This window comes from Staurois parvus, unplaced genomic scaffold, assembly GCF_062004578.1.
Source record: "Staurois parvus isolate SC_StPar_1 unplaced genomic scaffold, SC_StPar_1.0 ptg000239l, whole genome shotgun sequence".
NCBI lineage: Eukaryota > Metazoa > Chordata > Amphibia > Anura > Ranidae > Staurois > Staurois parvus.
Genome location: NW_028318035.1, coordinates 2,874,746 through 2,946,834, shown reverse-complemented (window position 1 = coordinate 2,946,834; position 72,089 = coordinate 2,874,746). Strand labels below are relative to the sequence as shown.

Here is a 72,089-nt window from a genome sequence, read left to right as displayed (position 1 = left end):
CAAACTGCAAACCTTCCGGGCGCAATGTTTCCCTGGAGGCAGAAATACCTTTGCCTGAACCATGTCTAGGACTATCCCCAAATACTCCAGGCTCTGCACTGGTTCCAGGACCGACTTCTTGAGGTTAAGCACCCAGCCCAAGTGTTCCATGATCTGCATCGTAAGGACCATATCCTGCTTCAGATCTGGCAGTGACTGATTCCTGAGCAAGACATCGTCTAGATAACCTGTGACCGATTTCTTCCCAAGTTCTGTGTAGCGACAACACTGGAACAAGAATTTTTGTGAAAACTCTTGGAGCCGCGGCCAGCCCAAACAGTAGTGCAATGAACTGGAAATGCTGAGTCCCTACTGCAAACCGCAGCAATCTTTGGTGAGGAATTCATATCGGTACATGCTGGTATGCATCCTTGATGTCTATGGACACCAAAAAAAAAAATCTCCCTCCTGTAGGGAGGCTACTGCTGACTGAACCGATTTCACATGAAAGAATAGGACATTAATGAACAGATTTAGCCCCTTGAGGTCCAAAATGGGCCTTGCATCCCCATTTGGGTTTGGTACAGTAAACAGGTGTGATTACTCCTTGAGCCATTAGGCAATCGAGTGCCTGTAATACAACTCTTCTTTTCTTTGGATTCGTTGGTATATTTGATCTTTAGAAACCAGGGAGAGGGAAATACTCAAAATTATATTCTGTACCCCAGAGAATTTGTGGAAACTTTCCATTTGTCTTGGATTAGAGCCCTCCATGCGGCCACAAAATTCAAAAGCCTTTCCCCCCACCCGAATAAGTGGGGGCGCCCCTTCATAAGGAGGTGAACTTGGATCTCTCTTAGAAGACTTTTGCATCCAGGATCTCCTTGGGTTTTGATTCTGAGATCTACCTCTGAAGGCTGGGACCTGTGTGTGATGAAAGGACTGCCTGGTAGATGAGGGCCCAGAAACCAAAGCCCCTGACACCTTAAAAAAAGGGATATATTTGTCCAAATCTTCCCCAAACAGCCATTTCCCATGAAAGGGCAAACCTGCCAACAATTTTTTGCACAGCAGTTCTGCTGACCAACTCTTCAGCCACAAAACCCTGCCCATGTGCACTGATAAGAGGGCCAAGTGAGAAATTTGCTGAATTGAATCCTTAAGAGCATCAACCACAAAGCACAAGGCACGTGGAACATCCTCCAGATCCTCAACCAAGCATTCCCCCTGCACTGATGGTCTTCCAATCCACTGCTTTACACGGTCAGAAAGACTCTGGCAAATGCCAATAGCAGCCACAGCTGGCTGTGCGGCAGAACCTGCCAGGGAGAAGGAGGCCTTAAGGAGAGACTCCAGCTTCTTATCCACTGGATTTTTGAAAACCTGTACATTATCCACAGCGCATGCTAAAGATTTATTCAGGGATGAAACTGCATCTTCCACTACAGGCAACCCCCATTTCTTAAACTTTTGTTCCATGGCGTACAAAACCGTAAACCTCTTTGGTGGAACAAATGTCCTATCTGGGTGACCTAAGTCAGGATACATAATTTGCTCCAGAAGAGGATGCACCAGAAAGGTCTGAGTACTCTGTGAAGGCTTTAAAGAGCCCAGGGAAGAATAAGTAACCTCAGAAGGTTCCTATCAGAGGTAGCCTGAATCCAGATTGCACCATATCAGTGAGGTCCTGGACTAATAATCTCTGAGACTGGGAGACAGAGACCTCCTGCTTCTCCTCAGGCTGTGACTCCTCCAGCAGAAATTCTACTGCCTGACCTTCCTCCAGCTCTTCCTCATCCTCAAGCTCCACCCATTCCTGCTCCAGGATTGGTGGTTCTAGCGACGTCCGCCTAGGCGGATGTGATGTCAGACGTTACCGGAAGTACCACGGTGGCTTTTTGGAATAGGTTGTTTGCATTGCTGTCTCATGTAAGCGCAATTTTACTATTATATTGATTATTGAAAATACTGCTGCACTATGGGTGTGTATGTTTGTTTTCTCATGGTCACTGAGAGTGTATGAAGAGTGAGGGAGAAGAAAATGGATTACAGAGCACATCGTATATTGAAAAGCAATTATCAAGACATGCAGGGTAAGGTGCATACCTGAAGGGGCAGGGATCGAGCACGTTGATTTGTTTTGCACATTGAAGGTGGATGGAGTGTGGCTACACTTATATTTGGAAGCTATTTATAGCAAAGGAGAGTGAAATACACATTTTCTCCCTATGAGGGTAAGAGTAGTGGGATTGGTGGTGGACATGATTTGCATAGTGTTCTTCACTCTTCACGGTGTATCACACAGTTTACTTTTATGTGAGAATTACTACACTATATTAATTTTGTTTTGGAGATTGGAAGCAGTCGATTGGATGATCAAGGAGGAGAGAGGTGATCTTATGATATACAACACATTCTGATGAAGGAGATTCTGGTGAGAATATTTGAAGATCTGTGAAGGATAGTGATGCGCTGTTTTTGAATATAAAGTGGCACAGACTGCCCAGTCACTTCTGGCCTGTCAGGAGAGGATATTACAGCGGACCTTCAGCTAGGTTCCTCAGGACCTGGTGGTGATACATTAGCGCCCTTTCCTGCTGCATCTCCCCCACTCCACTTTCTGGAAGACATTACTTCAGATAGCACAAACCTGTGCACCTCCACTAGTAACACAGACCTCAGTGATATAGCTATGCAACTAGTGTGCTGAAAAAACACTCCATGCAAATGCTGCCTTATGAGCCACCTAGGGTGGCTTCTGACTGGTCCACGCTTCCCCCTCAGGGGAGTACTCACGTGCCCCTACTGAGTAGTCCACTGTGTGTCCTGACCACAGGAGATTCCTCAGCAGCAGCCCACGTGTGTCCTGGCCTCCAGGTAAACAAATATGGCCGACTTCTGTTTCTGGCCACACTCCCTCTAGTGGCTGAAAACAAAAAGAGCAAGCACATCTCGGGAACAATTGTGAGCACTCCCACTGGTGGAAACTCACAGTCACAGCACCTCTCCTTTTCCCTATAATTTAGAGCTTTTGTTTGTTTCTACTTACAAAGAGGAAAAAAGGAGTTATCTTACTAGTCCTGCCGCAGGTCCCTGACTTCCATCAGGCACCAGCCTTCACCCATCATGGTGGGCATTGTCATGCAGACCTTCAAGGACTCAGTCCCCATGCTGAGGGGCTACTGCCTTCGACCTGTATAGCACCCCGCTGGAAGCACCTTGGTCAGATTTAAAACCACACGGTTCCATCTGCATGGGATCCAGTGTTATAAGGCTGCCTTACAGGCAAAACCTTGAGGATTCTTCTGCTTATCCAGCGAGGCTGGGGTGCCAACCATTTTAGGTCATAGCTTTCTGAATGGATCTGATTAAAGTCCCTGATTATCTAATGGATGTGTTCTGGGCTTTCAGGTATGCTCCAAGAGCACAGCAACACTTTCAGTGACCATCCACCTTACAGACACTGGCGTAAAGCCTGAAGTACGTCCTGTATAGGAGGTGTTATATAGGGGAGGACCTCCTCTCTGATTGCTCAGCCAGTGCCCATTCACCTATAAGCGGCCTATAGCCCACTTAGTCATGAATAGCCTGCTCTGTGTCCCGTGATGTATGATAAAGAGAACATCTAATAGGCCCTTGTTAAGTTATCGCCCAAGCACAATACATGTAATTGGATCTTATATTCTAAAGTGTGAATTGAAACTAAATTGGATTTCATGCTCTCCTGTACTTAACAGAATGTCTCTAAGGAAAAACAATGACCACTTAAGAGAGAATTATGGAATTGGAAGAAAACAAACGCATACTCTCCTATGTGGATGCAGCTTCAGTTTAATGCAATACAATGATAAAAAAAAATATACAAACAAAATATATAACTTAGAGTAAATTAATCACAAAAAAATATTAAATAAAAATTGATGACAAATCAATAAAATTATAAATAATATAACAAAGTCTCTGATAACTTAATAGTGATAGTCCCAAAAATATATAATAATGTGATCTGAAAACAATAAAGTAAATTGAACTGATAAAGTCTCTAGTGATATAAAAGTGACAAATCCCAATAAAAGTGATCAGAAATAAGTGATTGCAATTCCTGGTGACTCCTTATCCTTTATACCTAACCACATTAAGGCGTCACCGGGAATTGCAATCACTTATTTCTGATTACTTTTATTGTGCTTTGTCACTTTTATATCACTAGAGACTTTATTAGTTCAATTCACTTTAATAATTGTTTTCGGATCACATTATTATATATTTTTGGGATTATCACTATTAAGTTGCTATCAGAGACTTTGTTTTATTATTTATAATTTTATTGATTTGTCATCAATTTTTATAAAACAATTTTTGTGATTAATTTGCTCTAAGTTATATATTTTGTTTGTATATTTTTTTTCATCATTGTATTGGCAGTATTTGATATTAATTCGGAGCGCAACATTTATTGTATTATATTCCAGCTCCTGCCGCTTTCTTTTTGTGGTATTTGATCACCACTGGGTTTTTTATTATAGAAATGAAAAAAGACCAAAAATATATATTTTTTTTACTTTCTGCTATAAAACATATCTAATTAAAAAAAATAAAACTATGATATATATATATATTGGAATTTGTATTTTTATATTTTATACTAATATTGGTGGTGATCAGTGACTTATAAAAAGACTGTGATAGTTCAGCGGGCAATCTGACACTTTGTGGGAACTGACATCACCAGTGACACGAATACAGTGATCTGTGCTAATGCTGTCACTGTACTAATGACATAGCCTGGGAAGGGGTTAACATCTAGAAGCAATCAAAGGGTTAAATGTGTGCCTAACAATGTGTAAATTGTGTAATGTCTGCTACTTTTATTAAGCTATGTGGCTGTTTATACTGCTTTACAGGGAAATAGCCACATTGCTACACTGGTAGAGAGCCCTGTGTTTTTTACCAACATAGTATTCTCTACTGTCATTCACTCAAGTACAGTGCTTTGAAAAAGCATTCATACCCCTTTAAGCTTTCCACATTTTGTCATGTTACAACCAAAAAACATAAATGGATTTTATGTGATAGGCCAACATAAAGTGGTACATGATTATGAAGTGGAAGGAAAATGATTTTTACAATTTTTTTTTACAAAATAAATCTGTGAAAAGAGTGGCATGCATATCTATTCAGCACCACAGGCCAATACTTTGTAGAACCACCTTTCACTGAAATTACAGCTGAGGGAGATAATACCAGCCCACTGACACTCCCAACACCCACTAGATGGAGAGTAAGCCAACTGCACCCACCGGGGGCACCCAGAAGTGCCAACCATACAGATATATTATACAGCTAAACAACAAACATCAATGCATAAACATATAGCATTAGTGTATATAGCAATATGCAAAGACCAGTGTGGCCATGGCCACTGGCCAAAGAGGATCATAAGGTATAAAGTCATTGTACAGGGCAAAAGCCTCAAAGTCCATGCAATATATAATCCGTCTCCACCATTGATTCCCCCAGTTGTACCCCCCCCCCTTCCCAGTATGTATGATACATGTATATTCTTAGCCCCCAAGTGCAGAACCTTACATTTATCAACATTAAACCTCATTTGCCACATAGTTGCCCAATTACACAGTGCTTTGAGGTTGGCTTTTAAATTAGAGACATCCTGTAAAGACGTTATTCCACTGTACACCTTGGTATCATCTGCAGAGACTGAAATGGGATTTATAATCCCAGACCCTATATTGTTTATAACCATATTAAAAAGTAAGGGTCCCAACACTGAACCTTGGGGTACACCACTGACAACCCTAGACCATTCAGAGTATGAATCATTAACCACTACTCTCTGAATACCATCTTTTAGCCAGTTTTCTATCCATTTACATACAGATTTTTCCAAGCCTGTAGACTTTACGTTACACATTAGCCGCGTGTGGGGAAATGTGTCAAACGGTTTTGCAAAATCCAAGTATACCACCTCCACCGCCACCCCTCTGTCCAAGTATACCACCTCCACTGCCACCCCTCTGTCCAAGTATACCATCTCCACCGCCACCCCTCTGTCCAAGTATACCACCTCCACCGCCACCCCTCTGTCCAAGTATACCACCTCCACCGCCACCCCTCTGTCCAAGTATACCAGGTCCACCGCCAACCCTCTGTCCAAGTATACCACGTCCACCGCCATCCCTCTGTCCAAGTATACCACGTCCACCGCCATCCCTCTGTCCAAGTATACCACGTCCACCGCCACCCCTCTGTCCAAGTATCCCACGTCCACCGCCACCCCTCTGTCCAAGTATACCACGTCCACCGCCACCCCTCTGTCCAAGTATCCCACGTCCACCGCCACCCCTCTGTCCAAGTATACCACGTCCACCGCCACCCCTCTGTCCAAGGTTTTGCTCACCTCCTCATACAAAGAACTCAGATTTGTTTGACAACTTCTGTCTTTCATGAATCCATGCTGTCGCTTAAAATATTTTTTTCCAGCAAGAACTCATCTATGTGGTCTTTTATTAAACTCTCCAGTATCTTCTTAACTGTAGATCTTACACTAACAGGTCTATAATTATTTGGTAAACATTTTGACCCCTTTTTAAATATTGGCACCACATTGGCCTTATGCCAATCCAGTGGTACTATGCCAGTCATTAAAGAGTCCCTAAAAATGAGAAACAATGGCTTTGAAATGACAGAGCTCAATTCTTTAAGGACCCGTGGCTGTATGCCATCCGGTCCAGGTGCTTTATTCACCTTTATTCTGTCTAAATATTTTTGGATCATATCAATTGTGAGCCAATGCGGATCATCTGGAGCTGTGTCAGTACCATGTCAATCATGGACAAGAGCTCCCCATTCTCCTTTGTATACACAGAGTTGAAGAAGGTATTTCATACATTTGTCTTCTATTTGTCCCCAGTAACCCACTCTAGATTATTTTTTTAATTATTTAATAATTAAATGAATGCCTATAATAAAGGTGTCTACTTTTTTTATATATATATTTATATATCTAGGTGAATTTTAATTTGGTTGTTCTGCCTACTGTCCCATCAATGGGTGGTTGGATGAAAACGATCCGCCTGTCCGTTTCCATCTGACCCGATCTGACGGACGGAAGGGGAATTGGATCCCCATCCGTCCCTTTTTTGCGGATCGGATGTCAGCGGGTGTAAACAAACACGTCCGTATACACCCGCTGCTCCATAGAGGAGAAATGGAGGTTCCGATCGGAAAAATGGGCAGGTGGACCTGAACGGAACGTCCATCTGAAAGAGGCCTTAGTGAATGAAGTTTTATTTTCCTTTGGTATACACTAATGCACCTCCATTTCTAGCATGAAGATGTTGAGGGGAAATCCACAGAGTCCTGCCTAGAGTGAGAGCTGAGAGGAAATCTTCCAGTGGGGACAGCTACAAGGGGGATTCCCCTCACTTTGGGACATTTCCTCGTGTTGTGTCTCTGTGATAGGAAGTCGGACATTTTCCTCTTGAGGCACAGAGAGCAAAAATCAAAATAACCCGGCTGGGGTTTATAGGCTTCCAAACTACACACAGGTTTGCGGTATTTGTACACAGGGGTGGACTATTTGGAAATTCTGGCACTGCCCAAGGGCCCGGGGTCAGTATGGGGCCCCATGAGATGCCCCTGGTACCTTTCATAGGCTTTTGTGGGTGTGGTTTGAGTGTGGACGACAACACGGGCCCCATGATCTCCTATTGCCCGGGGGCCATGAGTTGTCAGTCCGCCCGTTTTGTACATTTCACCATTTCCATCACTGGCTGCCCATAAACCTCCTCAGTGCAGGAGTATTACAAAAACCATAACATGTTTATTCAGTGTTAGTAGCAGGTCAGGCGTGTGCCCTTCCTGCCATGCACGGTGTCCGTTCTCTTCCACACATGCCCACCTCAGTCTATACCCGAAGGGCTCGTTGTGCACTTGTCAGGAGGAGCTCTCTGAGGTACACGGCGCCCCTGCGTCACCCTGACGCTAGCGAACCCACCCTGCTCTCCCATTGGCCGCTTGATATGGACAAGGTGTCTGTCACCCATGCAGCCAATCAGAAAATGGTTGCTGTGCTGCTCCCTCCGCCATTGGCCAATCAGCGGCGGCGCACCTGATAAGGGCCGTCAATCAGCTGGGGATCCTTCACGCACTTTTATGCCTAGTGCTGCTGGCGACGGCCGCTTCGGATGCGCAGTGTAGAGGAAAGGGAGCGTGCCGTCAGCCCGGCGGCCTGGGGGGGCCCCGGACGTGATGTGAGAAGGAGCGGGGTCCGCTGTGTGGAAGTTGTGGTTACCTAAGGCGGGGGCCGGAGGAGAGAGAGCGAGAGAGTCCGGGAGACACCAGCTGCTGCCTGAGGTGAGTGACAGCGCAACATGTCACCTGTAAATGGAGACCACCCTACCCTGACTACCCCCACCCCCCCGTACATGGAGACCACCTTACCCAGAACCCCCCCCCCGTACATGGAGAGACCACCTTACCCCGACTACCCCCCCCCCCCCATACATGGAGACCACCTTACCCCGACTACCCCCCCCCATACATGGAGACCACCTTACCCCGACTACCCCCCCTCTACATGGAGAGCACCTTACCCCGACTACCTCACCCCCCCCCCGTACATGGAGAGGCCACCACCTTACCCCTCTGCCCCCCGCCCCCGTACATGGAGAGACCACCTTACCCCGACTACCAGAACCCCCGCCGACCCCCCCCCCCCCCCCCGTACATGGAGAGGCCACCACCTTACCCTGACTACCCCCACCTGTACATGGAGAGACCACTTTACCCTGACTACTTCCCCTCTGCCCCCCCCATCCCCCGTACATGGAGAGACCACCTTATCCTGACTACCCCCCCCCGGTACATGGAGAGACCACCTTATACCGACTACTCCCCCCTGTACATGGAGGGGCCACCTCCTTACCCCAACTACCCCCACCTGTACACTGGGAGACCACCTTACCCCGACTAACCCCCCCCCCATACATGAAGAGACCACCTTACCCTGACTACGCCCCCCAGACATGGAGAGACCATCTTACCCTGATTACAAGCCCCCCCCCCTGTACATGGAGAGACCACCTTATCCTGACTACCCCCCCCGTACATGGAGAGACCACCTTATACCGACTACTCCCCCCTGTGCATGGAGGGGCCATCACCTTACTCCGACTACCCCCACCTGTACATCGAGAGACCACCTTACCCTGACTAACCCCCCCATATACATGAAGAGACCACCTTACCCTGACTACCCCCCCCTCGTACATGGAGAGACCATCTTACCCTGATTACAAGCCCCCCCCCCCCGTACATGGCGAGACCACCTTATCTTGACTACCCCCACCACCCCCCCATACATGAAGAGACCACCTTACCCTGACTACAAACCCCCCTTCCCTGTATATGGAGATACCACCTTACCCCGACTACCCCCCCCCCCCCCCGTACACCACGGAGAGACCACCTTACCCCGACTACCCCCCCCCCCCCGTACACCACGGAGAGACCACCTTACCCCGACTACCCCCCCCCCCCCCCCCCCGTACACCACGGAGAGACCACCTTACCCCGACTACCCACCCCCCCCCCGTACACCACGGAGAGACCACCTTACCCCGACTACCCACCCCCCCCCGTACACCACGGAGAGACCACCTTACCCCGACTACCCCCCCCCCCCGTACATGAGGAGACCACCATACCCTGACTACAAACCCTCCCCGTACATGGAGAGACCACCTTACCCCGACTACTTCCCCCCCCCCCCCCATACATGAAGATACCACCTTACCCAGACTACCCACCCACCGCCCCCGTACATGGAGTTGCCAACTTACCCTGACTATGCCACCCCCCCCCCTCCCTGTATATGGAGATACCCCCTTACCCCGCTATGCGCCCCCCCCCCTGCGTACAGGGCATTACCACCTTACTGCCTTACCCTGAGTACACATCTAAAGTCCCCACCTTTCCCTGACTACATCAATCCACCACCCCAACTACATTGCATTGCTCAAACTACACCGCACCCCGGCTACATCACCACTTTACCCTGACTACAGTACTCCACCCATCCATTTTTTTTTTTTTCTTTCGGGTGGCTGTAGTTTGAGGACCCCTGTTCTAAATGCTCAAGATTTACCTTCATGCTTTCCATGCATGAAGGTAAAAAAATCTGTGTGCAACACCCCCCCAGCCCCCACCAATCCGTGCCTGAGTCCCCCCTCTAATACAGCGATGTTCACAATGGCCTCGGCTGTATGGGAACTCTCCGTCCTCATTGGCTCTCGCTGTTCTATTTAACTTCATCGCAAAAGGATAACTGTTACTGTAACTGCTTATAAAGTGTGAGCTAGTGTTTGGGAGTGCTCTAATACAGGAGTGTTACTGGCCATATCGGGTGAAAAAAGCCCCAAAACCTAATGCAGCCACCACATCTAAGGATTGTAAGCTGCAATTTCATTTTTGGCTTTGGATTTTATATGGCTTTAAAATGAGTTTTGAAACTTCAAGACTGTTCAGATAGGAGTAGGCCTGTGTTTTGTGAATGAGTTGTGCCCAGCAGTGTGAATAGCAGTATCTTAAAGCAGAGCTACACCCAAAAGGGGAAGTTCTGCTTTAAGGACTGCACCCCTGCTCCTCATTAAAGATTGGCTCCTTTGGGAGGGCAAGGGGGCAGCGGGTACCCTAATTTTACGGGTACCCGCTATCACTTCCGGTCCGATCGCCCTAGGCGATCGGAAGTGGAAGTTGTCTGCCCTCCCTCTCTCCCTGTAGTCTTTTGGGACACTTGACAGGTCTCAGAAGACTACAGGACCATTCATAAAGCGCAGCACTACTCACGCATGCGCAGTGGGCATCTGGCTGTGAAGCCGCAAGCTCTCACAGCCGGGTTCCCACACTGAAGATGCCGGCCTCCTGGAGTACAGGACAGCCGGTAAAACGGGCTGCGGGGGACACACCTCGGGACCGAGGGACAGGTAAGTGGCTGTTAAGTCAGCACCTACAGTTTTTGTAGCTGCTGACTTTTATTTTTTGACAAGCCTTTTTAGCTAGGAGTTTGGGAGCCAGTTGGGAGATAAGGGCCAGCTTCCCACATTGCCTTGTAGACCTGATGCAAGGTGTCTGGGATGAAGTCTGCGGTTAGTTTATATAACTCAGCAGTGAAGCAGTCAGGGCCAGGAGCCTTAGCAGAGGGTACATTTTTGATAGTAGCATGGATGTCTTCCAATGTTCTAGGAGCATTAAGAGCCTCTAGCTGGGATTGGGTAAGCCTAGGCAGGTGTACAGTGGCTAATAAGTCCTCAGTGGCCTTAGGATCAATCGGGTCTTAATATAAAGTGTAGTAAGATGTGAAGTGTATTAATGTGAACATCTACAGGTGAAACATGGAAAATTAGAATATCATGCAAAAGTTCATTCATTTCAGTAATGCAACTTAAAAGGTGAAACTGAGATACTCATTACATGCAAAGCAAGATAGTTCAAGCCATGATTTGTCATTGTGATGATTATGGCTTACAGCTCATGAAAACCCCAAATCCACAATCTCAGAAAATTAGAATATTACATGCAATCAATAAAACAAGGATTGTACATAGAACAATATCGGACCTCTGAAAAGTAGAAGCATGCATATGTACTCAGTACTTGGTTTGGGCCCCTTTTGCAGCAATTACTGCCTCAATGCGGCGTGGCATGGAAGCTATCAGCCTGTGGCACTGCTGAGATATTATGGAAGACCAGGATGCTTCAATAGTGGCCTTCAGCTGTTCTGCATTGTTCGGTCTCATGTCTCATCTTTCTCTTGGCAATGCCCCATAGATTCTCTATGGGGTTCAGGTCAGGCGAGTCTGCTGGCCAATCGAGCACGATTATCCCACGGTCATTGAACCAGGTTTTGGTGCTTTTGGCAGTGTGGGCAGGTGCCAAGTCCTGCTGGAAAATGAAGTCAGCATCTCCATAAAGCTCGTCTGCGGAAGGAAGCATGAAGTGCTCCAAAATCTCCTGGTAGATGGCTGCGTTGACCCTGGACTTAATGAAGCACAGTGGACCAACACCAGCAGATGACATGGCTCCCCAGATCAACAGACTGTGGAAACTTCACAGTGGACTTCAAGCATCTTGCAGTGTGTGCCTCTCCATTCTTCCTCCATACTCTGGGTCCTTGAGCCTCTCCATTCTTCCTCCATACTCTGGGTCCTTGGTTCCCAAATGAGATGCAAAAGTTTCTCTCATCAGAAAAGAGGACTTTGGACCACTGAGCAACAGACCAGGTGTTTTTCTTTAGCCCAGGTAAGACCCAGACTGAGAGACCATTTAAAGGCTCAGGAACCCTTTGCAGGTGTTATGGCTTAATTAGCTGATTAGAGTGGGACACTTTGAGCCGAGAATATTGCACCTTTTCACAATATTCTAATTTTCTGAGATTGTGGATTTGGAGTTTTCATAAACTGTAAGCCATAATCATCACAATTATGACAAATCACGGCTTGAACTATCTTGCTTTGCATGTAATGAGTCTATCTCAAATTAGTTTCACCTTTTAAGTTGCATTACTGAAATAAATGAACTTTTGCACGATATTCTAATTTTGAGTTTCACCTGTATTTTAAAGAAGAAATTAAAGCCCAGCTTCCAAGAAAAGCAGTTCTTGCACTACCAATCTTCCCTCTCTGAAGATGCTGAAGAATCCTCCGGTTGTGACACTCGGCTCCAACACTATTCTCTTCTAGCGATGCAAAGAGTCACAGCGTGTGGTGGGGATTAGGTATCAGACAGAAGTGTATTAGATGCTGAAGATCCTTTGCCAAATGTGAGGGAAGATTGGCAGTGTGTTAAGTGTACCTGTTGCTTTGGCTGCTCAGACACCCATTATGATTATCTGGGTTGGGATGAGTGTGTCCAGGTCTAAGCTGCTGTTAAAAGGAGTCAGTTCCTTATCTACCTGCAAGCAGCACTGGGATCTTGGTTCAAAGCTCAACCAGGATACTACTTGCATGAAGTTTGCATATTCTCCCTGTGCTTGTGTGGGTTTCTTCCAGGTACTCCTGTTTCTTCCCACTCAAGACATGCTGGTGGGGTAATTGGCTTCTGTCTAAAATTGTCCCTAATGTTTGTATGTATGTGAGATAAGGACCTTAAGTTGTGAGGGCAAGGACAGCTGTGCATGTACAATGTGTAAAGTGTACTGTCAGTGTTATATAAATACCTGTAATAAAACAAATACAAAGTAGTGCTTTGTAGTAATCTGAATAAACTGGATACAGTTGGACAGGTTACAGCCGTGTCAGAAGTACCCTCATCCATCCATGTCTGATCTTTTAAAATGGAAATCTTCGCTCCAGATATAGCTGGCTGTCTGCATATCTATGTATCCTTGTGTACGTTACATGGTGTAGTAAGGGTTTTGGTCAAATCAGATTGATTTTTTTTTCTCTGCTCAGCATAACGGCTATCACCATTTTGTCTCTGCAGACCCATGCTTGGTAGAGGACTTAAACGCAAGTTTAATGATTGTGAAGAGACCATGACTGACTTTACTTGTGCCTCAGATTGTAACAGAAGTATGCCATACAGTCATCAAAGGCAACTAGTGCTCAATATGTGCCTCAACAAACTGCAAAGCTATAAAATGCTGGCAGAGCCTAATCTGCACCGCTCTGTTCTTATAGCTAATACAGTCCGTCAGATTCAGGAGGAAACAAGGCAGGAGGCCACCCAGCTGCCAGCAATTGTGGATAATGACATTCCCCCCAACAGTTTAATGTACACAGGAAGTGATTTCCTGGAGACCTCCTCCTTAAATCTGCCTTTTGGAATCAACACTGAATTTACAAGGGATTCCTTGCCCAGTGAGAATCCAGTGGAAAGTTTGATGGAAGTCACAGATGATGACATGTCTTCTGCTATTTCATCGATTCTCAAGGATCTTGATTTTGTTGAGGACATCAGCCCTATTCCCTCTGGCCCTGTTGCAGATGAGCCTCCAAAAGCAGTTGAAAATGGATTCAAAGCCGAAAAACTAGACACAAGAGGAACAGAATGTGTCTTTGGTTCTTTCGAACTTACAAGTTCTACCAGTTACTTAAAAGATTTATCTGTGGATGACATTTTTGATGACATAGATACATCAATGTATGACTCAGATGTTGGGTTTTCTTTCTTGGTTTCCCCAAGAATGCAGCCTACTTTAGAAGAACCTCTAAAACTATATACACTGTGCAATAATTCCTCCAACATGCAAGTATGCAGGACAGATTTGAACGATTTGGACCACATTATGGAAATTTTAGTTGGATCATGACCATTTAATCTTCTGACCTACTTTACATTTTTAAAGAAAGATAATGGGTTCTGAAGTTTGTTTTTTTTTTTTTTTTCCTTACTACAGCTAAGGTCATTCAGCACTTAATAGCTGCCATTACAGTTGCACAAATCAGGCTTTTTCTTTGACTTGGATATACAGCAAGATGACTGACGTTTTTAAATTGCCTATGGAATCTCAGACTGCTTGCCAACATTCTTACAGTATTATGTACATCCTTCAGTTGGATAAAATGGCTATTTTTCTAACTCAGTCTTTCTATACTTTCATAGGATAATGACCTATCAGAGCCAATGTGGGATGTCACTACGTGTACATAGCGGACACTACCTCTCCACAATGAAGTGCTAAAGACCTACTCTTGTGCAGTACACGTTCTAGGTTTTTTTTATTTTGCAGTTTTTCGGTTTGTGTTTTTGGTAGCATTTTAACAAACTGATATTGTAATTTTTAGATTATGTTCTGTTTAATTTATAAGTGGATTGTTTCATTCTCAGTTTTGTAAGTAGTAGATCATGTGGTTTGATTCTTAGTTTTCTATAACATGCGCTGTCGTCCACACAGACCAGTGGAAGCACATTTTAGGATTAGATTGAGGGTGAGGATGCATTTACAGCCAAGGATGAGCAACATGGAGGTGTGGCCCTCAGTAACCAGTTAGACTAAACCAGTTGCCACTGCAGTTTTGATAGTAAAAGCAACATTTTGACAACTTTCACCTTTTTTATAATTCCTGTTGGATATCACGGGGCTAGTTTATAAACTTACTGATTTGTTTGCAGTATTTGTTTTTAGAAAAGCCAAATGTTTGCAGTATATGTTGCAACTATTCTGTTTAAGAGACTAAACAACATTCAAGCCTCAAGCAGCTGCTTATGACAGTTGGCTAGATCTGTTCATTCTCAAAGATTTTCAATTTGACATTTGTAATGTTTTTGTATAGCATATATTGATCTCTTCGATACTTAAGGGGTAACGTTCTGATTGATTTGGTATCTGCTCACCTAAAGTGATATAGCGATGAAAATTTTACGAGTGGTCATATGACCACTTTCTGTTCTCATTGCTAATGGTTAGCCTATATGAAGCATTTGTCAGTGTGTGTAGTTGGTTTTTTATGTACTTAGTCGTCTGCCTGGAGTTCAGCTTTAGGAAATACTGCAATAACAGCTGACTTTAACCACTCCTTACGGTCTTTGCACATTAAGACTGCTATGGGCCTTGGCGTTTCCTTCCTGTTCTTCCCATTCTCTGCACAAGGCAGATTGGACTCTTCTGAGCCTCTAAACTGAGATCTATAGGTAAGGTTGATCCAAGGAATATCCGATGCCTTTCGGGGTATCAGGAAGGAATTTTTTCCCCCTGCAGTAGTAAATTGGATCATGCTTTGCTGGGTTTTTTGCCTTCCTCTGGATCAGCTGTGGGTATAGGATTATAATTTTTTTTTTTTTTTTGGCAGACTATGCAACTAGGTACTTTCTCTGATGTCCAGACCATCTCCAATGCAGGTAGAGAATAGTGTTTTAAGAAAGAGAGGAAGGCACCTCTAAGTGAAGTATTGACAATTTATTCAGTAAACAATGGAAAATTTGCACTTACAAGATAAATGGTTAAAAAGACTCATCGTGTGGTAATTAGATCCAGGTGGGACATCCAACCGTCCAGCAGCAAACTATGCCTTTAGGATCAGGAAGTAGAGTCCAGGATGGAGCCTATTGAGCATGCTCTGAAATGCATTACCGCCCCCTTCACCTGCTACATCTGACTCTGCTCTCCAAGCTTCATTTTGATGCGCAGGCACATCCTGGACTCTGCTTCCTGATCCTATAGGCATAGTTTGCTGCTGGATGTCCCACCTGGATCTAATTACCACATGATGAGTCTTTTTAACCTTTTATCTTAGTGCCATTGTTTCCATTGTTTACTGAATAAATTGTCAATACTGCACTTAAAGGTGCCTTCCTTTTTTTCTTGTCTCTGCATTAGAGCCTTGCTTTCTCTCTAAGAGCTGCCTCAGTGTTACTGCTCCCATCCATCCCTGATATCCATCTGGCACCTTTTTCTTACAGCTACAGAGGTTGGGCTCCAACAAGCGCGCCCTATATAATATACGTTTTCAGAGAATAGTGTTCTATCCACCTTCCTGGAACGGTTTCACCACGAGAGAAATACTCAATGGCTGTGACAGCTTTTATATAAGCTGACTATTGGCAATGAGAACAGAAATGAGTCATGTGACCACTTGTAAAATGGCAAATTCCACAGCTAATTGTATCACATCAATAACATAGCGCTGTGCCAGCAAAACATTACTATGACTTTATTATCCTTATCTGTGTTACAAGAAGCTATGCCCATGCTTTCCAGTGAGGGCACCAAATCCCCAAGAATCCAAAGTTTTTTTTGTTGTTTTTCATAGCAAAAACAAACCAATCCATTTCACTGGGCCCAACAGACTACCCCTTCATCAGGGTCCAGGAATTTTGACTAGGCTTAAATGGACTCTGGTAAGCAGATATTCAGATCTGAACATATTTCTGATACAGAACAGGTCACTCTACGCTTAAATAACATGTCAATCACTGGTTTTGGGTGGTCACTGCAAATATTTGCAAAAAAATGTGTGCTGTGTACTGCACTACTCTCCTGATGAAGCAGCCAGAGCTGCAGTGCATGTGCAGCTGTCTGCCACCATTTCCCCATTGTACTTAATTCAGCACTGATCTGGTACAGCGCCTTTTTTTGGATTTTTTCCCCCCATTTTTGCAAAGGAATTTGTGGTTTTAGAATTTGGAACCCAGCAGTGACCGTCCAGCACTGGTGGAGGACATCTTCAGCGTACAATGGCCTCTTCTGTATCAATGGTCGAACGTTCTGATCTCTTTAGTATCTGCTTACCTGAGTTCATTAACCAATAAAGCGGGACTTTACTAGAAAAAAAATTGAAGTCCTGCTGATTCTTGCCCTCCCACTAGCCTGTAATTGAGGTTTTTGGGAGGAGTAAGGGTGCAAGTACAGATTTTATTTTCTTTATTGGTAACAGCTCCCACTTCTACAATCCTTGCCTGGGTGAGGATCATGTCCCTTGCCCTGCTGCCTTCTGGACACATAATGTCCAGGAGGCTGCAGGACAATTCACAAAGCAATGCACAAGCTTGTGCATATACAATGGGGAGCCCTCGATGGTTTGATGGCAGGAAGGCATTTAGGAGGGTGATAAGTCAAATTTGGTAATTTTTCAGGTAAACTTTGTTGATTAGAGGTGGTTTTCTTTGGAATTTACCCCCTTGATTGGTTTAGTGAGCCTTACTGTGACTCAGTAATGTTGCTGCTCAGTGCTGAAACTCCAGGCAGCATCCTCACTTTAAATCTGCCCTAAAAATCGTTTCCCAGCTGTGTTGATGTGTACTTTCTGAAAGTATGCTGGCACTTTACTTCTGAGGCAGTCCTTGGCTTCTCCTAGAGCTGATGTTTTCACTTTTCTACCTCAGAAACCTTGCTTAATTGTGGCAGGTTTCTAAACTTCGGGTTCGCAGTCGAGCCTGTAGATTTTGGCTTGTGTATATTGTGCTTTTTATTACATCGATTGACAAGCTATGCATTTTGTAGGTGTTGCAACTGTGCTGTGAGCATGTATGCAAGTAGTGCAGCATTTCTCAAATTTCATAAAGAAATTTTTTTTTTTTGTCTTGAAGTTGGATTTATTTTTGGTCCTCTGCTTGCTCATGCTGCTCCACACCAGTGCCTGCATCTGTCTACCTCCTCACTGCGGACCAGTCCTCAGTAGTAGAGAATTGGTCTGAGCGGGGATGACAGGAGCAGGGTCAGACTTGGAGATAAACCACTCCAGATAGCAGGTAAGTATAGGAGGGTTGTATAGGAGCACCAGCAGGAATGACCTCAAAGCATTGGTATACTTTCAGATCCGCTTCAATATTTTCTTCATGTATTTTACATTCAAATGTTTGCAGATCTGAATGTGCCAGGGATTACAATTGCCTGGCATACAATATCTGGTTATTTACATTATTTCAGTCTTTATCTTCATAGAAAGTCAGATTTCCATAAGCTTCTAGTTGTATGACATAACCATGTTATTGCAGAAACTCTTTAGCCTTTTCTGGAAAAAGGAAAACCTATTCTGATGGTGTCCCCATATTGGTGAATTTTAGTTTTGATTATGGCCATGTGTCCTAAGCATGCTACAGCTGAGTAGGGCTGAACAGGAAAACAATGTTTGTTTCTCATTCAGTGGAGGCGTTTTATGCATTGCTATGGGTAAGCTATACTGTTAGCCAGCATGAAGTGACGTAAGGATTAAGTACCAATAAGCGGTGGCCATATACGGTGCTGGTGCTAGATTTCATTTGAACATTTGTACAGAAAATTAAAAAAAAAAGTTAAAGCATGAAATAGTACCATAAATTTTATTTATAAATCCCCTAAAATTTGTTGCATACCATGCCCATGGTTCAGATTTTAACATTTTGGTTTTAGGATGCACGGAAGTAGTGAACTTTTTTTCCTTTGACTCTGCCACATAGCATATACAATGAACAAATGTCCACAAAAGTGTTTTGCTTCCTGATCAAACTTTACCTTGAACATATGCATTACCTTAAGCGCAGCTTTTCCCAAATAGAAACCACATTCACAGTTTTATTCCTTCAAATAAGAAACAGGAGAACATTTCCTTTCTTTGACTTTCATTTTTATCATCCCTGTGGTTGAAAAGCATTGTCTCCATTAACGATTAGAAAAATCAAATGAGTGTACTGAAAAATTATAATCCTAACACTGTTTTTGCAGCTCCTGGTTTTTAATAAATTCTTTAAATTCACAATCCATTTTATTAGTAAGCAGAGTGTGGGATTATTTTTTTTAACCATATGCAGTGAATAATTACATCCAAGACCAGCAAAATGACTAACAGAGGCTGGTGCAGGTTCATGTTTGCATTTGTGCAAGTGATAGCAATTTTCTGTTTAGTGGATATCTTGTGAAAATCTTCTATAAATGGAATTTTGCTGGGAGGGGATATAAAATTATCAGTAGACTGAAAAAGGCACTGTAATGTTGCAGGTCATACCCTTAGCTTGAAAACAATCTACCACCTGGAAGGTTGATGCTCATGCTAAATTCTTGAACCAGAGAATTGGGGAGGTCAGCCTAAACCTCACTTGAAACTGTAATAGACATTTGCATACTGACCATAACCTAAGCTTAGAACCTGAGTTTTCAGCTGAAGGCAAGTAAAAAATTTGGTTATAGTTGTAAAAAAAAAATCATGTTTTTCAGGGAACATTTCCACTCTTTGCACACTGGATTAACCAGAGTATTTATTTACCCCCCCCCTTCCTGACCAGGCCATTTTTTGCACTATGGTGCTGCGTTACTTTAACTGACAATTGTGCGGTCATGCAATGCTGCACCTAAATTTACCTCTATTTCCCACAACTAGAGCTTTCTTTCAGTGGTATTTGATCACCAGTTTTATTTTTTGTGCTATGAAAAGACAATTTTGAGAGAAACTTTGCCTTTTTGCTATTAAACATGTCCAGTAAAAAATTTAAAATCAAATTTTTGTAAATTTAGGCCAAAATATATTCTGCTACATGTCTTCCCAATACGTGTAAATTGATTTACGTGAAAGTTATAGCATTTACAAATTGTGGGATATATACTGTGATTTTTTTAAATTTTGCTAGTAATGGCGGTGATCAGCAACTTATAGTGGGATTGCAGCAGGCGTTCTGACACTGGGGGGAACTGACTGTGTCACTGACATAATAAAAAGCACTGACACTATACTCTGACTCCCCCGTCGGAGATGCTTGGCAATCACCTGCTGGGACCCAGTGATTGACAGCTATGGCCACAAATGGCGGCGCGGGTGATTTTGCGCACCTATGCTGCCCTGTAGCAGTACTGCTGCTATAGTGCGGACAGGAAGTGTTTACAAATCACTGTTGGCAGAAAAACGCTAATTTTGGGTGTTTTTTGTGATTGCATCTAGGAGCTTTTAATGTTTGTCTTTGGGGGGGGGGTTTTTTGCCAGAAAGACACTCATACGCAAAGCAGAGGGGTGGTTTTTGTTTTTTTTTTTTTGTTTTTTTTTAGTTTTTTTTATGCTGAGCTTTTTTTTTTTTTTTTTTTTTTTTTAAAAACTACCTAATGTTCATGAACACATTAGTTGTTTAGGGGAAAATGCTAAACTCTTCTAGGAACATTTTTTTTTTCTTAAGCCAGTGTGCATGGAGCCTTTAGGATTTGTAGAAAGACCAAGATAAAAACAATGTAAGTGCCCGTTCAGATATATGCGGATTGGATGCAGTTTGAACCACATCCAATCCGTATGACATATGAGCAGGCACCATAGGAAGCATTTTTCACATGGCCGGTGCACTGGCGGTGTGGATTCAGTGCGCTTTTGGAGAGTCGTATCCAATTTCTGAGCAGTGCAGTCTGGTTCAGGTGCAGATTACAGGCTATTGACTTCTATGGGAACGTTTCTATATCTGACGTGCTCAGGGTAAAATCCTGAGCTGATCTTGTACTGAACCTGATGTAAACCTGACCCGGTGAACAGCTATTGTATCAATTAGCTTCAATCTGCACCAGGCATGTGAATCAGTTTTAAGGTGTGTGTGTGTGTGTGTGTGTGTGTGTGTGTCCCTTCAGCATTATTCTTTAGCAATATAAAGTGTTGTAATTGGGTTTTTTGTGCACTTTTTTTTGGTGTGGCCCGCTAAATGCTTGCATCATTTAGCAACAAATTCCAATTTTGTGATTTTTCTACAAAGTCATTGGCCCAGGACACATACCTGAAGCTGGAGAAGTATCTCAGCCCAGGAAATAGCAGTTTCTGAAAGGTCAGTAAAATGAACTCATCCCCCCCTGTTTTACTTCAATGCCTAGCAAATAATTATGAACTGAATTACCTATGGTTCTGATACTTGTTCCTGACTCAGAGAATCCCTGTATCATTTTGGATTTAGTTTGATTGGCTTCATGTAAAAGTGAATGTTTGGCTGCATTTGATGTACTCCTATTTCTGTCCTGGAAGAATTCTTACAGCCACAACAATTGTGGGTTTTTATATTTGGGTTCTGTATACCTTTTGTAGCCAAGTTGTGCTGTTGGCATCCTTGAATTTGGCTGCCATTAGAAATCAGGTGCACATCAATTGTAAAATGTGGAGTATGTGTAATACTCTTGTGCTTGCTAAGTAAGCAACTTATTTTCTTCCACAAATCACTTGCATGATTCAAGTACCTTTTTTTTCAATTTTGTCCTCTGCTGACAGTTACAAAACCATGGTTCAAAGTAAATGCAGACATTTTATAAGCAGTGTATTGAAAGTGTCTCTTGATACTGAAAGGAACAAAAGGATTATGTAATTGCAGAGAGGGTAACACTAACAGATGTCAGTGCATGTCCTGTGAATGTTGAAGGCTTGAAAAATGTAAATCCCAGCTCTGCACCGCTCCTATTGCTCCCTTATATGATGCTTGCATCATGTGCAACCTAGCGCTCCCATTTGTCACTTGTTCAGAAGTCCTGCAGTATTCTTTCATATCCTTACAATTCCAATGTTTTTAGTGCAATGCATGCAGGCAATGTACAAATCTTTCTACTTTGTGACAGACTTAAATCATGCTAAAAGAAACCTGTGCCCTTTAATGCAAAGACCTCCTATATAAAACTTGCACAGGATATATGCATTTCATTAAACTGGCTGAACTGCACTCAGTAGTCACCAACATATTACTGTAACAGAAAAGAGTCCCCATATTGTAAATGATGCTTTGTGCCTTCAAATCACACTGCCAGCAATTTTAACTCTTTATGAACTGGGCCTCTACAAAGGAGTATAACATAAAACCCAAACAGCAGATTTGTACTACAGTGTCTGTCTTGTGTTGTCCCTGCCAACCTCAGTAACTTACAACCCCATCTGAGACGAGTAGCCCACAACTTTGTATTATCTGTTCTGGTTTTTCACATCCTGCCAAATTTATATATTTTTGTCCACTTGCTTGTGAGATTTACACATCCCTGTGTAACAGGACAAGAGACCAGAATTTTTTTTTTCTACTGCAATTAACATTTGCTAGTCATGTCACTTCTCCAGCATTTGCCTGGAAAGTAAAGACCCCTTTACATCTGTGCTGTCTGTGCACCAGTGCATTGCAACACTGTCTTTCGGGTGTTTAAGAATTGCACCAATGTGTACGTTACCATAATAGTGTGACTCCAACCCAGAAGCAGTGAATCAATGCGCTGCTCTCCTCTGCATGTTCTATGTTGGCACATAAGCATGACAAATGATTGGCTCCTTGTGCTGCTTCTCTACTATGCTGAGCTCTACAGTGTAATAAATACAAAAAGTTGGGTTCTAACTAGATTTTTTTTTTTTCTAAAATGCAAGCAATTCTGTAGTGAGTAAAAAGCTCCATTCATTAGATTTTCAGTGAGCTTTTAAAATCAGACTCCAGGCAGATATAAAATACTTTTTCTTCTGTCCATAAACATAAGGTGAAAGTATCTTTAGGTTTAATTCATACTATTTGCAGTGACAGACTTTTTACTACCGTGTAAAATGTCTCACTGCAGGTATACAATTAATTCCCATGTCCTATTCACATGAACACAGCCTAGTGTGTAATAAAATTCAGACATGGTGCATTTTATTGCAGCACACTGCTGAATCACACTGTAATGTAAGATGGTGCTGCCCTACATTGCAGTGAAAGTGTGTTTTTTGTACATTTCACAAAGTTTATTCAAAACAAAGGGAGCGGTGTGATGCACTGAATTGTGCACCACACTGCCCTCTAGCACAACCAGGAACGCAGCTGTCAGAGCAGTGAATTACTTGACAGCCCTGCATTGTGTGAATTGGCTCTTAAATTGCTTTGTTGAGATACCAGATGGGCAAAAATTGTTGTCATGTAATTAGTCTTTACCTATAGAAGCGTTAACTTTTTCATTCCTCATATGCAGGATCTAAACGCATACAATACTTTATTACAGACTTAGACTATTGCAGTCATACTTGGCTTAAGACCAAGAGGTTTTCATACTACTTGACATTAAAAAAAGTGCATGCACCTGGTAGTTTTATTTGCATAAATTTCAGCTGTCTGAACAAGGCAAATGGTTAAAATGTAGGAAATTCAAAGGATTCAATGGGGTTGATTTACTAAAGGCAAATAGGATGTGCACTTTGCAAATGCAGTCAGTCATTTTTCCCCAGAGCTTAATTTGGTGAAGTTTTTCTTTGTAAAGAAAACCAATCAGGTGTAAAGATAATAAAATGGCAGTTTTGCTTGCACATGATTGGATGATTGAAATCAGAATTTCACAACCTTCATGAAACCTCAGGGAAAGTGCAGTTGTACTCAGTCTATTTGACTTTCGTAAATCAGCCCTGCGATGTAGTCTCAGATTAAGAACCACCCAGAACAAAATGTTTGAAATAAACCTGGGTTGGGTATCCACCATAAAGCTACTGTCTACAGAGAACATGCAATTGCAGACCTCCTGAAGGCAAAATGATGCTTATTTTATAGCTGTACTGACTGAAATTGCAGGGAATCCGATGAACACATATATCTGCTTTTTCAGGGTTTTGTTTGGGTGGCTGTATTGGGAGCTTACATGTATGCATCCAGCAAGGTGGAGAATTAAATGCATTTTACCCAGCTCTGACTGGGTTTCTTTTTCTTTGACTGTCCCTACCTATTTCATATTGCTTTGTATAAACTTGCTTTTCTTCTATTTCTAGAACATTTTGATGTCAATCTTCAATAAAAATCCAGGCTGAACTATGTGCAAAGCTCTGGTGAAAACTCTTATGTATGTGTGCTGGTAATATTTGTAAATCAAAAGTTTCCTATGGAAATAATGCTGCTAAAATTCAGAACTACAACAGATTGTTGCTGACTGTTAAATAAAGCTATATGATTACAATCTGCAGAGCTGCTGCCTTTATTTTGCCTTTACAGCAGATGTTACTGACATAAAATGGGATTTCCAAGTAAAATGTAAATCAACTGGTGCTGTTGAATGTATTAACACGAAGACTCCCACTGCCTACAGCTGCATTCAGTTTGTAACTGTGTCCGATTTAACCAGAGTAGAAATAAAATTGCAGGCTATCAGCCATTGCTACAGTCATTTACCTAAATGCAAAAGTGATATATTGTGGGAACTGCTTTACCTGCTAAAGGCTTTGTAATTTCCAGCCTGTTAGATATATGATGAAGAGCATAGTCAGTTGAGCATAGCAGTGAACCCCCCCCTGTGTGCTGATTGGACAGTGCAGGAGCAGTGGCACAGGAATAAGGTCATCCCTCCACTCTCCCATCAGCACATGAGTATGCAACATAGCCTACGTAGGTTTCTGATCCTTAGACCCCCTTTCACACAGGCTGAATGTTTTTTTTCTTAGTGGGGAATGTCTTTGCTGATCCTCCTGCTGAGTGGAGTGGTCATCTGCCAGGTCTGTGTACACTCTGCTTATGCAGAGCAGACACTGAAGTGGCCCACACTGCTTTATGGGCAGTTGGATGTAAACAGTGGCTGTCCTTACCCCAGTGCCCTCCAGTCTTTCCAGACGGGGGATTGTATCCCCTTCGGGGGCGGACTGACCATTTGGAAACTCAGGCACTGGTATGTGTTTTTTTTTTTTTTTTTTTTTTTTTTTTTTTCTTCAGGCTTTTTGAATTTGGGCAAGGACACGGGCCCCGATTGCCCGGGGGCCCCATGAGTTGTCAGTCTGCCCCTGATTCCCTTCCATTTTTGGTTGGATTAGAGGTAGCTAGATGTAAACAGACATACTGCCCTTCGAGGAGAAAGGAGGGTCCAATTGGGTCTGTCTGAATAATGGATGGGTGGACTGCTTTTGTGAAAGGGGCATCACACTTGAACTCCTGTCTGGTGGATTAAAGTATGTTAGCTGGTTGCATTTTAAACATTTGTTTTGGCAGAGCCAAGTCTCAATGGGAGGTGAATGTTGGGTCTGTGGAGGATGAAGAATGGGATGAGGATTTGGAACGTACCAAGCTAGTTTCACCCAGGCTATCAGACTTGCACAACTGCAATGCTCAAATTAAAGGAACTCTTTGAAAACATATCGGGTCTCAATGGGGAAAAAAAAATATCATGCTGGATATCTATACTCATATGGACTTGTTAATGTGTTTAAAGAATGGGGCATCCTTACATTCCTGTTGGAAATGACAATTATCAACCTACAGAAGACTGAATTCAAAGACACCCTGAAAATCAAAGTAGAACAGAATGATGCAGTAGGCTAGTCTATTTTGTTGAAGTCATTGCAGCAACTCAAAATGGTACTCAGTATTTTGTATGGCCCCATATGCTTGTATGCATGCTGGACAACATCTGGGCATGCTCTTAGTGTGATAGCATATGGTCTCCTGGGGTATTTCCTCCCAGTTCTGGACCAGGGTAGCACTGAGCTCCTGGACATTTTGAGATGCTACCTGGTGGTATCGGATGGACCAAAACTTGATATCCCAGATGTGTTCTATTGGACTTGTGTGGGGGCCATTCAATGGTATCCATTCCTACTTCCTCCAGGAAGTGCCTGCATACTCTCGCCATATGAGGCCAGGCATTATTGTGCACTAGGTGGAACCCAGGATACACTGCACCAGTGTAGGGTCTGACATTATTGGGTCCAAGGATTTCATCCTGATACCTAATGTCAGTCAGGGTGTTATTATCTAGTCTGTAGAGGTTTGTGTGTCCCTTCATGAGTATGCCTCCCCAGACCATCACTGACTCGCCACCAAAAAGGTCATGCTGAATGATACAGGCAGCATAATGTTCTCCATGGCTTCTGCAGACCTTTTCACATCTGTCAATGTGCTCAGGGTGAATCTGCTCTCATCTGTGAAAAGCACAGGGTGCCAGTGGTTGACCTGCCAATTCTGGTGTTCAATGGCAAATGCCAATTGACTCTGGTGCTTGGCAGTGAGCACAGAGCTCACTAGAGGAGGTCAGACCTTCAGGCCACCCTTATGAAGTCCAATTGGTCAGACATTCACACCAGTGGCCTGCTGGAGGTCATTTTGTAGGGCTCTGGCAGTGCTCATCCTGTTCCTCTTTGCACAAAGGAGCAGATACCTGTCCTGCTGATTTGTGCATGGCCCAGTAGTCTTCAGGCACCTGTCATGTGTCCCAGTAGACTAAGAGGACAACTGCTTCCAATCACCTAGGCGGTTGCAGCAGAAGTGGGAGCGGGTACTTGTCATTTGGGTACCTGCTCCCCAAAGGTGCTAATCTTTAATGGGGAGCAGGGGACAAAGGCTTAAAGCGGAACTTGGAGACACGGACCCTGTAATGCCAGAAGGCTACATCTGACAAGTGCCAAGTACTGTTTAAACTGCCTAGGCGTTGCTCCATGCTCACAGGAAGGCAGTATTAAGCCTTGGCTACCTTCAATGCGTAGCTCTGAGTGAACTTGCAATCAGTTTGCCATCATGTGGATATTACCTTACCAAGTCTCTCCTCAGTCTTTTTCATCTGGGTCCATATTATTGAGTGTGACACCTCCAAATTAGGAGCAGGACCACTTTTACCTCATATTGGATTTAAGAGACATCCTATGTATGTGCTCTATAGTAACAGCCATTTACTGTCCTGTATATGGGTTAAATGTCTTAATATGTGTTGACTTGACACTTCCATCAGCAAACAGCTGCCTGTCATGTGCATTTATCAGCCTTTAATCCTGCTCTGGCTATTCTGAAGTTCTCCCTTTTGCTTCATTGTTACTGTTTGGACACATATCAGTTGTTTTACATTCATGTGAGATAGGTTTACACAGTGTTGCAAAGGGCTGCTATCTTCAGCATTAGGTCTTATTTTCCTCCCCTTCAAGTTGATATTTAATCTTTTATGCTCAGTTTTGAGCAGAGGGTCTTGATATAAAACGTGATATTGTTGATAGTCAGACATCACCCTAAGTCACTTTCAGTCCGGACTCTTTGGTTTTAATTGACGACGTTGTCAAACTTTTGATGGTGATGGGTGGAGGTATATATTGTTGTACTGGCAAATTGGTTTAATTTTTTTTTTCATGGTTCTGTAATAAAACGTGTTACTGAGTTAAACTGCTTGGATCACGACAGTTACCTTTCTTTTCTAGGGCTTCCTTCACTTTATCATGTTTAACCAAGCATATATTAACCCATTCCATGTTTCTAGATATTGCCCAGATCTTAGCCCATTGTGTCCCTTATGCTCAGAGGAACCTTTTTCCATCTGTTGTGGACCTGCCTGGTTATGCAGGCCTACTGGGAGCAAATCAATAAGTTCTTACATGACCGCATGGGTTCTCTGCTTCAATTAGACCCAAGACCATGTCTATTGGGCCACCTTCCAGTATTTGATGCAGACAAGTTTCTTATGGTTTTCTTGCACAAAACCCTTTTCAGTGCTTGTAATCTTGCTGTGTGTCACTGGCTGCAGGACAGCACACAGGTCATGTTTGTGGGTGAAAGCTTAAGGGCTCATTTTATACGTGCTTCAAAATGAAGCATTGTACAAGTTTTTAAAGCGCACTGAATGCCAATCCTAGCCCCTGTCCCTAAATAAAATGGTTTGTGTACATTCTTGTTCACACATTTTTTGCTTCAAAAATTATACCCCATGTTGCTTTTGTGGTGCTTCAAAGCCTGCATTAAAATCTATAACAAAAGTCCCTTACAGCACCTGCCGCTTTTAACTTCCCCCCCCCCCCCCCCCCGCCCGCATTCCTGAGTGTAGCTTGGGGTAAAGTTTCAGCACCACAACCGGAAACCCTGAGCTACACTCGGGAATACCTTGTAGCGCTGCTCCAGGATCTCTTCTGCACTTACCTTGTCCTGCGCTCCCGCGATGTCTCTCCTGCAGTGTCCTCCGGCGGGTGCCGGCATCTGTCTTCTGGGCTTTGTTTCCTGGGACGTATGGGGGATGGAACTGGCAGGAAATTTGAAAGTTGTAAAAGTGACATTCACTAAATTCACACAGTAAAACATTACTGTATCAAAGCATTTCACATACATTTTGTCCCAAGTGCGTTGTCCTGCGCCCTGCCTGCATTTTTACTGTTCTTTCTGCCTTGAAACTGAGAAACGTCTATGGCGTCCAAAAATCATCCCTTTTAGGTCAAAAGCGGTTTTAGACCGGCTAGAGAACAGTGATAGTAAATTAGAATCACTTGCAGGATTGAGTAATGATTTGTGGGGAAATTTGTCATCAGCCACTGAAACTGATTTTGCGACTTTGCTCAATGATGTGCGAACTTGGCGCTCTATTTCAAATTTCAGTGGTTTTGGTTTGATTATATTTAAATTTATTATAATATTTTTTGATTATTAAATTATAATTTATTTCATGTTTAAAATTTTAACAGACCCGTGCTCTTTATGAGACTCTTGGTCAGACAGATTTCAGTGAGTTATTCCTAAAAATTACAGGCCTACAATAAAAACATACATATTTGCATGCAAAAAAAGTACCGCTTTGAGTATAGAAATATGGACATCAGCAGTCACGTCTGGATCATGTGTATATATTCTGGCAGTGTCTGGTGCAGATGTCACGTCTGATGAGCAGCATGAAGGTGAGTGGGGTCCAGAGTGGAGCAAAGTAACTAGCAGATGCTAAACATGATGTGCAATATGGGAATACTATAGCCGAAGGTGAGCAGGGACCAGAGAGGGTGGATGAAGAGCAGCGAAGGATCAGCAGCTCAAGCAGACCACAGCAGGAGAAACTACCAATGTCCCGTGCTGTGCAGCATGGGAGAAATATAGCAGGACATGAGCAATGACCAGAGAGAAAGGAGGATCAGTAGAGCTGGGAATTACTACAGACGTGGGGATCAGCAAAGCTGAGGGTACAACTGAGTGGAGCATCAACAGAGCTGAGGGTACTGCTGAGCAGGGGATCTGCTGAACAAGGGTACAAATAAGCTTGAGAATCTGCTGAATGAAGGTACTAATGCTTAGCAGGGGCATTAGGAAGCTGGAGATCCGCTGTGGGGGGGTACAACTGAACTGGGGTTCTACTGGGCCCCTTTAAAACAAATAGAAAACAAACACAGGGTATCAGCCAAGCTTCATTGAAGCGTCACCAAACACATATAAAAAAGCATGTTGAATACATGTAGGTCACGGGTGTCAACCTGGCAACCCTGCAGCTGTTGCTAAGCTAAAAGTCCCATGAGGCATTGCAAGATTGACAGTTACAAGTATGACTCCCAAAGGCAGAGGCATGATGGGACTTCTAGTTTCACAACAGCTAGAGTGCCACCAGTTTGAGACCTCTGATGTTGGTGCGTTAATATTTAATTAATATAGTTAAGTTGAAGAAAGTGTAAATGAGCCCTTAAACTGTATGTGGACACTGAGAAGCATTAGGCTTCAGCAGGCTGAGAGTTAGGACTGGCCACAGCTAGAATTTTGTTTTCAGTTTCTTTTTGGAACACTGTACAGCACCTGTCTATGACTTTGTAAATAGCGCCGATAAACGCAGCACTCGTCCATATAGCACTAGATAGGTATGTATGCCTGGAAGAGTTGTTCACTCCGGGAGCATTATACCCACTACCTATCCCCAGCTCAATATACACACATGGCATCTGCGACTAACTCTGAACATAATGGCATTCAAAGGATTTGGCTGTGGAGCTACCAAAACATTTCCCAATATCTTGAAAACATTGACACACTTCTGAGTAACTATTTATGTGAATGTATTATAAAACATAGAATACACATTCCATCACATCTCTTATAAATGAACATTGCAGGATTTGTACCTGTAAACATTGAAGTCTGTGTTTTTTGTTTTTAGAAGACAAAAGACCCATTTAGAGCTAAATTGCTCTATATTGCCAGATGTCCCATACCAGTCCTCAGGTTCGTTTAATCACTGGTGTGAAACATGATGCCATGAGAGAAATAGAAAAACTGTTAAGGGCTGAGCTTTTCAACATTCAAGCTGTGTGGCTGTCACCCTGCCCCTCTTAATTCACTAACCTGTGACAGGTGTTACGAGTTTAGGTTCTATTTTTTCTGGTCTGCATACTAAGGCTGGCCATACACCATACAATTTTCTGCTTTAGAATGACCAAAAACCATATAATATGAAGTCAAGCCTAAACACCACTTTCAATTGTATCCAATTAGGCAGGCCCTTGCATTACATAGTTGAAGGTAAATCTATCTAACCTATGCGTTAATTTTTTTTCCCTATAAAAAAAAACAACAATTTTGAGAAAAACAATATTTGTGACTTTTTGCTATTGAGCATGTCCAGTAAAAAAACAAAATCTAATTTCCTCAAATTTAGGCCAAAATGTATTCTGCTACATGGCTTAGCTAAAAAAAAAAACCCAATATGTATAAATTTAATTGGTTTACATGAAAGTTATGGCATTTACAAATGGCATTGTATATATACTGGGCTTTTTTTTTTATTTATTTTTTTTATACTAGTAATGGCGGCAATCAGCGACTTATAGCAGGACTGCAGCAGGCATTCTGACACTGGGGGGAACTGACATCAATACAGTGATCAGTATCCACTTCATCTGATAAAGCACTGCACTAATGACATTGGGCAGGAAGGGGTTAACGTGAGGCAATCAAAGGGTTAACTGTGTGCTGTTTTACAATGTGTGCTGTGTTGTGCTTCACTGTAATCACACTGCTTTGCATGCAAAGTACTGTGCAGGAGCTGACGGGGAGGAGAACTGTTGTTTACCAACAGTTCCCCTCCCCATCGGAGATCCTTGCCAATCCCTGGCCGGGACCCGGTGATTGACAGCTGCAAACCGCAGCACGGGTAGGGTATGAACATGCGCTCCCTACCCAGAAATGCAAAATCACACATATATATATATATATATATATATATATATATATATATAATGTGATTTTGCGCAGTAGGACTAAGCAGTAGGGTTGATTTACTAAAGCTGGAGAGTGCAAAACCTGTTGCAACTCTGCATAGAAACCAATCAGCTTCCAGTTTTGTCAAAGCTTAATTCAACAAGCTAAAGTTAGAAGGTGATTGGCTACCAGGCACAGCTGCACCAGATTTTGCAATCTCCAGTTTTAGTGTGTGGCCATCTCTGCTCTGTGGCCAGATTAATTGGAGAATTCCCCTCACATTGTAGAGATTTCTTTCTACTTCCTGTTGCATCTCCAGGGCAGGACATGAAGGGAAATTTTCCTAAGAGGTCACACACAGGAAAAAAAAACTGACAGCACCTTTTAACCCTTCTATACGCTAACTAGAAAAAAATTCTAGATGTACATTTTTGGTCCTGACATGTCCCATACAGCTGTCAAACTTTAAAAATATTACAAACCCTCAACATTACTGATGGGGTGTTTAAAACTAGAGATTAGTGAATTAAGTCATTCAGTAGTCAAAAATTAAAAAGAAAATACAGGCCACCAGAGCCCCCTGCAATTATGTTATTGGTTAAAGAGACAAGGACTGGTTTAATAAAACGGAAGAGTGCAAAATCTGGTGCAACTGTGCATGGTAGCCAATCGGCTTCTAACTTCAGCTTGTTCAGTTAGGCTTTGACCAAAAAAAAAAGGAAGCCAATTGTCTTCTATGCAGAGCTTCACCAGATTTTGTGCTCTCCAGTTTTAGTAAATCAACCCCTAAGTCTAGGCTTACTCTATTGTGGCTTTATGTGGGCACAGCAGCCCTTTCATTTGAATGGACTGCTGTACCCGTGGGAAACACAGGGAAAAGGTCTGCAAACTTTTTCTACAAAAACACAGCTTCATGGTGCTGCAAGTGGTTTCCCGCACCCGAATTTCACAAAAAACAGATATTACATTTGGAATGAACACTGATTGCTACACTCTGTAGTCTGCTAGAAGACTAGTAAAGGGGAGTGGCAAAGTGAAAACTAAGTTTTCAGCTTTGTCCTACATTGCTTATTGAAAATTTCACACAGATAATGAGACCGTCTCATGGAGGCCATAGTAACTAGGCATCAGATTTTATATATGGTGCCCTTTAGAAATGCCAGAAGCCACTGCGTGATTTAACTCACCCATGATTCCTGGATGTTTCACATCAGCCATGGGTCTACTGACCAATCTATCCATGGTGCTTCATCACCCCCCAATGTTGTGTTCAATGTGCTCTAAAAGATCATTAGTGAAAAGTATGGAATATACAGTGCAATAGGTTAAATGTCATAGTTCTAAAGTTCTGTTAAAAACATAAATATTATTCATACTAACATTTAAATAAAACAAAGGCAGGCTTGTCTTAGGCAATTTAAAATTAAAAATGCATCTGATTTGTACTGAAAAAACTCTTCTTTCCAGAAAAAGTGAGGAAGGACACTGGGGCATCAGCTGCGGGCTTCTTCAAAAATAGCTGATAGGAAAATATTTGGCCTTGGTTGGATCTTGGAGACACATCCAACTGAAAGAGAAGATAATACTGTATTAGCAGACATTATATTCATTGACCAATCTGACCCTTAATTGTATACTGAAGTAGTGAAGCAACCCTTCAGTACTGCAGGCTTTGTTACAGTGTAATAAGGTCATGACTATTGGACAAACCCAATCCCTTTCAGTGCTTACAGTCCATCCTGTCTCGGCCCCAGGCTGATTTCCTCAATTCCCTGCAAAGTCCCTGGAATGTGCCTTTGGTCCACTATAGTCCACCATCCAAACAACTGGCCACACATCAAAGAGGTTCAGATTCAGTCAAGGTTTATTTGCAAAGACAGCACACCACCCAATTCCACCCATAACCATGTTCTCAACATGTTTCACCCACAGCAGGGCTTAGTCATGAGGATCCATGGCTTTGGGAGGGAGTGAGCAATGTGCTGTCATCTCAATAAACCTTGGTTGCAGTTGAATGTCTTTCAAGTGTGGTCTGTCATATGGATGGTGGACTACAAGGTCATGATCATACTAATGCCAGCCCGGAGACTGACAGATGTGGCAACTGGATCAAAAATCTGGGAAGTTCCCGAGCGGTAATATTTTAAAGACACCTGTGTGACCCCAGTCTCCTGAGTCAAGCAAATGGTGCTGCCCTACATTATGCTGGTTAAGAGTCCCTCAAGGATCTCTGGACCATTGACCTCATGGTGCTTGGGAGGCCAGGAGATGGTGGTGGATATCAGAGGAGATGTAAAGTGGACAGTCTGTTACCATAGGACAGGCCCATTAGGTGCCAGCATTCAGGGGACAAAACAAGCCAGAGATCGTGGCACAATAGAAGTACCACAATTTCCCAAAGAAGAGAGGAACCAGATAGCAGCGGGAAGGAGAAAGAGGAAGGGGCTGCACTTTGATCATAGGAGGAGATTGTATCCTAGGAGGAATACTGCATGGGACAGAGACCCAATGATGATGTCAATGGGTCTAAACTAAGTTAAGTAATGAAAATAGAAGGGTTTTAATTTAAAAATGAAATTAACATGCTGAGGGGGTTGGGGGAGGAAATTAGGTAAGGGAAAATGTAAGCAAATTAAACATCAGCTTTAAACTGAAGGAGTATCATGACTCTACAATTGAGATACAGAGCCACTAATGTAGACCATATGCTTTGTAGCAGATATACTTACCTTAGTTTGAATTAAAGACTTATTAGCAATAGGGTATGACATTTCATTAACGTGCAATTGTTCCACATCAGGTTCTGTTAAAACAGCAATTTCATCTCTCTTGACAAACATCTGTAGCAGAAAAAAAAAGTAAATTATGCAAACCAAATTATTGTCCTGTCTGCACTAAAGTTTTGGGTACCTCTGCCACAGACATGTCACAGGCTCCTAGCAGTGGTCAATGCACTGGATTGCTTGACCTCACCTGCACCCCCTCACTCTTCAGAATGTGTGCATTACTGATTGTATGTTAGTCATTTCTATATGACCTTTGTGTTTGTTTTCTTAAGAGAACATTTCAAGTGTTATTAAACCCTCAAATGCCCACTTCTGAGGGTTTTTTTTGTGGTGGCCTTGTCCCTATACAAGGTCCCATGGAGCCATCTTTTGCATGCACACTCCTGGCTGGCCGCTCCTTACCCTACGTAGGTCCTCTCCTGCTCCCCCTTCCTCCAAGCTGTGATTCTCCAACTTGGCAAGGTGGAGAGGTGGGTGAGATGACGTCACAATCTCCATCTCGTCCAATCAGATAAAGCCTTGCCTTACAAGGCTTTCTCTGAATGGCAGCAGTGCCAAGCAATTAGAATCACTTGTGACCCGTGCTATGATACTACAACATAAATACCAAAAATGTGCTAAGAATTCAGTTGCTGCTTCTATAAAAAGGTACTGACCTTAGATTAAATGTTATAGCAATGAAGCACAACTCAATTAAACGTGCAAATACTTCAAAATATACATGTCGATAAGTTCATGCAATGTGCTCTCTCTAACAATATTTTCCAAATTACACCATCATCATAATTGTGTAAACAAATAATTTATGGATTTAAAATGAATATAGTCTCTTATTGTGCAAACGTGCAGTTATTCTTCATAATGTGCAACAAATCCTTGGTGCTCCCCTCTGGTGATCCCACTTACTCAACAACTCTGGTGGACTCTTATGAGAACAAGAGTCTATCACACTTGTGTGTTAAATGATCTCAAAGGGATTTGTAGTCCTCCTGTGGGTCCAATCCATATTCTGATCCTCAGTTGTCAGCTTCCCATTCATAAGTATAAACTCCTCATAAGATTGTATATAAAGAACAGAAGTAGCACACCCCAGCCACTGATTGGTACAGAGAAAAGGAGGTGGGCATTTGTTCCCCGGGAAGTGCATGCTTGCCATACTGCCCTGAACATCCTGTATAGATTGAGTGCACTGAGCAGTCGCCATGGACTCTAGCCTTTGAGAACGCCCAGTGGGAGGGGCGAAACACATCAGGTGGGAGCCGTTGGTGACCCCACATCAGTTCAGTGGAATGCATGCCGGCGCAATGCTTCAAGCCTGGCGTTTGTATGATTTTTAATTTGTCAATACATGTGAGTGGAACATGATTTTACCTTTAACTGAAATAAACGATATTTCACTATGTGGGCTTCCTTTTTCCCTTTATATTCAATCTTATGAGGAGTGCCAAGCAAGCACCCCCTTATGGTCAGTGTGCAATGGAGAAAGCCCCTGCTGCCGGATTTGGAAGATCATGGCTCTTACTGTATGTAGTTCTGACTAGTGATTTTCAACATCTCCAGTGGCCCCCTGGATATTAGTTAAAGACACAATTACAACGAGACAAGCTGGACCAATGTAGGTATGCAATACACATATCGGTAATTCCTGGAGTTCAGTTTTAAAGAATATACTGGATAACTGAATTCAATTGTGTTTTTTTAAAATTGGTCTGGAGTACAGCTTTTAATAATGCAAGTTTACAATGTATGCCAGAGAGTGCTTACATTTTCAGCAGAGATGCAGAGCAGGGACATGAGATCTTGGCATCCCTTGGATTTCTGCCAGTCCAACCCAGGATTACTAGGCAGGATGACGCCTGCCTTCTCTGACCGCTCACAATCAAGCCTGGAAAACAAATTATACATTTTATTTGGAGTACAAAGCAACACACCACTGAAGATGGAACACAATATATATTCTCTACTTTACCATAAGTGGGATTTTACTAACTGGGACACAACATTTCCTTCATTAGATGTAGATGCTAAAACTGCATCCAGACTCTTCACATCCTCGCTCATCTCCTCCAAAGATGGGGCTGGAAAGCTCAGTGCAAAGATTTGTTCACAGTCCTGGGTGTGCTGCAGGGAGAAGGATGACAGGGTCTCTATTAAAAAATTAATTCAGTATCCATGCTAAGTCATAATGTCACAAATTCCCCAGCTGCTGGTAAATTACCACCCCCTAGTGTTTACAATTATCAACAGTCCATTAAACCAGCACTAAAAACTGTAAAACCTAAAAATACCCCCAATACATAATTCAGTGATGACAATTGTTAAATCAAATCCAATAGTGTTCCATTTCAAGTCCAAAATGTTAATTTAAAATATAAAACAGTGAAAGTTCAATATATATCTATCTACATGAATTACTACACCCCAACAGATTTGTCAGAAAACCTTTACTTTCCTTTCAGAATCAACATTTTCTATGGGACTCTATACTACAAAATACTCCCACAAATGCGGCCCATTGATTGATTGCAAACAAGATTTGTTAATTTGCACACACAAAAAGTATTCAAGACCATGTTGCAAAAATGAATACACCCCAATGAAAGTCTTAGTAGCAAAGCTAAATTTTAGACAACACAATCCTAACTGACAAGAATTCAACTATAGATGAGTCTAATAACTCATTAAGCAGGTGTCCAGCAGACAGTGGATTATAAAAGGGTGTTACTTAAACAAAAGCCCCTTCCCATTTCATACTGTCAGCAATGGCACCACATGGAAGAGAAATGTCACAAGGCCTGAGAAAGAAAATAATTTCTATACAAGGTGAATGCTACAAGAAGATCAGCAAAGCTTTACTTATCAGTCAAAATACTGTAGCAAAAGTGATACAAAAATTTCACAAATATGGAACTGCAACCATCTCACAGAGATGTCCAGGCCGTCCATGCATGTTAACACCTCGACAGGAACATCTTCTGATGAGAAGGGTTGAAGAAAATCGCCATCCATGTTTACTGCCGTTAACTAAAGAAGTAGAAAGCTAAACTGAGATGATTGTTTCCTGTGACACAATATGACATACAATGCAAAGGAATGGCATGCATGGGTGTCGTCCATGAAGGAAGCCTCTCCTAAAGCCCATGCACAAAAGAGCCCACCTAGAATTTGCCAGGGCCCATGCTGAAAAAGAAAACTACTGGTACTCTGTACTCTGGAGTGATGAGACCAAAATAAATGTTTTTGGAACTGATGGCTTGAAAACTTTGCGTCGTAAAGGTGAGGAGTACAAAGAAAAATGCATGTTGCCTACAGTGAAACATGGTGGTGGCAGTGTCTTTCTGTGGGGCTGTATGAGTTCTGCTGGTGTCGTGGTGCTGCATTTTATTGATGGTGTCATGAATTCACAGATGTACTGCTCTTTATTGAAAGAGAAGATGCTACCATCACTCTTCCAACATGACAATGATCCAAAAACACACATCTAAGGCCTCTGTTGCATTTCTGAAGAACAACAGGGTGAAAGTGATTCAGAGGCCAAGTATGTCTCCTGCTCTGAACCCAATCAAACACCTATGCGGAATTCTGAAGAGATAAGTTGAGCATCACTCTCCTTCCATCATTCAGGCTCTAAAAGAGGTCAATCTTGAATTATGGAAAAAGATAGATGTTGCAATATGTTGCCAAATTATTCATCCCATGCTTAGAAGACTTGGTGCTCTCCTTACAAATCATGGAGGTCATACAAAATATTAGATGTAGTAGTTTTTGTTGTGGAGTGTATTAATTTTTACATCAACTAATTTGAGTTAATGAAGATTTTGTAATCCGTTTTATTATTAACTTACTATAATGTAATGAGCTAAACAAATGTTCTATAAAACGTAGTTTTGTCAAAATTTCGGAAACCGTTCTTGTGTTCACTGAGATATTGATTAAAATCTTATCTGAGATATTGATTAAAATCTTATCTCTCTCCCTCCTCCCTAGCCCACATAAAATGACAGAGTGAGGTCAGTGCATGCTGAAGTGCACAGTACGCAGAAGTTGCCAACCGTCTGCAGAGTCAATAGCTAAAAGACCTCCAAATTTTGTGTGGCCTTCAGATTGGCACAACAACAGTGCATAGAGAGCTTCATGGAATGGGTTTCCATGGCCGAGCAGCTGCATCCAAGCCTTACATCACCAACTGCAATGCAAAGCGTCAGATGCAGTGGTGTAAAGCACGCTGCCACTGGACTCTAGAGCAGTGGAGATGTTCTCTGGAGCGACCAATCACGCTTCTCTGTCTGGCAATCTGATGGACGTGTTTGGGTTTGGCGGTTGCCAGGAGAATGGTACTTGCCTGACTGCATTGTGCCAAGTGTAAAGTTTGGTGGAGGGGGGATTATGGTGTGGGGTTGTTATTCAGGGTTTGGGCTTGGCATCTTAGTTCCAGTGAAGGGAACTCTTAAGGTGTCAGCACACCAAGACATTTTAGACAATTTCATGTTCCCAAGTTTGTGGGATCAGTTTAGGGAATGGTCCCTTCCTGTTCCAACATGACTGCACACCAGTGCACAAAGCAGAATCCTGGCCTCAACCTGATAGAACACCTTTGGGATGAATTAGAGCGGAGACTGTGAGCCAGGTTTTCTCATCCAACATCAGTGCCTGACCTCACAAATGGGCTTCTGGAAGAATGGTCAAACATTCCCATAGACACACTCCTAAACCTTGTGGACAGCCTTCCCAGAAGAGTTGAAGCTGTTATAGTCACAATGGGTTATACAGTGGGACAAAAAAGTATTTAGTTAGCCACCAATTGTGCAAGTTCTCCCACTTTTTTTTAAGTGAGAGAACTTGCACAATTGGTGAGAGAGGCCTGTAATTGGCATCATAGGTAGACCTCAACTATGAGAGACAAAATGAGAAAAAAAAAATCCAGACAATCACATTGGCTGATTTGGAAAGAATTTATTTGCAAATTATGGTGGAAAATAAGTATTTGGTCACCTACAAACAAGCAAAATTTCTGGCTCTCACAGACCTGTACCTTCTTCTTTAAGAGGCTCCTCTGTCCTGCACTCATTACCTGTATCAATGGCACCTGTTTGAGGTTGTGGACAGGTGTCTTTTATACTGATAACAAGTTCAAACAGTCACACTCCAAACTCCACTATGGTGAAGACCAAAGAGCTGTCGAAGGACACCAGAAACAAAATTGTAGACCTGCACCAGGCTGGGAATACTGAATCTGCAATAGGCAAGCAGCTTGGTGTGAACAAATCAACTGTGGGAGCAATAATTAGAAAATGGAAGACATACAAGACCACTGATAATCTCCCTCGATCTGGGGCTCCACGCAAGATCTCACCCCGTGGGGTCAAAATGATCACAAGAACGGTGAGCAAAAATCCCAGGACCACACGGGGAGACCTAGTGATTGACCTGCAGAGAGCTGGGACCAACGTAACAAAGGCTGCCATCAGTAACACACTACGCCGCCAGAGACTCAGATCCTGCAGTGCCAGATGTGTCCCCCTGCTTAAGCCAGTACATGTCCAGGCCCGTCTGAAGTTTGCTAGAGAGCATTTGGATGATCCAGAAGAGGATTGGGAGAATGTCGTATGGTCTGATGAAACCAAAATATAACTGTTTGGTAGAAACACAACTCGTCTTGTCTGGAGGAGAGAGAATGCTGAGTTGCATCCAAAGAACACCATACCTACTGTGGAGCATGGGGGTGGCAACATCATGCTTTGGGGCTGTTTCTAGGCAAAGGGACCAGGACGACTGATCCATGTGCAGGACAGAATGAATGGGGCCATGTATTTTGAGATTTTGATCGCAAACCTCCTTCCATCAGCAAGGGCATTGAAGATGAAACGTGTCTGGGTCTTCCAACATGACAATGATCCCAAACATACCGCCCGGGCAATGAAGGAGTGGCTTCGTAAGAAGCATTTCAAGGTTCTGGAGTGGCCTAGCCAGTCTCCAGATCTCAACCCCATAGAAAACCTTTGGAGGGAGTTGAAAGTCCATGTTGCCCAGCGACAGCCCCAAAACATCACTGCTCTAGAGGAGCTCTGCATGGAGGAATGAGCCAACATACCAGCAACAGTGTGCCAACCTTGTGAAGACTTACAGGAAATGTTTGACCTCTGTCATTGCCAACAAAGGATATATAACAAAGTAATACTTATTTTCCATGCAATGCATACTGAGAAAATGTAAATCCGGCCTGAAGCCCAATCAAAGTCTTTCAACAATTTTGTACAGTTTTCTACCGCTGCATGTTGTATTTTTAAAGCATTTCCTATGACAAATTATTTATTTCTTCTCAGTGAAATGCTTACTTGCTTTAAAGTGGAACTAAAGACAAAACTGTTTTTTTCCATTTTGAATAGAGCAAGGGAGGGTTATCACCCCTATCTTTTTTTCTGCCCTCTGTGTCCCATTGGGGAGATTTACCTTCCACTTCCTCTGCCATAGCCCAAACAGGAAGTGAGAAGAAATCACTGCAAATTAAGGGAATCTCTTGGGGCCCCCCAGGTCCCCAGAAATAGTGGCACCATTTGAAGATTTCCCCTCCATTACTTTTCTAGGAACAACCCATAATTTAGGATTTACTTGTACTTTTACTTTCAATGATTATGGTAAAACAGGAAAAATAGGATAAATCTCCCCAACAATGGCACAGACAGGAATACAAACATAATAGGTGTTCTAATCAATCTACACTATGTGCAAAAGGTAAAAGGGACTAGCCAAATTTCAATACACGCATGGGCATTGTGGCTTTACAGAAGTTGATCTACTGATCGACTTCTGTACAACCACCCTGTCGGATTTTCCTTACTCAATCAGCACGGCAGGCTATAGACTGCAACGCTGTTAAGTAAATTCTGTTGGCAGGGAACACTCTTTGCTGTCAGAATATGATACAGTGGGGAGGATTCCCCTATCCACCTTGAATGTGTGGATGGAGGAATCAGGCCAATTTTGTCATTTAACCCACTGGTTGAACAAAAAAAAAAACTGATCCATCTACAGTTTGCTTTACCCTGCAGTGGTCTATGCTGTCATAGCCGAGTGTCTGCCACACCCAGGGGCGGACTGACTACTCATGGGGCCCCCGGGCAATAGGGGATCATGGGGCCCGTGTCCTCGCCCACACTCAAACCACACCCAAAAATGCCTATGCAAAAGGTACCGGGGCATCTCATGGGGCCCCCTACTGACCACGGGCCCTCGGCCAGTGCCCAAGCACCTGAATGGTCAGTTCGCCCCTGCTGGAAACACATAAATATTCATGCTGTAGATTTGACTCTGCCCCTGGCCACACCCCTCATTGCAATCTTCCTTGCACCAACTTGCATTGTATTGAAGTAAAGAGTAGAGGTGCATCTGGCCAGTCCTGTTACATTACACAGGGCAATGGGTCCAACTCATAGAATTCAGTTGTACACCTTGCACAGCTGCTATACGAGCCAAGTGGATGTAAGTCAATGTAAATGGAGGAAATAAGTGTAATACCCATCAGCATATCTTTTTCTATGATTGCAATTTGGCTTTATACAGAAGAGCTGCTTTTTTATAGCTTCAGAAAACTGCCAAACCTCTGTAGCAAGAGATCAGATTGCACATAAGAGGAAGTCAGCAGGAAGACACCTCACTCCCCTGCTCTTCAAGCAGAGAAAGAACTCTATTTATTTCATTTACGTAGGCTGCCAAAAGGCACACAGGTGGTTCTGGGCCCAGCATGCTTTGCAAATGGCTTGTCATAGATGCACCCTGTGTTAAATGTTAAATGTACCCAACAAAGGTAAATGTCCTCATAATGAATTGTTGTGTGTGTGTGTGTGTGTGGTGGGGGGGGGGTAATAGACATATGTACTGTACCAAACCCCCATCTTCTTCCCGTGGTGCCTAGATGAGGGCGACATCCCTCTGTCGAAATCCCTGGGAATGTTGAGTCTCTCAAATCTCACAAGAGGACACTCCTGTACTGTGATGAATTGTCTTCTAATAAGTATTGGCCTGTTCAACATTTTCAAGCCTGGTACACACGATGCGAATATCAGACAAATGATCATCCGTTTTTTTTTTGTATGCTAGTCTCATATCAAAAACAAAATAGGCTACTAGAGTTATGAAAATTCTCATAAGATAGAATATGACTTCCCGCTAAGACAGTGTTGTCCAAAGTGGTTTCTGAGGAGCCCAAGGGTTCCACAGAAAGAATTTGGAAATATTCAAAACTTTCTTTCCAGAAATACTTCCCAAATCTGGATGTCTCCGGAATCGAGTGGGTGCTCAATCCTTTGGTCAAACATGAAATCATTCTTCTCAAACCAGAAGCTGAAGAAGACCTCATTGATTTGAGAAATGATCTGGTGCATAAAAATCTCTTTGCTAAGAAAGAGCTCTCAGAATTCTGGATATGTTTGGAAGCTCAATGTCCTCTGCTTAGCACGGAAGCGATTAAATTGCTGTTACCATTCAGTAGCTCATACCTTTGCGAGCAGGGGATTTTAGTATTAACGGAAATGAAGCCGAAGAAATGAGAGAGACTTCAAGTAATCAATGAAAAAATGTGTGTGAGCTTGTCCACCAGCGAGCCTTGAAGATGTTTGATCTGTAATCGTAAGCAAGCTCTCGCTTCCCATTAGATTTCAATATTCATAATTGGCTTCGTATGTATGTATGTATGTATGCATGGCTGTGACGCTCATAGCATACCACGATTCTTACACTAAAAATCTCATATAATCAAGTTCATGACATGCTATGATAGAATTGATGTTTATATATTTCTAGATATCATTTTTAATTTAAAATTTCCAATTATACCGGTATTATAATAAATGTTGTTAGTCTTAAGTCCTAAAAAATGTACCTGAATAAATATTACTGATCGCATTTAATAATGTTTTCACTCTGGGGGAGGGGTGGGGTTCCGCGACGATGAAACATTTTTTCCGGGGTTCCGTGGACTCACAAACTTTGGACAACACTGCGTCAAGATGTCATGTGTTCTTTAGTTTCCGAGCATGTGCGGCCTTAATCACTCGATTGTTTACAGACAGATACTGTACTGATTGAATGAAAATCATTAGTTCTGCTAAAATTTTTTGTGCTCGTCCCTTCAGATATTTTCGCATGAATTGTTGTGATTGGCTCTCAAATGTTGTGTACCAACGATCAGACTATCGGACGATTGCTCCAAAAGCGGTATTTTTCATCAGATTTTCTCATCATGTGTACTAGGCATTAGGGAGATCGCTGGATGGATGGTGCTCTGTGGAAGCTGGGATAAAGGTAAATATATTAACTTACCACAAACAAGTTTTTTCCGCTTACACTTACAGCAATTTATTATGAGGGTGGAGGGCTCCGATGTAATAAATGGACTTTACCTCTTGAAAAAAAATAATTAAACTACATTGGTTAAACATGGATCCACCACCTTCTTTCAACAGAGTACTTTGGAAGAATAAAGTGCTTTAGTTTTAACAGGTACCTACCCCACTTTCTTCATTAAATGCATCCCATCCATCTTGGACATTGGTTTGCTCAGTGCAATGCCCTTCATCTGAGGTAAAAGTAGAAAAAGAGTTCAACTGCAACCCTTCATCTGCATAGTAAAATTGCTCCGACTGTGGGGTGAATTCATCAAACCCCTCAAAGTCTCCCCATGTATTAGAGACCTCTGGTAATGATCTGCCTGTGTCACACTCTTCACAAAGAGAGGTAGATCTTGTGGGCTTCTCCTCTAGACAAATATTGTCTAAGCAGGGCAAAGCAGGCAATGTTCCATTCTCTGCATCACCGGTGAACCCAATAATATTGTCACCGACATCCTTCATGGTCCTACATGGATTTTACCAGAATACAAGTCCATAGCCAGGTACTGATGTGAACATAGAATATCTTCCCTGTAGTTGTAGCAGAAATATCCTTCAATATGAACTTCATTCACTAATGGAAAACAAAAGAATCACATTTAAAAAACATTTAAAGTAGATCTAAACCCACATCGCCAAAATTTCATATAAGCTTTAATATGTTAATTTCATCCTGAAAGTGTTTTTCAATTCCAATAAAACTATTGTGTGTTTTTGCTTTTTTTTAACTCAGTATCTTGGTTATCGATGATGGACAATCTGGTGGTCGTGTGTCACTTAAAGGGATAGTTCATCTTCGCAAAAGAACTGCCTATGCAGGTAAGGGGCGTCTGTGGATAAAAACAAACTGTGTGTCTTTGACTAAAGTTGAATAATGTCCTTGCTATAGGTGTAAGCCATTTACATACCTCATGAAGCCTGACTGGAATATTCCCAGGATGTTGCCAAGTACTTCCAGGATGTTGCTAAGTAAGGCCTAGTCATTTACTGCTCACCCCCACCATCACAGGAGTGAGCTTTTTTCCCCGTTTCAGCCTCCCTCACACGGTCTGCCATGTGATGGTGGAAGTGAGCAGTAATATGTAGGCCTCATTTAGCAATGTCTTGAGAGTATTCCAGTCAGGCTTCATGAGGTACATAAATGGCCTACACCTATAGCAAGGATATTCTTCAACTTTAGTCAGAGCTGTACAGTTTGTTTTTACCTACAGACACCCCTTATCTGCATAGGCAGTTTTTTTTTAGTAAAAGGTGGACTATCCCTTTAAGCAAAATATTATTTATTACGATAGAAAATATCCATCAAAAGCTAAATTAGTGAGGATATGACCTGCGTCAGACTTCAAGCCTAAACCCTAGTTAATACTGAATGCGACTTTAAAATCGCGCTACTGCACCTGAAGTAGAGCAATTTCAAAGCCATAGATCAGTGCGATTTCACTGCTGCTTGCAACTTCATTTGCCAGAAGTCAATGCAAGTCTCAATGAAATTGGAAAAAAGTAGTGCAGGATCGATTATTGAAATTGAGCTAATTCAAATCGCACTGTTTAAGACAGTGCCATAGAAATACATTTGATGTGACTTCAGCTGTGATTTGCAAATTGCATGTCGCTTTGGTATGAACCAGGACTAACATCTACAGAGTCATGTTACTCTTTAAAATTACATTTCAGGTGTCTCATTAGAGACTTTTCCTTTTACTAGACAACAAGTGAGAGGACACCTCCCCAAAATGACAGTTGACAGTTTTACAAATGTCGCATTTGAAAGATTTTCCCTTTATTCCTGTTCTGGTGACTCAAATTTTTGGATTTCCCCATAACATTCTGTCTCAGTGATAGTGGCCACCAAGAATAATAGGTGGGGTACATTTCCCCAATAGGAACACAGACAGAAATAAAAAGTGGACTAAGGTTTTAAAACTCCTGACACTCTAGCCTAAAAAAAACCTTTTAAATCCTAAGTTTAGTTATTTTTTCAGATCAGCGTGGCACCCCCGACACCCGGGAGCCACCTCCAGAGGCAGGGGGCAGGCCAGAATGTCATCCCAGGGCTGAGTCCATGGCTAAAGTGAGGGGATCAAGAATGAACCTTGGGTGCCGGTCAACTTGTGTTTTTTAAAGATTTATTGCAGAACGGTCAATGTGGTGCAGTTTAGGGGTCCCAGATACTATATGAGATAATTTACAGACTCTCCAAATCTATGTCCAGCTTCATAGTGCCAGAACCTTTAATCCGACCCAGTGGCACAGTAGACAGTAACTTAGCTGGTTCACAGACTAGGTCTCTCCATTTCCTAGGTTTAGTGCGCCCTCTAAGTGAGTCACCAGGCCCTTCTGAGAGACCATCCTTCTTCCTGGCGCTCTCCAGCAAGGGTCGTCTCCTGGGTTTCCCCTTTGGCATAGCTTTCTCGATCACCAGGCAGGACAGCTCCAGGACCACTTCTAGCCATTAGTCCATATTCTGCACATTAGGCCCCACACAGGTTATTGGGACTCACAGCAGAACTCCATCCAGTAGCACTTTTAGGCTTCAGCCTGGGGGAAGACAGCAAGAACATGGACTGTCCCAGGTATTTATATCATCCCCTAGCATGCACTAGCGGCCTTGAATCTTCCTACTGGGTTAGCTTAAGGAAATATGAATATCTGTAACTCATTCTTGTTTGTGAAATCCCATTCTATCCCTAGTGGTACCAGTCACACCTACTGGCAGCTGTAAGCAATCACAAGTCAACCTAAGCTTAGGGAAAAACCAAGTGAAAAAGTATACAATCAGTCTGAGCTGACTATCATCCAGTCAAAAACTAAATTTAGATAGTTGCCCCCATTTTGTCTTCACTCCCCCAGCCATATCCACACAGTGGTAATCTTCCAGTACTGTGGGAGGTTAATACAGGAACTGAAACGGTCATAGGCATTCATCACAGGTTCTATGCCCACCCACTGCATTCATTCATAGAAGCTAAACTATAGCTTTCATCAATGGAAAGCACTCAAAGAATAAACAACAGGCAAACGAATGAAAGGTCTGCATCCTCCATTCATAGAGAGCTTTGTTTTAGTACAAGATCATGCTTTTATTACACAACATAAAACCCTGCTATTTACAGTCCTGTTACCAAATTTTTTTGCTGATCCTGCCATTGCTGAGGTTACCCCCTTACTTCCTGCTGAGGGCTGATAATGCTATACAACCGCTACTGAGCATGCATTGTTGTTGGTCTTTGATCAGTGTCTCCCTATTCATCTTTACAGTCACATCACTACATCTCTTGGAGGTGTTGTAAGTGGAAAAAAGAAAAAAAAAGGGAAGGTATTTTGAAGCACTATTTACTTAAAGAAAAAACCCTGAACAGAACTTATCATACAGGACTACATTATATGTGTGTTAGTGTAGGTTTGCCTTATACATTAAATATTTGTTTTTGTAACAAACAACAGAAACTCATATGACATTGCACATTCTTTTCGAAACATCAGAGTAGGTGTCACTTCCTGTGTTAGTGGGCTTTTGTTGAGTCAAAAAGTGTTTCCTATTCTTGCACTTTCCACAACTGCAACATACAGTAACAGCACAATGTAGAAGATACGAGCAATAAATAAATAAAAAAATACAAAAAAGGTAGTAAGCAATATGGTCAATTCAGTTCAGAAAAATACAAGCCAAATAATATCTTTGTGCCTGCAAAAAAAAAAAAGAAAAAAAAAAAAGGAGAATATAAAGACTGCTGCATCTGCTACTCAGTCTATCAGTCTAGATCAGCAATGGGCAAACTACGGCCCGCGGGCCGTATACGGCCCGGTGGACCTTTTAATCTGGCCCGCAGAGCTAGGCTCCCGCTAGGCTCCTCTCACAGTCCGCCGTGTAGCATGAAAATCTGTCTCCTATGAGGATCTGTCCCCCTCGACGTATCTGCGCATGTGCCGGAGATCGCCGATCGGCTGCTAATGCCTGAAACTGGCACATGTGCAGATACGTCGAGGGGGACAGATCCTCATAGGAGACAGATTTTCATGCTACACCGGAACGACGCGGGAACACGGCGACAGGAGCAAAGGTAAGTGAATTGACACAGGGGGGACTTGGGGACTTAATATGGGGAATGAATTACTATAGGGGGGATGAATTACTATATGGGGGATGAATTACTATATGGGGGGATGAATTACTATGGGGGATGAATTACTATATGGGGGGATGAATTACTATATGGGGGATGAATTACTATATGGGGGATGAATTACTATGCTTACTATGGGGGAATATTACTATACTTACTATGGATGACACATACACATCATTCATCTACTCTTGGTCCGGCCCCCGGGTCCAATATATGAACCCATTGCGGCCCTCAAGTCAAAAAGTTTGCCCACCCCTGGTCTAGATACTACATGTCGAACAACTACTTCAAGAAAAGTGGGTGCACGGTCTCTTAAAAATTCCAAAGTGCAATTGTGCATACAATGTAACTATATCAAACCATATTATGTTATAAGAAAATAACAATAGTGTAAACTCAATACAAGCAATAGTCTAAACAAAAAAAAAAGATAAAAAATGAAAAACAATATATAAGCACAAATAAAATTGTGCCATATACTTTAAAAGCATTCAAACGTTAAAGCATGTGTAATATAACACCATACTCTACTTAAATAAAGATACACAGAGAAGAATGTATATCCATACAAATGGGAAAATGTGTATATGGACAATGACAAGCTATATGCTTAAATATGTCAAAAAACACTCAAATTTTAAAGTGTATGTAATACAACCCAGTACTTCACTCTCAAAATAGAAATAAACAGAAAGTGTACATACGTACATATGGACAATTATAAATGAAACAGCATATATAAAAATATATTATTCAATATTGCAAACAAAGATAAAAAATATTAATAAAGCAACCAAACGTGCAAAATGTCTGTACAGATAGATAAATATCCTGGTGAACAGTCCAAAATCAAGATGGGATAAAAAAAAAAATTGCAGGCCCTTTAAATGTCACTGATCACCGCCGTTGGTGAAGAAATTCTAACATACACACACACCATAGTTTGTAGATCCTATAACTTCCATGCAAACCAATCAATATACATGTATTGGGATTTTTTAAATCATAAGACATGTAGCAGAATACATTTTGGCCTAAATTTATTAAATTTGATTTTTTTTAATTGGATATGTTTTATAACAGAAAGTATAAGTATTGTTTTTTTTCTCCTGTCTTTTTTTGTTTATATAAAAAGAAATAGAAAAACCCCAGTAGTGATCAAATACCACCAAAAGAAAGTTCTATTTGTGTGAAAAAAAATTATACATTTTGTTTGGGCACAGCATTGCATGACTGCGCAATTTAACCAGTTTAATTAGCCCAGCGTTAAATAGCAAAAAATGGCCTGGACACGAGAGGGGTAAAATCTTCCAGAGCTAAAGTGGTAAATAACAAACATGTCATACTTACTCTGCATAATAGTTTTGCACAGGGCAGCCCAATCCTCCTCTTCTTGGGTCCCCCACTGACACTTCTGGCCCCTCCCCCCTGCTGATTGCCCCAATAGCAAGTTGCTTGCTATGGGGGCACTCCTGCATGCTTGCTCTTGAGCCGCCTCTGTACCAATGAGATGCACAGAGCATGGTTTGGCCCCGCCCACCGCTCCCTTCTTACTGGCTGTGATTGATAACAGCGGGTGCCAAATGACTTCTGTGTCTCAGAAAATGAGGAGGGAGATGCCCAGGAGAGCCTAGGCTCTCGTACACATGCTGGATCAAGATTGGGCCTAGATAAGTTTTAGGGGGGCTGTTGCACACAGAAGGTTTTTTACCTTCATTCATAGAAAGAACTTAAGCCATCACAATCAAGATTTGGTCCAAACGCATAAACAGTCAAACATAAACTTGTTCAGTGGGAGCCGAGGAAGGGGCCCTTGTCCTCATCAATATGGGTCATCATCATTGGCTGAGGAGTCTCCTTTAAAACTAACTGAATTTAGATATAGATTTAATTTTTTTTAATGGACACATTCAGGGGCAGACTGACAACTCATGGGGCCCCCGGGCAATAGGGGATCATGGGGCCCCTGTGTCCTCTCCCACACTCAAACCACACCCAAAAAAGCCAATGAAAGGTACCAGGGGCATCTCATGGGGCCCCCTACTGACCCCTGGCCCTCGGGCAGTGCTTGAGTTCCCAAATGGTCAGTCCGTCCCTGGACATATTAATAGATTGGTATTTTTTTTTTATCTCAACCTGAAGTTCAGCTTGAACTACTGTATTTCAGGACTGTAATTTAGTTTTAAAATTAAAAGGTATTCCTTTAATTAAGGAAAACATCACAAAGAAGTAGTCTTGGACTGGAAATTCATCTTACAACAAAGGATACAGTGTATTAAATCTAGAATGGACTTACTATAATTAGAAAATGTTGCAATGTGTGAATGCAAAGGTTCATTATCCCATCATCATGTGTTCAAATGTCATGTTACAAAAAAAATAGATTACTGTCTCAAAACCTGATTATCGAGTGTATGACAGTTTAGAAATTTTCAATTAAAAAAACTACTGAAAGTAAAAAAAACAAACATCCACACACACCACAAGGGGTTTGTCATCAACATTGACTATTTGACCAATATGCCCTCTAAGTCAGTGGTTCTCAAAGGCCACAGCCTCCAGATAGCTACAAATCTCCTAACCTTCCACAGTGCCACCAAATCTCCCATAGTGCCACCCAACCTCCCCTAGTGGCCAACAGTACCCTACAGTCTCCCAGTTTCCTCAGGCCCCTTAGGAACTCTCAGTCCCCACAGTGCCCGCTAACCTTCAACAATGCCCCTCCAAGCTTGCTACAAAGCCTCCAGTCCCTCATGGTGCCCCCAACCGTGCCTCACAACACCCACGAAAACCTCCAATCTCCTGGAGGAACACCCATCCCCCTCCACAGTTGCCCTCCACTTCCCCCAGAAACCTCACCCTTTACAGGGCTGCCAAGTCTGCTGAAGAGTTCCCTAACCCTTCCAGAACTTTCGTACCCCCCCCCCCCCCCCAAGTAACACCCAGCCCCATCCAGAGCCTACCAGAATTTCAATACATTTTATGTATTCCCATACTTTTATTGTATAAGTATGACCTTTTTTCCACTGGGCCCTGGTCTCAATAAGGTTGAGAACCAAGGCGCCTACTTGTTCAAAAAGAACAAACATTTTCAGGGCAGTACACACAGTAAATTTTTCTACTGGAGGCAGGCCTTTGTTTGCATTATATGCAGAGCCCCCACCATTTCTAATCTATAGCCTGCAGAGAACAAAAATTGCCTAGCAAATCCAGGGCTGTCCTGCTGTGATCCATTGAGCCACTGCCACAGTCCCCGTTTGGTGCCACCATCTTCTTGATGTCATCTCTGTTCTGCAGTCAGCCCTTCCCATGATGCACCACCAGATCTACCCGCAGGCTGCTTTTTGTCCCTGTTCCTGAAGCCCTCTGAGATATGTGACATGGATATCCCAGAAAGCTGCATGAGCAGGGACACATCATTCTTGCTCAAGCAAGAGTGGTGGTGGGGCAGGGCTGGACAAAAAAAAATGTAAAAAAACCAAACAAAATGTGCTTTATATTGCTTTGGTGGAGTGCAGGGAGCTAAAGTAAATTGGAAGTAAAGGTCCCTTTAAACAAAAAGTGAGACTGTTGCATCCCTCTTAAGGCTCACCATACACATAATAATCTGACTATACAAATTTGTTTCCAATCAAGAAAGCATTTGCAGTACACACTTGTTGGTAGATCTAAAGGAGATTGCACAGATTGTACCGTGTATGGTGAGCCTAAGCTGTATGACTAGCTTCAAGGCATCAGAAACATTAAACAGATGGTGCCTGATGTCCAGTGGTTGGACAAAATTATAGAAACACCAGGTAAAAGAATGAAATAATTACCTAATATGGTGTTGGACGTTTTGCATCCAAGACGGCCTGAATTCTCCTGGGACTTGACAAATATAAGTCTTGGATGGCGGATAATGGAATTTGATATCATTCTTCATGCAAAAAGTGTCCCAGTTCTCACAGAGATGCCAAAACGCGGAAAACGAGTCTGATCCTTGTTCTCCAAAATTGTCCATAGTGGCTCTAGGTTATTGAGGTCCGGCAACTGCGATGCCCAGGGAAGGTGTGAGACCTTGTCTGCAAGCTTGTCAAATCACAATTTAACGAGTTCACGATTTATGGGTGTTACATCACTCTCTCCTCTTCTGAGCATTAATATCAATCACTAGTGGTTTGGCAATTGCAGCTCACCTGTGAATGTTTTGATTATGGAGTTCCCTCCACACAATTTTTGTGGACACGTGCTTTGGAAGACTGGGATTGAGCACTGCAGTCACCTTTGCAGCAGTTTTCTTATTCCAGGTTACAATCCTGCACAATGTCGTTTTGTCTCTTTCGGTCAGTTGACCATGTGGACCGCGCTTATGCTTATCAGACGACGGTTTCCCAGAAACTGTATATGCCGTCATAACCATTTATTCTGGACCTCGCAGCACGGCAAATAAATTGGTAACTTCAGTCACAGAAGCACCAGCTAAGCGGCACCAACAATTTGCCCTCTTTGAAGTTCAGTAAGCTCTGACATGACTCTGTAATACCAGCAGCACACGTAGAGAGGCTTCCTACCCGTTAGCTAGGTGTCTCATCATACAGCCAAAGCAAAAGAATGTTACATCACTTCCGTTTGCAATTCATAATGTCACTTTTACATCTGTAAATCATGTAGCATTTCCATATTTTTGTCCAACCTCTATCCATTATGGCTTAATTTGCCTAGCAACATACAAATTACAAAATTGTAGTTTTGACACTTTTGTGATGTTTGTAAGCATGGAATTTTTGCTTAGGGCAAAACAAGCCCTTTTACCGCTATCCAATCCCTAAAGTCAGAAAAAGCTAAAGTCATAAATACTTAATTGCAACAAGGAGATTTCTGAAAAAAAAAAAAAAATTCTGATAGTTGGTCACCTGACCACATGCCTAGACATTTATTTGCAGGCTCGGTCAGATTGGGTGCTTCTCCTGTTAATCAAAGGTCACGTTACAAATTTCTGCTGCAGGTATGGATCATCCAGTTTAAACTCTCATTTTTAAAATGATAAAGGACTGGGGTGGGCAGGGTAGTGGAAAGTTTTATTTTGACTATATGTACAGCAAGTTCAGTCATATCCGGCTCTCAGCTATTTTACGGGCCCGCCATTTGAGCACCATGTCTCACATGCTTAAAAGCCTTTTTATGGTTGTCTCTGCCATATTCGTGTGGGACTATCCCACAGTTGCTTATTGCATTTACACAAGTATAGGATTACTCTTCTTTGATTATTGGTCGAAGTTTGCATTATTCCACAACCCTTTCTAAGCAGGGGCAGACTGACCATTTGGAAACTCGGGCACTGCCCGAGGGCCTGGGGTCAGTAGGGGGCCCTATGAGATGCCCCTAGTACCTTTTTCATAGGCTTGAGTTTGGGCAAGGACACAGGGGCTCCATGATCCCCTATTGCCTGGGGGCCCCATGAGTTGTCAGTCCACCCCTTTTTCCAACTGCTCATCTTGAGACTGACATGCAGAAGGTGATAACACATGTGCATAGCCAATCTGTACACACATACTTGAGCTAATTTAGTCAGGAGCCAGTTAACCTACCATCATGCTTCTGAAGTATGGAAGGAAACCCAGAGTACATGGAGGCAAGCACAGGGAGAACATGCAAACTCTATCCAGATACGGGTTGTTTTAATCAAAATAAAGAGTGCAAAATCTGGTGCAGCTCTGCATAGAAACCAATCAGCTTCCAGGTTTTATTGTCAATCCTTAATTGAACAAGTTGAAGTTAGAAGCTGATTGGCTACCATGCACAGCTGCACCTGATTTTGCACTCTCCAGTTTTAGTAAATCAACTGCAGAGTGTCCTGGCCAAAATTTGAACCAAGGAACCCAGGAGGCTTTTCTATTTTATTGTACTTTTGACTGTTTTGCTTTTTCTTTATTACTTTGTATGTTCATACAAAAAATATAATAAAATCTCAGTAAAGAACCCAGTTCTGCAAGTGCTAACCACCAAGCTACTGTTTCAACCTATGGCTACACTTAAAATCAAAAAAGTGTGTTGATGGCCAGAAGTACATAATAAACATCATAACATATACATTGTAAAATGCTATTAAAAATATACAGACACTACTTCCGCAGAATGGATTTCTCCTTCGAATGAAAATAAGGATTATTTTGTGTTTACATATTTGGCAGAGATATGAAAACTCTGCAACAATGCGGGTGTTTCTACCTTCCCTAGCATTCTTCACGGTAGCTCATCCAGCTACATGACTATGCTCTTTCTTATAAAGAATAGAATGTCGCTCTCAGCGTTAGCCAAAGCCAGAGAATTGCTTGGCAACCCGCAAGCAGCTCCACGGCACAGGAGAGTCTCCCACCAGGGAGTTGTCAGCAGCTGAGCATAAGCCGGGTCACTGCTACATGGCTCCTCGCTCTAACCGGACCCATTATTGTTCTTCAGGCACAATTCTATAGACTTCTCTTTCTTTGTCCCATCTTTTGAAATTCATGACGCAGTTCATTATATTCATCTTATCCCTTAGGCTGGCAGTTTAAGATTTAACCCTATCCAACAGCAGACAATATCCTGTATAAAATGTACTAGTTTCAGGAATTCAGTTCAGAACTAAAATTACCATAATCGCCACCACAGTATGGTAAAATTATCAAAAATTTACAGCGATCTCCATGAAAAAAAGGACCAATGTGGCATCCAGTCCCTGAAATTCTACATGGAAGTAGAAATCAAGGCAGATTATTAAAAAAAAAAAAAAAAAAAAAAAAAAAAAGAAGAGGTCCACCGTAAAAAACACTCCAAAAAACAAACAACAGTTGATAGTACCATTATGGGCTAAAAAAACTAATTTCATATAAAATCCTTAAAAAATGTATTTCTCTTCTTTCGATTGCAATGTCAGGATGCACACATGTATTACAATACATACAGTTTTTCCTGAACGAAAACCATATTCTCAGAATTTTAATTCAAGAACATCTTGATATTCTGCTCCTTTTATTTAATGTGCTACTATGGTCAAAATCATTATCAATATTAATCTCAATGACCATTTTGGCCCCATTAACTATTATAACAAAATAAAAGGAATGTTCAGAAATTTTTTTTGTTAATGAAATCCTACTGGTGACTGGTCAGCTTTAGTCATTAGAAAATGAAAGCATTTTACATTCAGCTAGCACAAGTACCGGTCTCTGCCTTGGTATCAGCTTCCTGTAATGACCTGCGCAGGCTGGGAGGAGAAGCAGTACTCTCAGCCAATCAGGGTCCTGTGTGCCAACAGCCATCGAGTAAAACAGGAATGGCCTCATGAGTGTATGCTGTACTTTCATCATCCAGTAACAGGCTGGGGCTGGTCTTGGACCAGGATGGATTACTTTACTGCAGTGAGAAGGGGTCCAGGACCTGGCTGTGCTGCTTGGCAGGGTGCCAAGATCACAAGACCGACTATACAGACTTAAGGGGGTAAGTACTCTGGCAGATCAAGTAACATATATCATGTTTGGTTGGAGTTCAAATGGTTCTAAAGCCTAAATATTTCAAGGAATACATTAAGGTATATAATGTTAAGGCTGTAGTATCCTAACTCACCCCCCATATACTTACCTGAGCCTGATCTGGATCCAGCACTGTGCCCATCTACAGTGGCTCTCTTGCCTCACTTTCTGCTTTCACAAACTTTTATGAGGCATTGGGAGACACTAGCTCCCATTGCTGTCACATCCAGGGACGAGGAAGTGGAGCTGAGCCTTGCAAATAGCTTGCTCTAGGGGTACTTACATTAGAAGATGAGGAGCCAGGAGTTCCGGCTGGGGATGTGAAGCGAGGAGGTAAGTATAAACCTATTTTGTTTAAAAAAAAAAAAAAAAATAGAATTTACAATCACTTTCAGCTTTAACAATGTATAGTTAATCCTCTCTCAAAGCAAATTTTCCCGATGGCATTTCTCAGGGCGCGTTTTTTTAAGAGCAACAATGGTGAACCATGCCTGAGCAATGTGTGCGGAAATGTCCACTTGTCCTTATAAGCAATGGTCACTGAGCCTCCAAAGCTTCCCGTCTGGACATTGAACAAGTGTTGTCACATTGATGAGGTCATCATTCTGCTCTTTCCTCTGGGACATGCAATAAAACCTGACCTGGCCCTACCATTTGTGTCCCATTTTGGAGATTTCCCTACACTTCCTGTCCCATAGCCAAACAGGAAATCCCTGCAAATTAAGGAAATTCCTTGGAGACCCCCGGGTCTTCATTGGAAGAGTTCCCCTCTATTACTTTTATGGGGACAACCCAAAATTTGGGATATTGGGAAGTTACTTTCACTTTCAATGATAATGGTAAACAGGATAATTAGAGAGGGGGAATCTCCCAAATCGGGACACAGACTGCAATAAAAACTTACAGGTGGTCTAACCCATCTCCACTCTATCTAGATAATAACAAAAAAAGTTTTGCCGTTAGTTATACTTTAAAACTCATTTATTAATTATTTTATAAAACCTGAATAGTTATATCTGCCTAGAGCTCAGGTGAATAATGTATTAATTAAAGCAATGTAAAGTGCTTAGATTACATCCAGTACTAAGGGAGACCCTTTTATGTTAGTTTCCTTGCTGTCTTTGGCCCCAGTATTCTCTGAATCACTGACAACCAGGAAAAACTCAGAACTTTTGATCTGCAGATTTTTTTTCCGGGTCGGTAGGCCATTGGATCAGCATAGCAGGTAGGCTACAAGTAGTTTCCAAATGAAAGCTGAGATTGCAACCTACATATTTACTCCATAAAAGTTTAATTTAAGCAACAGCCTTTGGTCCAAAATCATATATTTTCAGATTAAAAAAAAAAAAAAAACACCTGTTGATCCTGCCAGAAATTTTGTTATCTGCCCTGCCCAGTTTTACCTTTGTGAGCTACAGAACTTAAGCTGGCCATAGACGGTTTGAATCTCAGCTGGTTCAGCAGGGACCAACCGAGATTCAAACCATCTATGGCCAGGCTGAATGTACCCAAGTTGATCAATCAACTTGGGTACAAGCAGCCTGTCGGATTTTACATGCGACTATTGCTAGTAGCTGTTAAAGCTGCTAGCAGAAATCGCTGTGTTCTCTCGGCGGGGAATGCAGGGAGAAAGCAGTGGCTCCATGGGAGGGAATTGAATGACTGTCTTCTTTGCAACCCGTGGTTGCAGGAAAGAAAATTGCCTCGTCTATGACGGGCTTTATTCTTCTTATGCAGATGAGAGGTTGATATGTCCTGTCTTAGGCCCCATTCACACTTACGAATGGGCCATTACCGATTACAAGCAGGAGATCCAGTGGGGATTCCCGGTGGTTTGCTGTGGGCAGCAGCCCAATTGAAAGCAATGGGAGCCTCAGGCAAGCCATAGATTAATCAATTTTCTTTCTTTCCACCTTCCTGACCAGGGAACACACTGATTATTGCTAGCAGCTATAGCTGCAGGCAGTAGTCGCATGCTAAAAATGTGACAGGCTGGTACAATTAGCCTGCCCATACATGGATTAAATCTCAGCCGATCCCTGCTAAACCGGCTGAGATTCTATCCTTCTATGGCCGAATTAACAGCTCTTTCAGGTAATTGTGGCCACTTGTCTTTACAGTAATTGCTCATTACATGATCAGTCAAGTGTGAATGGGGCATTAGTGTGATAAAACTGCTCCTCCACTTATACAGTCCAGTGAGCGAGCCTTGTCACCCTTGTGCGCTACTGACAGTCCAGTGAGCGAGCCTTGTCACCCTAGTGCGCTACTGACAGTCCAGTGAGCGAGCCTTGTCACCCTAGTGCGCTACTGACAGTCCAGTGAGCGAGCCTTGTCACCCTAGTGCGCCACTGACAGTCTAGTGAGCGAGCCTTGTCACCCTAGTGCGCCACTGACAGTCCAGTGAGCGAGCCTTGTCACCCTAGTGCGCCACTGACAGTCCAGTGAGCGAGCCTTGTCACCCTAGTGCGCCACTGACAGTCCAGTGAGGGAGCCTTGTCACCCTAGTGCGCCACTGACAGTCCAGTGAGGGAGCCTTGTCACCCTAGTGCGCCTCTGACAGTCCAGTGAGCGAGCCTTGTCACCCTAGTGCACCTCTGACAGTCCAGTGAGCGAGCCTTGTCACCCTAGTGCGCCTCTGACAGTCCAGTGAGCAAGCCTTGTCACCCTAGTGCGCCACTGACAGTCCAGTGAGCGAGCCTTGTCACTCTAGTGCGCCACTGACAGTCCAGTGAGCGAGCCTTGTCACCCTAGTGCGCTACTGACAGTCCAGTGAGCGAGCCTTGTCACCCTAGTGCGCTACTGACAGTCCAGTGAGCGAGCCTTGTCACCCTAGTGCGCTACTGACAGTCCAGTGAGCGAGCCTTGTCACCCTAGTGCGCTACTGACAGTCCAGTGAGCGAGCCTTGCCACCCTAAGACAAGAAGTGTGTTACTGACAGTATCAAGTAAAATGAAAATGAGAAAAAAAAAGCTGAACCTTTTTCATCACTGAGCCTGTAGAACGTTATATACATCAATTATAAAAGCAATTGTGAAAAGTAGTCATAGAGAACAAGGTCATCCAAGCTTGTGGATTCCAACCAAGTTGGGGAACGATTGTGTGTCCAAGAGCATAGACTGCTGGCCAGCTTCAAATGTAGATTTAAGCTGGCCATTCACTGAGTGAATCTCAGTTACTAATAAACCTGCTAATAAAATGTGATCAGTGGGTGGCCCTACTGGCACCACTCCATCTACCACCCATCTCAAAATTCAAAGGACCCAGGTGGAAAAGTCTCAGCCAAACAGCACCTCTATCCAATCAGATTCGGGCACTGTTTATATATTCTCAAATCCAGCAGCACTGGCTCTTAGACACAGCCTACCAGAGGGATTTGTCATGGATGGGAGAATCAGTTTGCTTTGTTTGGCCCACTGCTGAACTTCAGAAGTGTATGGCCAGCTTTAGAACCTAGTCCAGACAGTAGATAAGCTAGCAGCCAACCACCACAGCAGTAACATGCTCAGAGTACCTGCAGCTCCGAATGTCATCTCTGCTGTACATCACTACTCGTCTTTCTACTGGATTGCTATGCAAACCTGCTAAATATTTATTTTTATGCACGACAAATATCTAATTTTAGCTGACATCACAAACTATGAGCAATCAGCGAGTTTTATTGTTCTGAGCTCCTTGATTTCCTGCTGCATTGTTCTCTCATTTCTATTGCCATCCACATAGAATAAAATCGCATTTCTCACCTTTGTGGTTGTGCTGGGCAGCCTCTGTGTACCAAGCTCGTAGCTAAGACAGGCAGTTATGACTTGACTTCCTCTTGGCTGCCTGAACTCTCCTGTGCAGGTCAGAGAGGTGTGACTGCGTCTCCAGGCAGGTGGAGTCTTTCTTTGACTTCACAGAGGAATACCTCCCATGCAATGTAGGTTAATGACTGCACGCCCAGGGATTTTTTTTTTCTCTTGTTTCCTCACTAAGCCTGTTTTTAACCTGCAGTAAGCCAGAGAGAAAATGTGACGATAGAGAGAACAGATGCTTTGGTGACATCGTGAGATCTTGTAGAAGTGTAATCCCCTCTAAAAAGATCAGGATTTGTTTGGAAGATCAGGAATAAAAATCTAGAGGGTTTTAAGAGCCCGTATAGATGTACTTGTGATGCCGCCTGCAGACATTAGAGCAACCATTCTCAACCTTTTTAACATGGAGGAACCCTTCAAATATCTTTCAGCTCTTGGGGAACCCCTATCAATAATAAATCTACCTATAGCTTATTATCAATAATAATATCGTGAGATCTTGTGGAAGTGTAATCCCCTCTAAAAAGATAAGGATTTGTTTGGAAGATCAGGAATAAATATCTAGAGGGTTTTAAGAGCCCGTATAGATGTACGTGTGATGCTGCCTGCAGACATTAGAGCAACCTTTCTCAACATTTTTAACATGGAGGAACCCTTCAAATATCTTTCAGGTCTTGGGGAACCCCTATCAATAATAAATGTACCTATAGCTGACAGGCTGGTGGCCAACCTGTGGCCTGGGGGGGTGCATGCAGCCCTTTTGTGCTTATTGTGCAGCCCTCAGGGCCCTGGTAATTGTGGAAATCAGTTAAGGAGAAATATTCTTAAATAGATTAAACTACAAGCACACAAAAGTAACAGCAGCCAGTCCATTCAGAAATAGTTATTAATGTCCATCACAATGGTAATAGGCAGTGGGCTGTGTAATGGTTCCTGCAAGCTCCTCGTAAAGATCGGGGTCGATTGCCCCAGCCCAGGGGCGGACTGACCATTTGGAAACTCAGGGAACTGCCCAAGGGCCTGGGGTCAGTAGGGGGCCCCATGAGATGCCCCTGGTATCTTTTTCATAGGCTTTTTTGAGTTTGGGCAAGGACACAGGGGCCCCATGATCCCCTATTGCCCGGGGGTCCCATGATTTGTCAGTCCGCCCCTGCCCCAGCCCATGCAAAAGCAGATTAAACAGGAGCGCAGGATCTGATTCAGGCTAGGTTCACATCTACACATTCCTTTCGTTCTACGTTTTGCACAGGCACGAGGGCCCATTCATTTGAATGGACTCCCGTGACCCGGGACACGCAGGGAATAAGTCCCTGCACTTCTTTGGAAAAAGCAGCCCGCACAGGAAACTCGGTTCACAGTGCGGTTGCGATTTCCAGTGTGGGTGGCGTGACATTAGAATTAATGGCACCCGCCCGCAGGTCCAACATTTTTCTGTCGAGTGGTGCAGCTGCACAGATTTTTGTGTGGATCCGCAGCAGCACCACCCACACAGATGTGAACCAGGGGTAAAACACTGGGGGGATTTACTAAAGTTGGAGCACTCAGAATCTGGTGCAGCTGTGAATGGCAGCCAATCAGCTCCTAACTTCAGCTCGCTCAATTAAGCTTTGACTATGAAATCTGGAAACTGATTGGTTTTGATGCAGAGCTGCACCAAATTTTGCACTCTCTAGTTTTAGTAAATAACCCCCATTGCATCCATTTATTTGCAAAGTAACAATAGCACACTCATATTCAGAGGACTGGTATTCGGGACAGATGAGTACTACACAGAAGTGCACTTGGCTTGGTGAATGATGACAGAGCGAGAGAGACATCCCAGTGGTTGGCAGTGGTTGGCCAGTGGTTGGCCAGTGGTTGGCAGAGCCCACTTGCACCACTGACTCAAAACAGCATTACCTGCTGCCATATGCTCTTCTGGCTAAACTGTGTGTCACATAGGGAGGTGCCAACGCGTTTCAAGGGGGGAGGCTTATGAAAAAGGACACCTCCTTGAAATGCTTTGCTGCCCCCCGTATAATGCACGGTTCAATCAGTGGAGCCTATATTGATGCTATGTGGGAAATGCACAGGAATTGCTGCATTTTCTGCACAACAATCGTACTGTGTTCATGCAATCTGCTGCAGGTGTCAATTAAAGGTTACTGATACCCCAAAAGCAGGTCACAGAATGCAGTGCATTTGCCTAAATTGGATCGCACGGGTATGAACACCCATGCGATCCGATTTCAGTGCAGTAAAAATAAAAAAGTGCCTGGGTTTTTTTGTCTGGATGCTGTGCGATTTGAGCCATACAAAATGATGGGCTCAAAACACACCACACAGAATCGCATGTGATTTGCACCGAAATGCGGTGTGATTCCTGTGCGAATCACATGCGATGTGACGGTGTGAATCGGGGCTAAAAGATAAGTTCACCTTTGGATTATATTACATGTTCCATCCATTTTAAGGGTGGAACATGTAACATGTTTCAGCATCTACACCCTGCACCCCTGACCCCCTCATGACAAGAGGTAGGGGATATTCTCCCAACACCCACTGTCACAATTTAACCACTTGCCTACTGAGCACTTATACCCCCTTCCTTACCAGGCCAATTTTCAGCTTTCAGCGCTGTCACACTTTGAATGACAATTGCGCGGTCATTCAACATTATACCCATATGACATTTTTATAATTTGTTTCTCACAAATAGAGCTTTCTTTTGGTAGTTTTTACTTGCCACTGGGTGTTTACTTTTTGCGCTATAAGCAAAAAATTTGAAAAAAAAGAGTCTTTGTTTCTATTATAAAATTTTGCAAACAGCTAATTTTTCTCCTTCACTGATGTGCGTTGAAGAGGCTGCACTGATAGGCAGCACTGATGAGATGGCACGGATAGGCAGCACTGATAGGTGGCATTAATGATGGGTACTGATAGTCGGCACTGCTGGGCACTGACTGGCGGCGCTGCTGTGCACTGGCGGCACTGCTAGGCAGCACAGACTGGCAGCACTGCTGGGCTGCACTGATGAGCATTGGTGGGCACTGATGGGCACTGGTGGGTGGCACTACTGGGCACAGGTGGATGGAACTTCTGGGCCCAGGTGGGCGACACTTCTGGGCACAGGTGGGCAGCACTGCTGGACACTTGTGGGCAGAACTGGTGGGTGGCACTGCTGGGCACTGGTCATCAGGGCACTGATCATCAGTGCCCTGATGATCGGTGCCAATCCCTGCTCTGACAACTGCCGGTTATTGGCAGTACTTTCCTCACAGAGTGAGGAAAGTGCAGCTGAGAACCGGCAATTGCATTTCCCGATGATCAGTGTGTCATTGGACACCGAGGATCACGTGGTAAAAGGCCGCTGTGATTGACCTTTTACCACATCACATGATCAGCTGTGTCCTTAGGACACAGCGATCACGGAGATCGCCGGTTGCGCACCCCCGGGTGCGTGCAGGAGAGTGCGTTCTGGGAGGATGTCACATGATGCCCTCCCAGAACTGGCCGGCCGCAATGCAGCTGTCATTCGGCTATCTGTGGTCAGCAACTAGTTAAAATACAGCACACTCATGTGGGGCTCTGCCCACATGGCCGTATCATTCATTCACAGTTTCCTGTGAATGAATAGCTAGAGTTGCCACCTCATCCCTTTAAACCCGAACACATATTAATTACACAGGTTCTGTGGCTGATTAAGGTGGTAATTAAAGGATAAGTTCACCTTTTAGATAAAAATAATAAATGCACATTTTTTGCAGCGGTGCCCCCCTTACACTGATCATAAGTATGTGAAGGCCCCCCTTAAAGGTAAAGTACCACCAAAGCTGGATCACAGGAGTGCAGTTCATTCTGCACTCCTGTGACCTGTTTTCAGATGACAGCGGGCTGAAGTCATTCAGCTGGTCAAGGCTTGGGAGATATCCTGACTTCAAAGTCAGGATCCACCCCAGTGTCTGAAGTGGCACCTAGCTCAGCCTCTCAGCCAGCCGCTGAGAGCCTTAGCCAGCCGCTCTCTCCCCCTCCACAGCTCAGTGCCCAGTGAGTGCAGGGGGGGGGGGGGGCTGAGCAGAGAGCAGTGACTGACAGTCCAGTCATATGATCCCCCGGCGGGGGGACAGATGCAGCATCAGTCCGATGCTGCATCCACCTAGATAAGTATAATGGGCATTTTAAAATGATGATTAGTAGGAGCTACCTTAGATTAATGGGCATTGATCACACTGGTGGTCAGTTGAAAAAATGAGTCCTGCATGTATGACCAGTGGAAAGAATGTCCCCCTTTACAAATAGCCAAAAATAATCTTTGGTGTAAGCAGTTACTGGCAATGCTCGCCAGTTTCAAAAGTGAAAAAATATTGCAGCTTAGATGTTGTGACTGCATTAGTTTTAATAATTTCAGGTTAAGTACATTTTCTGCAATTACTAAAATATACTTATTGAACCTTTCAGAAACCCATTGTCCTTGTAAATTCTTGTACACCTAACTAAAATCTCAAACAATGTTATCAGCTTGTCTTCTGTGAACTACTTCTTGAGGCCTTAAAATGTCAGGACAGTACAAATACACCTAAAAGTAGAGACAGTCCAGTGTATTTACTAAGAGGCATGGTGAGTTTTTTGAAGTTGTAATTTTTTGTCACATATTTTTGGAAAATTAGGAAATTAAATAAAACGTGTTTCTTTTCCACAAGGTTGTCATTTTAGCAAGTTATTTCTCACACACAGCATAGGCATACTTACAATTATACCCCAAAACACATTCTGTTACTCCTCCTGAATATGGAGATAGCACATGTGTGAGACTTTTTCACAGCCTAGATGCACAGAGGTGCCCACAATCCAAGGAGTTCCTTTGGGTTTTTAAAGGGCAGAAATTACACATCTAATTTTCTACCTAACTACCATATTTGTTAATTCCCTTAAATTCCAGGACAGTGGAAACACCCACAAAATGATCACATTTTGGAAAGCAAACACCCCAAGATATTTTGTGAAAATGTCTTTTGAAAATGTAATTTTTTGCCAAATGTTTTTTGGAAAATGTGTAAAGAAAATTAATACATTTTTTTAAATTTTTGCAAATTAATAATATATTTCTAACACACAGCGTAGGCACATTTAGAATTACACCTCAAAACACTTTCTGCTACTCCTACTGAGTATGCAGATACCACATTTGTGTGACTTTTCCACAGCCTAACCACATACAGAGGCCCAACATCCAAGGAGCACCTTCAGGCATTATAGGGGCATAAATTACAAATCTAATTTCCTGACTACTTATCACATTTTTTAAGGCCCTGAAGCATCAAGAGAGTAGAGACACCCACTAAATAACCACATTTTGGGAAGCAAGCAACCTAAGGTATTTTCTAGGAGGCATGTTGAGACTTTTGAAGACTTGATTTTTTTTACCACAAGTTTTTGGAAAATGCAAGGGCCAGTTACAGGCAAGCATAGGGCCACGGTTCACTTACTGACTGCAGTTTGGTAAGCACTCTGCTAAGGCATACATTTATTATGCATGGATGTACATATTTTGACACATTAGGGTGTTTTGAGAGTGTTAAAATAAAAGGAAACATTGAGAGAAATGCAATAAAAGTTAACTGAGGCTCCAACTCTTTAGAAAATGATCCTACCACATTGAAAGGTAAGCAGCTGGAGTTGAACATTAAGAGCCAGTCCACCCAGAACTGATGTTTTAATTATTGTTAGATGCTGGGACGGTAATCCACCTAACAGAAATGTATCTCTCGGGCACTATATTTGTGAGATATCTATGTTTAAGTTCCCAGGACTGCACATTTGCTGTGGCCAATATTGGGGATTTCACTCTACCTGATGAATGTTTGTATTCATATAATATACAGTATATATACAATATATGCAATGCCATTGCAGCAATAGAGCAGCTGGAACATACAAAGATGGGCAGAAACAAACTCCCAGGTGATTGAAAATGGCATCTAGAAATTATAGCAGGAGGAGATCACTACTGAAATCCAACAGGCTCCACCTATAACTAAAACACTGCTATTTAGCAGACTGGACCATTACCCTGTCTGGTACATCCCAGGACTGAGAACATTTTGACATTCAAAGGTGTCCTCGAATACATATTAGAATAATTGCATATTCTTATGATTTTATGTCATAGATGTCTTTCAACATTCCATGAATAGCAAGCAGACAGGATGGACAATTACACATGCCATGAGCGGCCACTCCCTTCCATTTACCTGTAATAACTATGATAATCTGCCATTCCATTCATTTAACTTCACCATATAAATTAAGTGTTGTCAGAGAGACAAAGATGTCAGACTGCATGTGACTTAGACAACAAGTAGATGTCTCACCTTTGTGTTGGAGAGATTGTGGGGAAAAGGGTACGATGGCATATATATGGTGGGACTGCCCGAAGATACTAGAATACTGGGAGGGAGCACTACAATATGTTCAGGAAATATGTGGGATCAATGTACAGAAAGACCCGTGGATTTGATTATTTTATAAATTTGAACCTTTGGTAAAACATCATAAGAACAGGGTATTATACCATTTAGTTAGTATGGCAAGGGCCTGATTCCCACATTTTGGCGTGCCCCATGACCCACCTAGCTTGAATGACTGGATAAACAGAGTAGAGGACATCTACAGGATGGAGGAGTTGTGTCATACTGAGGAGGATAAAATGGAACAATTTAGGAAAATGTGGAGTGGATGGTTGGTTTTTAAAACAACTAAAAGATACTTGGAACTGGTTGGAATATTAGCGGAAGAGTATCGGGGGAGTTTAAAAAGGAGTGATCGATAGAGAAAAGGGGATAGGAGGAAAGGAATACAGATATAGATTGATAATTATGAGAAATGTTAGATATTAGGATTGTGGCGTGGATAGGGGAATGGCGTGGGAGGGAAGAGGGGGGTAGGGGGTAATATTGATATGATGCACTTGGAATGTATTGGTGAAGTGCATTTATTTGATGTTTCTTTTTTTTGTATTAAATAAAAACTTAATAAAAGATAAAATTAAAAAAAAAAAGCCATTTGATTGATATATATATCAATCAAAATCTAAATGGTTAGCACTTCTACCTGGCAGTGCTAGGGTCGTTGGTTCGAATCCCAGCCATGACACTACCTGCCTGGAGTTTGCATATTCTCCCTGTGCCTGCGTGGGTTTCCTCCGGGTACTCCTGTTTCCTACCACACTCCAAAGACATGCTGGTAGGTTAATTGGATCCTGTATAAATTGGCCCTAGTATATGAATGTGAGTTAGGGACCTTAGATTGTACGCCCCTTGAGGGTTAGGGACTGATGTGAATGTACAACATATATGTAAAGCGCTGCGTAAATTGATGGCGCTATAGAAGTACCTGAATAAATAAATAAATAATATATAGCTTAAAGTGGTTCTAAAGTCTCAAGGTTTTTTTTATTTCAGGCATTCTATGCATGAAGGTAAAAAACCTTCTATGTGTAGCAACCCACCCAGCCCCCCCTAACATTTACCTGAGCCCCCTCTTGATCCATCGATGTCCAGGAGAACCTTGGTTGGGACTCTCACTGTTGAGCCATTGGCTCCCACTGCTGTCAATCACAGCTAGTGAGTCAATCAGAAGATGGGAGGGGGCAGGGCAGAGCCATGGCTCTCTGTGTGAATGGACATGCAGAGCTCCGGCTCAGGAGCCTGCCTGCTTGGGTGCTCCCATAGCAAGCGGTTTGCTATGGGGGCACCCGACAGGAGGGAGGGACTAGGAGCACCGTCAGGGGACCCGAGAAAAGGAGGATCCTGGCTGCTCTGTGCAAAACCACTGCACATAGAAGGTAAGTATAGACATGTTTGTGATTTTGAAGGAAAAAAAAACAACACTTTAGTGTCACTTTAACTGCAGTAGAGAATCATGAAGTCACAACTCGATTGTGATGTCTGGCAGGAGTGCCTGGAGCATAAGACTGGCTAAACAGAGCTGCCTGGAATTTCTCTTGAAAGGAGAACTCAAGCAAGTACTAGATAAAAATGAATAAGCATTAATAGTTAAAGTAGAACTCCAGGCTTGAAGTGTTACTAAACCTGGACCCTGCATTCACTATATTTGGTCTCCCACAGTACACACAACATGGAAATGCAATTATTTTAGTAAATACAAACTGCTAAACACCTTTCCTCATCAGCAGTTTGAGCAGTCTTGTGACTTCTATCAGTGTCCTGCAGAGCACTGGTTAAAGCTTGTAGGAGGAGTTTTCATTCTCCTCTCACTATCTTATGAGGCTGCATAACCCCTGACCCTTTGTCTGGACAGTGCTGCTTGACCCTGTGCACCCTCCCAAAGAAAAAAAAACTCTCTACGTAGCCGCCCCTAGACCAGGACACCTGAGAGCAGCAAAAAAAAGCTTTCATTCAAGAGATGAATCAAAGGAAGAGAATGTTGGAAGGTGCATTCTACAAATATTTATAAATATTGCATTTATTTTATTGTATTTAAAAATGTGAATTTTGTGTCACATTAACAATAACAAAAAGAAATGAATCGCAATATTCAGCTTCCATCCAAAGATTTCCTCCCTAATATTTATTTTTCCTCACTAAACGTACTTCATTTGGATTCAATCATCATTTAGCCCACTTCCTCTGAGCCCAGGATGTCATGGACCCACCCCGGCCTGTGTTTGAACAGTTAAAGGAAAAACAGCACAGCGATGAGCTAATCTCTCTATCGCTCTGCTTTCTCCTCCTGTCAACATGATCCTTGTCAGCACCTAAACTGATTGGCTTCTTGTGCTGCTTCTTCCACTCACACTCCATTCCTGCTGTATAGAGACTTCAAGAGGTTGATACCAGGTAAACAGCTAGATACTTACACTGTTTACATCTAAAAAATGATGATGTAGTAATTACAGAGTTTAATTAACATGTGTCATTTACAGTATATCTACCTAGAGTTCAGTTTTAGGCCAAGGCATAAATGACCATTAATGGGCTCTTTTCTTGTTTGCAACCCTGGGCCCCAGGAGAGTTGTGTCTGTCCCACCTAACATTGCTTTATTTAACATGCGTTTTAGTTATATTTTCTATATTTCTTCTATATTTAAATGATGTTGTCTAGAAAAAGTGGCAGGGGCAGGGATTGGGACACGCTGTAATATTTCCCAGGGTCACCTTTAATTCCCTTGATTTAAATCTTCTGGTTACAAAAACTGTTGCTGCAACTTTTCTGGCCTGCCTGGGAATATCATAGTTTGCCCCAATCCCTGTCACTTTGCTGACCAGCTTGTAGCATCAAATAATAATAAAAGGGATGTGGGGGGAAGAAATTCAATATTATCATTGCATGGGTTATCTGCACACGTCAGTGTGGGGCTGTGAAATGAATGGCAAAAATGTGTGCTGTCCATGGTGCTGATGGCACAGCACTGGTTAAAGTGGTAACAAACTTACCTTGTGTACATGTACCTACAGGTAACCCTAAAATAAGTCTCACCTGTAGGTACAATAAATATCTCCTAAACGTACACCATTTAGGGCAGGGGTGTCAAACTGGTGGCCCTCCAGCTGTTGCGAAACTACAAGTCCCATCATGCCTCTGCCTTTGGGAGTCATGCTTGTAACTATCAATCTTGCAATGCCTCATGGGATTTGTAGTTTGGCAACAGCTGGAGTGCTGCCAGTTTGACACCCGTTCTATAGAGGAATATATTTAGGTCTCATGCACACAGGGCGTTTTTGCAGCCACTTTTAGGGGCGTCAGGCTTTTCTTTTTTTTTTTTTTACTGCTTTCAAACGGCCCTCTATGTTATCCTATGTGTCCATGCACACATAGGCTTTTAGAAGCTTTTAGCAGCCGTAGCGTTTACCAGCAGGAAAAAAACCTCGGGCCAGTGCATCCAGGAGCAGCAACGTTTTGGCAGGAAAAAACGCTTGCCGCAGCTAAACGTGGCTAAACGCTAGGTGCGTTTAGCGCTTGAGCGTTAATTCATTTCAATGGCCAGGATAATTTATCATTCTGGCCAATGAAATGAATCAACGCCCAAGCGCTTGATGCTTGTAAATGCACCTAAACGCTTGTAAAAGTATTAGACACTTTTACAAGTGTTAGGCATTTTTTCTGCAAAAACGCTGCTGCCAGGAGTAGTTTGGTAACAGCAGGAGGGCTGACGGTTTGACACCCGTGGTTTAGGGGATATTTACACGTGAAGCTGCTGGTGACGTCACCAGTGCATGCACACTGGCGAGAGCCACTCCATGGCAGTGAATCCTGTGCGCTTCTATGGGAGTGACGTCATCATGGCTCGGCCAGTCAAACCCCATGAACCCAGAAGAAAGAACAAGTGAAGATGGAAGCCCTGTCACCGGTGACAGCGTGTCACTGGAGGGCTTTAAACTAGGGTAAGTTTTTCATAATGTGCTAGGATGTGATGCATACTACTACAATATTATTTATTTCAGGTACCTATAGAGCACTGTCAATTTACACAGTGCTTTACGTACATATTGTACATTCCCTAACCCTCAAGGAGCGTACAACCTAAGGTCCCTAACTTACATTATTATTATTATTATACAGGATTTATATAGAGCCAACAGTTTGCTCAGCGCTTTACAATATAACGGGAGACAATACAGCAACGATATAGTTCAATACAAGAGGGAAACGAGGGCCTGATCCTTGGAGCTTACAATCTAGGAGGGAGGGCTAGTGGTACAAAAGGTAGTAACTGTGGGGGATGGACTGGTTGGAAGAGTAGAAGATTCCAGCATTAGCTGAGGGCAGGATAGGCTTCCCTGAAGAGAGAGGTTTTCAGAGATCGCATAAAAGTGAGCAGAGTAGGCGATAGTCTGATAAATTGGGATAGAGAGTTCCAGAGGATGGGGGAGGCTCTGGAGAAGTCCTGGAGATGAGCATGGGAGGAGGAGATAAGGGAGCTAGAGAGTAGGAGGTCTTGCGTGGAGTGGAGAGTACGGTTTGGGTGATATTTAGAGGCAAGAGCGGTGATGTAATTTGGGGCAGAGTAATACATGACAGTCATATATACACATACTAAAGGCAGTTTAGACAGAAGCCAATTAACCTACCAGCATGTCTTTGGAGGGTGGGAGGAAACTGGAGTACCCGGAAGAAACCCACACAGGCACAGGGAGAACAAGCAAACTCCAGGTAGGTGGTGCTGTGGTTGGGATTTGAACCAACGACCCTAGTGCTGCCAGGCGGAAGTGCTAATCATTTAGCCACTGTGCTGCACATTATGCTGTTATTTTGCAGGGGACATTTTTTCGCAAATTGTTTGACGTGATTTACTAACGCATTAATTACATTACCGTATAGGTATAGCACCAGTCCTGTTTATTGATCTATCATTTACCATTTTTTGTATAATATCCAATAGACTGTACTGCATTCAAGAAAATGAGGGAAGGTACCTTCTTCAGAGATCCCAATAAACTACTCCATTAAAACCAAAAATGTAATATTTTGCAGCTTACCAATCATTAGATGTGGTGGCTGCCTTAGTTTTCCTTTTTTTAGGCTTTCTCTCTATTTTCACCTGGTGATCTGGCCAGTAACACACCTCCTGTATTAAAGGGCCTACACTCTGGATCAAGGAGCACAGGGAGCACAGCAGACAACAGCACTGTCAGGCTGGGGGAGGAGAATGTTAAATGTATTAGCAGATTTAGATACACTAACAAACTGAAGCCATACCCCAGCTAATACTTTATAAACCATTGACAGGGTGGTAGGTTAATTGGATCCTATCTAAATTGTCCCTAGTATGTGTATGTATGAATGTGAGTTATGGACCTTAGATTTACACCCCTTGAGGGTTAGGGACTGATGTGAATGTACAATATATATGTAAAGCTGTGTAAATTGATGGCGCTATATAAGTACCTGAAATAATAATAATAATAATCAGTTACAGCAAACAGTTTTCACTTTTGAGATAAAGGTTCTACATGAATAAATAAAAGCTGATCATTTTAAGCCCCCCTTGTCAGTGGTAAATCATTTGTCTCATATTTGTAACTGATACATTCTGCTGGAGACCTTGTACTTTTGAAAAACAACAGACTTACTGGCTGGATCATAAGATGAAAGGTGAAGAAAGAAAGCTTAAAGAATAAAACTAATGTTGCCATCAGATCTAAGAATTGGTAAGCAGCAATATAATAAATTGTGCTTTTGGGTTTAAAGTATAAATAGAGGCAAAAACCTTTTTTTTGTTTTGGATAGAAGGGAGAGAGATTAGAACCTCTGTCAGTTTTTCTTTCTGTCTGTGCCCCCATTAGGGAGGTTGACCCTCTCTATTTGTCATGTTTACCAATATCATTATACGTGAAAGTAAAAGAAAATCCCAAATTTTGGATTGTCTGCAGAAAAGTAATAGAGGGAAAATCTATCAAGGGGGAACACTAGTCCTGTTGACCTTGGTGGCCCCGATAGATTACTTTTATTTGCAGAAATTTCCTCCCCATTCCTGGGACAGGAAATAAAGGTACAATTTCCCAATGGGACAAAGAGCACAAAAATAAACCATACAGAGGTTATAACCCTCCCTTACTCTATCCAAAATTTTAACAAAAATATGTTTTGCCTAGAGTTCTACTTTAATATTGCTTGAAGGCTGAGAATTGAGATCTGTGAACACTGCCTGTCCCTAAAAGTAAAATAATTATGCATACGTTTTTTTAGGGCACCTTCACACTGCACCACAGTGTGAATGGTCCCTCAAAGAGGAACTTCAGCCCCTGTTTTTGCTGGTTCTACCCATGACTTCAGCACTGTCATTATGGCACATGTGAAGATATGCCAAAGGGTTCTGCCTGGATGTCTACTCCTGGCAGAGCCCTTCAGAATTTTGTATTTATTTTATTTATTACAGGTACTTATATTTCACCATAAATTTTATGCAGCACTTTACATATTTATTCACATCAGTCCCTAACCTTCAAGGGGCATACAATCTAAGGTCCCTAACTTACATTCATACATACATATACTAGGGATAATTTAGACAGGAGCCAGTTAACCTACCAGCATGTCTTTGGAGTGTGGGAGGAAACCCATGCAAGCACAGGGAGAACATGCAAGCTCCAGGCAGGTGGTGCCATGGTCGGGATTTGAACCAACAACCCTAGTACTACCAGGCAGAAGTGCTAACCATTTAGCTACTGTGCTGCCCTCTATTTGCATATGCACAGGATATTTCCCACACATGTGCAAAGACGGCACAAATGTCATTCAACGCTGCTTCAAAGCA

The 72,089-nt window shown here is 42.7% G+C and overlaps 2 protein-coding genes across 3 annotated transcripts; one reads left to right on the top strand and one right to left on the bottom strand.

The window, feature by feature from the left end:
* Window positions 1–8,136: 8,136 nt before the first annotated feature.
* Window positions 8,137–19,936, top strand: LOC149459990 (SERTA domain-containing protein 2-like). Its single transcript, XM_089680309.1, has 2 exons — window positions 8,137–8,355; window positions 13,483–19,936. The coding sequence occupies exon 2, from the start codon at window positions 13,487–13,489 to the stop codon at window positions 14,309–14,311; it is 825 nt and encodes a 274-aa protein (XP_089536435.1). The 5' UTR covers window positions 8,137–8,355; window positions 13,483–13,486; the 3' UTR covers window positions 14,312–19,936.
* A 10,154-nt stretch (window positions 19,937–30,090) lies between these two features.
* CLBA1 (clathrin binding box of aftiphilin containing 1) lies at window positions 30,091–58,999 on the bottom strand. Of its 2 annotated transcripts, XM_089680308.1 has the most exons (7): window positions 58,784–58,999; window positions 55,324–55,385; window positions 43,541–43,994; window positions 36,004–36,155; window positions 35,799–35,919; window positions 33,978–34,088; window positions 30,091–32,815 (listed from the first exon to the last, which is right to left on the bottom strand). In XM_089680308.1, exons 3-7 carry the CDS (start codon window positions 43,880–43,882, stop codon window positions 32,672–32,674), a joined length of 870 nt encoding a protein of 289 aa, XP_089536434.1. In that variant the 5' UTR covers window positions 43,883–43,994; window positions 55,324–55,385; window positions 58,784–58,999; the 3' UTR covers window positions 30,091–32,671. The 2 variants fall into 2 exon arrangements, with proteins under 2 accessions (XP_089536434.1, XP_089536433.1); XM_089680307.1 differs by lacking the exon at window positions 55,324–55,385.
* Window positions 59,000–72,089: the final 13,090 nt, after the last annotated feature.

Bases quoted from the DNA above. Each gene is read 5' to 3' on its own strand.
- CLBA1 (XM_089680308.1), bottom strand. From the start codon at position 43,882: ATGAAGGATGTCGGTGACAATATTATTGGGTTCACCGGTGATGCAGAG. The intron at 35,920-36,003 runs GTAAAGTAGAGA...TTTGTTTTCCAG, and splicing joins TTAGTAAAATCCCACTTATG to GCTTGATTGTGAGCGGTCAG. The intron at 32,816-33,977 runs GTAAGTATATCT...CTTCTCTTTCAG, and splicing joins AGTCTTTAATTCAAACTAAG to TTGGATGTGTCTCCAAGATC.
- LOC149459990 (XM_089680309.1), top strand. From the start codon at position 13,487: ATGCTTGGTAGAGGACTTAAACGCAAGTTTAATGATTGTGAAGAGACC.